Source organism: Nicotiana tabacum, chromosome 4 (assembly GCF_000715075.1).
Source record: "Nicotiana tabacum cultivar K326 chromosome 4, ASM71507v2, whole genome shotgun sequence".
NCBI classification, from domain to species: Eukaryota; Viridiplantae; Streptophyta; class Magnoliopsida; order Solanales; family Solanaceae; genus Nicotiana; species Nicotiana tabacum.
In genome coordinates this window covers 123,842,724-123,914,812 of record NC_134083.1, presented here as the reverse complement: position 1 = coordinate 123,914,812, position 72,089 = coordinate 123,842,724, and the positions used below count along the sequence as shown (strand labels likewise).

Sequence of the window (72,089 nt, the reverse complement as noted above, 5' to 3'; positions counted from 1 at the left end):
TACTCATGCTTTCTAATAGTGGTGTGACTAAGCAATAAACAGCGTTTGAAGAGTCCAGTATCATCAATTTAGAGCGAGTAGTAATACCCTATAGGCAGAATTTCTAAAGATTGGCGATTGGAACCAATTTTTTACATTTAGCTCCTATAGGCATGTTTTTTAGGTGAAATAGCGAATTAAATAATTAAAATCCTATAGGCATGATATCTAATGAACATGGTGCAGTTATGCAAATTAAAGGATAATTATTAGCATTTATTTCCTATAGGCATGCTGTCTAGCGACACATAGCAGTAGATATGGGAATAAATAAAGCACTTATGCTTTGATAGCATACAAGTTGTGTGAGTGTGTGATTTCTCCAATGGCATGATTTCTAATAGTGTACATAGAGAGTGAACGACATATATAGAAAATACATCATTAAGTCCTATAGGCATGTTATCTATCCATCGCATATGAATATGAAAATCTACCTCATTCCCTTTTTACTATCAACCCCAATTGTTTATACAAAGATTATTACAGGCCCAATAATGAGTAAAATAACAATATCACATAACAGTGAACAGGCCCAATAATGAGTAAAGTAACAATGTCACATAACAGTGAACAGGCCCACATTAGGCTCAAATAAATACCCAGCATTGCCTGGGCCTTCAACATCTCCTACAGCATACCCAGGCCTTCAATAGAGAGTCGCATTCAATACATGACTCAAGGGTCCATAGAAGAATCCAAACCAATTTACTTAACCACAGCGCCAAGTGTTGCACCACTTGAAACAACCAAATTCAGATACATAGTACATGACAGAGGAAATGAAATAGTAGGAACAGTTTTGGAGGTTGATGGAGTGACTAAGGACCAAGCCCTAGTGTGTCAGAGTTCACAAGAGTCTCAATTGGACCCCGAGCAGTGCTCACACTAGGGAGGTCGACAACAGAACCTAGATAGCCTTTGCTTACAGCCGGCTAAGAATGAGAATTCAGAATAGCATGAGTAGCAAAAAAGGAGAGTGGACAATGGCTAAGGGACATAACTGGGGTACATTTATAACCTAAAGTATACATAGCCAAGTTGAGCATACAGAGCAACTAATCAAGAAGGCCAGTAAGTTTAGCAGGATTTCCATACGTAGCAAAGTATCACATAGACATCCACAATTTGAAAGAGTTGGGGAAGAAACAGGTTTGCATGTGTATACATAGATTATAATGTACAAATGCATTATACTAAACCAGTTGAAACCTAAAAGGTCCAAATTAAGCTAAGTATGCATCTTATTATCATAAGATAGACATATTAACTCTCATCAGGAAACAGGACTGCATTGATACATGATAGGGAGCACACATTATGATAAAACCACATGTGGGAAGGGTCAGGGGATAAACAAGTTTGCAGTCACAGATGCACAATACAAACAAGTTGAAACCTAAGAGATTATGCTAAACATACATCCTAGTGTTATGCTAATCAGTATTTAGACATGATGGGGGATGCACATTATGACAAGCCAAATAATCACTGAAAGAACATGATATCAGATGAACCATAGACATGTTGGGGAACATATTAGCATAGAAGCAAGATCATAGAGAATGGTCTTAATTGAAACACATTGTACATGCAAGACAAACATTGCAGAGATTCAGAGGAGTGTGAGATAACAAGTTCATACCAAATAGCACATGTAGGGATTCTAGGATTGAGACAATAGACTAATTAACTAAAGAAGATCTAAGTTATGCCATAAAACAAAATGGTTTAAACAGGATAGGGAAAAGAAGTTGAGGTACCTGTTAAGATCTCAGTCAATCACTAATGGGGTATGAGGATCATGTTGAGTGACACACTCCATGATAACATGTCATAATTAACACAGGAAGTTCTAGCACAAATGTGAAGCATTCATTATAGAGATTAAGGACAAAGCAAATAAGCATGACTTAGGGAACATTCAGGCACCAATACACTGACTAAACGAGCTTAAGAGGGTCATATTATCCAAGTTAGACTTAGGAAATCTCAGAACTAGCAGCATTAGGAGGAAGTTAAATGCTAAAGAGATTTAGAACAAAGTAGAATTAACAGAATCGTGCACAAAAGTAATCCAGAAACATATTAGGCCGTGGATTTCATAGGTGAGAACACATGTAAATCAAAGACACATAGGGGGATGAAATTGCAAAAGTCAAGTGGCTTACCAGTTAACGGACAACAATAAAGAACAAAAGATCCACAAGAATTGAGAAACCTCGATGTGTCAAAGTTCCCAAGAGCTTCGAAAGAACCCCGGGCAATGCTCGCGCCAAGAGAAAGTTCGAACAGTAGACTCTCAGTGGCCTTGGCTTTTAGCCGGCCAACACAAAACAGAAAACAAGATAATGAAGGAATTAACATAGCAAAGCTTCAAATTTTAGTGAGATTATATCGATTCCGGTCTCTCTTTGTTTCAAAGGGGAAAGGGGAGAGGTTTATATAGTAGCAAAATTAAACGAATAAACAAGGAAACACAGTAAATAAAAATCCAAAATAAGGAAAGAAAGCATGCAAAATTGATTTAGATCAATTTAGGAGAGAAAACGGGTAAACCCTAATTTAGACGAGGAACAAAAAATGGCCAAAATCTCGCTGAATCGAAGCCAAGGAGTCTGATAGTCAATGTATCAAGTCAGAAACATGAAGATGATACATAATCGGAATCAAACGAATACAACGACTTAGCTTCCATAAATAATCAAGTAACCAGTACTTGTAGCGTTCAAAAGATGGTAAGTAACTCCGCGTATGCAAGAAAGAAAAGGAATCATGGATAGTTTCCCTATAATGTCGGATTGGGACCGAGATTTGAGTGAGGACGACTAGGTTTTAGGTTTGAGATATGAGAGTGTGTGAGGGTACAGAGGCGGTGGGGTGGGGATTTTTGTCTCTAGGGTTTGGGTTATTGGGGATATAAGGATTAGGTAGGTTAATTACAAGCCATTAATCATTTAAGATCAACGACCAATATTAAACGGGACAGCAAGGCGGGTTATTAAGCGGGTCACGACCGGGTATTGGGTTAAGGGGTCGTTTGGCTTTGGGCTGGGGTAATTGGGCTAGGTATTTGAGCCATTCATTTGGTCCGAAATTGGTTTTAAAATTGGGCTATTGTTTAAATATACAAAATTTATCAAATATAATTTATAAAAGTAATTAATAAATAACAAAAAATATTATTTGTGCACTAAAATGATTGAAAATAATAACTTAACATTATGAAAATATAAAAAGCTATTTTGGCACAAATAATGTAATTATACATGAATACAGGCTATTATTGCAAAAATATGCAATTAGCCTAAAAATTCAAATGCAATTATAGAAAAATGAAGTAAAGTGTTATAAAATGTACAAGTTGATGTAAATAATAAGTTTTGATGATTAAATCATCACAAAATAATTAAAAGGATAATTATTAGATATTTATATGATAAAATGTAGAAAGAAATTGATTTAGAGCTTTAAAAATTATGAAAAATTACAGAAAATACTTGTATAGGCTTGTAAACTAAATGATGATGCAAATATGCCATTTTGAAACTATATATGCATTTTTAGGAAATATGAGGGAAAATTGGGTATCAACACTGTGCATTTGATTGCTTATTATCATTTTATCATATCATGTGAGGAAGAGAGTAAAAGCACGAAGGGTGATGCCGTGCCATTTCATTTATAATGTTACATGGTGAGAAAGAGAGTAAAAGCACGAATGATGTTGACGTACCATTGTTGATTTCATTGCCTTACTTGATTTCCGAATTGATGATTTAATTGGTTGCATTGTTGTTGTTATTGGAAAAAGGCTATTTGGTGGTTTTGTACTTGTCGTTCTTATCGTACTCCCATTTCTACATGTCCCCTCCCAGTTAATATTTTAATTATCCTACTTGTTAATTTGTTAATTTACGTATATATCTGTAAAGGAATTCTGTAAGTGTCATAACCTTGTCACTACCTCATCGGGGTTAGGATCGACACTTACGGAGTAAATTGGTCAGTTGTACTCATGCTACACTTCTGCACTTCTTGTGCAGATACTAGTGTTGGTCCCAACGGTGTCTAGTAGTGCTTCTGCTTGGATAATATCTATAACAGAGACTCGAGGTAGAGCTGCTAGCTTTCGCAGTCCCTAGAGTCCCTATCTATTTCTATCAATATTGTTTATCTCATTTCGAATAGTTGTATTTCGTTAAAAATATACTTGTAGACTTCTAATTGCTCATACTGGTGATACCAGATTTTTGGGATTAAAATAGACTATATTATGTTCTAGGATTATTTCACGTGTTACAACTTTATTTATCGTTAATAATTGTTATTATTCTATTTTAAACTGTTAAAATGCTTAATTGGTTAGGTAATGTTGGCTTACCTGGCAAGTAGATGTTAGGCGTCACCACGACCCCAGGTTGGAAATCTGGGTCGTGACAAGTTGGTATCAGAGCACTAGGTTTCTTAGGTCTCACGAGTCGTGAGCAAGCTTAGTAGAGTCTGGAGGATCGGTACGGAGACGTCCGTACTTATATTCTAGAGGCTATAGAGCTTTGGAAAAATTTGACTTCTTCCTTTTTATATTATGCGATTTTATTCTTTCACTGAAGTTTGAATCATTCCATTATTATTTTCTAGTCAGAGCCCCAGGTTGCTGCCACTACTAGAGATAGAGGCCGGGGCCAAGGTCAAGCCAGAGGCAGAGGTAGAGTTCAGCCTAGAGCACGTGCAACAACACCTATTCAAGAGCCTCCGATCAAGCAGGAGGAGGAGGTTCCTGCTCAGACCTTGCCAGTTGGACCAGCTCAGGTCCTCGAGGGGTTTATAGCTACCTCAGTACTTCAGGACGCTCTAGTTTGCTTAGTCAGCCTCATGGAGAGCGTGGCCCAGACCGGTGCATTTTCGGTGGCACCAGTTGTCTCTTAGGCTGGGGGAGGAGCACAGACTGTCACGCCAACACGGTGACCTTAGCCATGCTGGGGTTGCCTCGATTGGAGTGGAGAGGACTCCTGGCCATTCTACTAGCAAGGTTATTTCTTCCTGATCGAGAATGGGTGTCTAACATATATGGCCTATATCTGTGATCTTAGTATGTAGGTTCCTTCCATAGATTCAGTACCAGTTGTGTGCGAGTTCCCAAAAGGTATTTCCTACAGATTTATTGGGGATGCCACCTGATAGAGATGTTGATTTCTGCATTGACTTGGTTTCGGGCACTCAGTGCGTTTCTACTACACCATACCATATGACCCCAGTGGAGTTGAATGAATTGAAGGATCAGTTGTACGATTTGCTTGATTAGGGATTCACTAGATCGAGTGTTCACCTTTGGGTCACCGATATTGTTTGTGAAGAAGAAAGATGGAACGATGAGGATGTGTATAGACTATCGGCAGTTAAACAAAGTCATTGTCAAGAACAAGTATCAGTTGCCAATGAATGATGACTTATTTGATCAGCTTCAGGGTGCCAAGGTGTTTCCCAAGATCGATTTAAGATCTGGTTACCATCAGTTGAAGATTAGGGCATCAGATGTCCCTAAGATAACTTTTCAGACTCGGTATGGTCACTATGAATTCTTAGTGATGTCTTTTGGCTTGTCAAATGCCCCGACAACATTTATGGATTTGATGAACTGGTGTTCAAGCCCTATCTGTATTCTTTTGTGATCGTCTTCATGGATGATATTTTGGTCTACTCCCGCAGTCGAGGGGAGAGTGAGCAGCATCTTCGGATCATACTTCAGACTTTGAGGGATAGTTGATTATATGCCAAATTTTCAAAGTGTGAGTTTTGGTTGGATTCAGTTGCCTTTTGGGCCATGTGGTATCTTCCGAGGGCATTAAGGTGGATCCTAAGAAGATTGAGACAGCTCAGAATTGGCCTAAACCTACTTTAGCTATAGAGATTTGGAGTTTCCTGGGTTTGGCGGGTTATTATCGCCCGTTTGTGGAGGAGGTTTCATCTAACTCAGCCCCATTGACCAAGTTGACCTAGAAGGGGGCTCTTTTCAGATGGTTTGATGATTGTAAGTTGAGCTTTCAGAAGCTCAAGACTGCTTTGACTAAAACCTCAATGTTGGTGTTGCCTATAGGTTCGGGATCTTACACCGTGTATTGTGATGCATCACGTATTGGGCTTGACGCGATATTAATACAGGATGGTAGGGTGATTGCCTATGCATCTCAGCAATTGAAGGTTCATGAGAAGAATTATCTTGTTCATGACTTAGAGTTGGCAGCTATTGTTCACGCACTGAAGATTTGGAGGCACTATCTATACGTCATTCATTGTGAGGTCTATACCGACCATCGGAGTCTCTAGCACTTGTTCAAGCAGAAAGACCTTAATTTGTGGTAGCGGAGATGGCTAGAGTTGCTGAAAGACTATGATATCACCATATTATATCATCCGGGGAAGGCCATGTAGTGGCTGATGCATTGAGTAGGAAGGCGGAGAGCTTGAGCAGTTTGGTATATTTACCGGTAGTTGAGAGACATTAGCCATGGATATTCAGGCTTTGGCCAACCGGTTTGTCAGATTGGATGTTTCATAGCCTAGGTGGGTTCTTGTTTGTATTGTGGCACAGTCTTCGTTGTTGGGGCGTATCAAGGCTAGCTAGTTTGATAATCCTTACTTGATAGTGTTGAAGGATACGATGCATCGGGGTTATGCTAAAGAGGTTGTGATTGGTGATGATGGTGTTATGTAGCTTCAAAGCCGCATTTGTGTTCCGAATGTTGATGGGTTGAGAGAGTTGATCCTTGAGGAGGCATACAATTTGCATTATTCTATTCACCTAGGTGTCACGAAAATGTACCGTGACTTGAAACAACACTATTGGTGGCAAAGAAAGAAGAAATACATCGTTGCTTATGTATCTCGGTGTTTGAATTATCAACAAGTGAAGTATGAATATCATAAAATGGGTGGTTTGACCCAGATATTAAAGATACCACAGTGAAAATAGGAACGTATCACTATGGATTTTGTGGTATGCTTACCACGGACCTTGAAGAAATATGATGCAATCTGGTTTATTGTAGACCGGTTGACTAAGTCTATGCACTTCATTCCAGTGGCGACTTCCTATTCTTCAGAGCGGTTGGCTTAGGTCTACATTCATGAGATTATCCGCATGCACGACATGCCCATTTCTATCATTTCTGACCGAGGCACACAGTTCACATCGCATTTTAGAGAGTCATGCAACGTGAGTTGGGCACGCGGGTTGAGCTGAGCACAACGTTTCATCCTCAGACAGATGGACAGTTCGAGTGCATCATTCAGATCTTGGAGGATATGTTACGCGCTTGTGTTATGGATTTTGGAGGTACATGGGACCAGTTCCTACCTCTTTCAGAGTTTGCCTACAATAACAGTTACCAGTCGAGTATTCATGGCTCCGTTTGAGGCCTTATATGGGAGGCAATGTCGTTCGCCGATTGGTTGGTTTGAGCCCAGAGAGTCTAGGTTGTTGGGCACTGATTTGGTCCGAGATGTTATGGAAAGGTTAAGTTGATTCATGATCAGCTTTGTACAGCTCAGTCCAGACAGAAAAGTTATGTGGATCGGAAGGTTCGGGACGTAGCTTATATGGTGGGTGAGAAGATGCTTCTCCGAGTGCCACCTATGAAGGGCATGATGTGGTTTGGAAAGAAGGGCAAGTTGATCCCGAGGTTTATTGGCCATTCGAGATCCTAGAGAGAGTTGGGGAGGTTTCCTACAGGCCTGAATTGCCTCACAACATATCAGGAGTACATCCGGTATTCCATGTTTCTATGCTTCGGAAGTACCATGAGGATAGCTCGCATGTTTTGGACTTCATCACGGTTCAGCTTGATGAGAATTTAGCCTATGAGGAGGAGCTGGTGGCTATTCTAGCGCGACAGGTTCGAAAGTTAAGATCTAGGAGTTTTCCATCTGTGAAAGTGCAATGGAGAGGTCAGCCGATTGAGGCAGCTACATGGGAGTCCGGGTCCGATATGCGAAGTAGATACCCATATCTTTTCACAGTCCGGTACTTTTCTATGTCCATTCGAAACATTTTTTTAGAGGTGGAGAATGTGATCACCTGATATGTCGTTTTGAGTGCTAGCCCTTATTTTCATATTCTGAGACCTCTCGTAGCTTTATTTGATATTTCTTGGTTTACGTGCATGATCTGTGTCGCTTTTCGAAAAGCTTTTATATGAAATTTTGATAAAAATGAATATTTTGACTTAAAATGAGGCTTGAGTTTACCATGGTCAACATTTTAGGTAAACGACCCTGGATCGGTGTTTTGACAATTCTGATAGGTTCGTATTGTGATTTTTGACTTGGGCGTATGCTCGGAATTGAAATCGGAGGTCCCTAGGTTGATTTGACTTATTAGTTCGCAATTTGAATATTTGGAATTTTTTTTGGTTTGATTGTGGGTTGACTTTGTGGCTATCGGGTTCAGATTTTGATTTTGGGACTTGGTATAGGTCCACTTTGCTATTAAAAACTTGTCTTCAAAATTGGTGAAATTCGGAGTTGGTTTGATAGGATTCAGATGCTTGGTTGCAATTCTAGAGGTTCTTGAGTTTCCTTTGAATTTCATTCGTTTTGATGTCTAATTTATAGTTTTAGATATTATTTTTGTATTTTGATCATGCTAGCGAGTTTGTATGATGATGTTATATTTGTGTGCATGTTTAGTTTAGAGCCCGATAAGCTCGGGTGAGTTTCGGACGTGTTTTGGATAAGTTTGGTTAGTGTGAGGATTGCTGGTGTGCTTCAGTTCTGGTGCTGGGCTGCAGGTCTTGCAATTTCGATGACCTGTTCGCAAATGCTAACTCCGCTTTTATGAAGTTGAGCTTGCAATTACGATAGGGGACTGGGCAGGGTAGTCCTCACATTTGGGAAGAATTGTTCGCAATTGCGGACAACTCAGACTTCGCTTTTGCGATGGTTTGGTCGCACTTGCGATTGAGCACTAGGCTTAGGCAGGTTCGCACATGCGAACCTTTGATCGCATTTGCGGTTGGATGGGAGATCGTATTTTGATGTTTTTGTTGCAATTGCAACTAAAGCAGACTGGGGACACAGTTCGCATTTGCGGCCTGTTTCTCGCATTTGCGATGCTCGCAATTGCGAACAAGAGTTTGCAATTGCGACATTCGCTACTGGGTAAAAGAGGGGAAAATCAGGACTTAGTTTATTTTACACTATTTTTCAACCCTAAATACTTTAGAGACGATTCTTTAAGAGATATTTTTTCCCAAATTCATTGGTAAGCAACTTTAATCCATTTTCTTTTAATTACCCAATACTTTTCATGTGTTTTCAACATCAAATCTAGGATTCCCATGGTAGAAATTAGTGATTTGGGTGGAAATTAGAAATTTTATAAAATTGAGATTTGGATCTCAAATTGAGGTCAAATTTTGAAACAAATCACATAATTGGGCTCGGGAGTGAATGTATAATCGGATTTTGATCCGAACCTTCGGTTTGACCAAGCGAGCCCGGGGCTGAATTTTGTTGACTTTTTCCAAATTCATTAAAGATTGAACCTTTTTTCTTTCTAAAGCTTATTTTGAATTGTTTGATCGGTAATTGGTTAGATATGATTATTTTGGTGGCTTGTTCAAAAGGCAAGGCCGTGGTTGGTTGATTTACTTGGTTGTGGAGTGAGGTAAATGTCGTGGTTAACCTTGACTTGAGGGAATTAGGACTTGTTGGTCTATTTTCTACATGAATTATGTGTGGGGACGGCGTATATATAAGGTGACGAGTATATATACATTGTCATTGGGTTAAAGCATGCGGGTGGAAATTATTTTATTTTATTATGTTGTTTCCATGACTATGCTTGCCATGTCGTAGTTAGATTATTACTTCTTTAGTTGTTTGCCTTCATATCTATTGTTTACTTTATAGTTGTTGGGACTTTGAAAGTTGAGTTGAATTATCATTACACTATGATTATGCCGTGCCATTTCATTTATGATGTTACATGGTGAGAATGAGAATAAAAGTACGAAGGTTGATGCCGTGCCATTGTTGATTTCATTGCCTTACTTGATTTACAGATTGATGATTTAATTGGTTGAATTGTTGTTGTTATCGGAAAAGACTATTTAGTGATTTCGTACCTACCGTTCTTATCGTACTCCCCTTTATACATGCCCCCCCGTTAATATCTTAATTGGCATATTTTTTATTTTGTTACTTTATGTATATATCTGTATAGGAATTACATAGGTGTCTTGTCATAGTCTCGTCACTATCTCGTCGGGGTTAGGCTCGACACTTATGTAGTATATTTGTTCAGTTATAATCATACTATACTTCTACACTTCCTGTGCAGATACTGGTATTGGTCCCAACGATGTCTAGTGGTGCTTCTACTAGGATCATATCTACAACGGAGACTTGAGGTAGAGCTGATCGCATTCTCAGTCCCTGGAGTCCCCATCTATTTCTATCTATATTGTTTATATCATTTCGAACAGTTGTATTTCGTTCAAACCATACTTTTGGACTTCTAGTTGCTCATGTACTGGTGACACCAAATTTCTGGGATTAGAATTGACTGTGTTATGTTATGGGATTATTTCATATATTACAGCTTTATTTATCATTAATAATTGTTATTATTCTATTTTCAACTGTTAAAATTGTTACACCCCATGTTTTCGTACGTAAAAGTACGCCATAAGTAAATTGATGAAAGCTCGAAAATGAGATATTACATCCCGCATTTTCAAAACGTACGTTAAAGTTTCGTCGTAAGTTAATCAACGTAGACTCGGGAATGAGATTATTTTTGAGGTTATAAGTATTATGCTATTTCAAACAAGTGATAAGTAAATTCGTAAAGGTAAAAGGGTAAGCTAATCAAAGAAAATGAGTTTCGTTGAATGTTGTCAATTTGGGATATAATACGATCCGAGCCATAATACCTGGTATTTATGGACTAGTGTCATACAAAGTACCACATGACCATGATAGTAAGGTGTATAAAGTGTGTTCAAAATGAGTAGTATTTTAAAGCAATTTGAGATAATTCTTAATTATATGGATAATTGAGTAATTATAGATTTTTAGTGGGAGATTAATCAAGTAGTTAACAAATCAATTGGAAATTTTAGTGGATAAGTTGGTAACGTGGCAGCAAGGGGCTATATGGTCATGCCTCTTGATTCATTAAGAATAGGTGGCACATTTAAGGGGTCCTTGGGCAAGACTAAGCCACATGAAGTGGGGGCCACAACCTACTATTTAAAAAAGATTCTTATCTCATTAGATTTTGATGTTAAGTTTGCTAGTTAAGGATTGAAAACTTCACCAAGAAAATTTCATCCAAGAATATATATATATATATATATAGTAACGTGAGTTAATTCAGCAGAGAATTCATACGATACATCTAAATATTATAGCAACGTGAGAATTTGCAATTCTAAGGGAGTACAGTGCAATCTTTCTCAAAAATATCATACAGATTTTTTCTTATTCCGATCTTGCAGTCACGTGTTTTGTCGCGATTATCGGGTGTTGGAAGAATTGTCAAGAGAACCGCTCAGGTATGTTAAGACTATCCCTTCTTTCCTTTTGGCATGATCCATACGATACAAACGAAACGAGTAAATGCACAACTTTCATGAATGACTCTATTCATAGAAGTACTACAAGTGCCTATGTTCTTGATTCCCCATATGTCCTATTATTCTATCATCTATTCATGGGTCTCAGAAAATACGTAAGTTGATAAAGTTTATTTTCTGATATTAATCAAAGGCATACTGATCTTATGACATTCTGAGGAATCTTACTCACATATTTCTTATTCATTTCATGCATTTATACATGCACATTGACCCATGACCAGATGACGCTATATACGCGTATATTATATGTATATGGGATATGGGAAAAGGTTACGATGTTATATACGCACCACCACCTGATCAGCTGGTACATGTTAATGATTTTCCTACAGTGGCCGAGATGATATGATGGGATGCCTTCAGAGGCTTGATGATGTTATGAACGCATATACTTATGCATGGTATGACATTTATACGCATATGCATGATGTTATAAATAGTAATGATTCACGGAGTTATTCAGACTTACATGTTGAGTATTTTACTCCATGTTTCTCTCATGTCTATTATTTACTAATTTTTATTCCTTACATACTCGGTACATTATTTGTACTAACGTCACTTTTGCCTGGGGATGCTGCGTTTCATGCCCGCAGCTCCCGATAGCCAGGTCGAGAATCCTCCAAGTAGGCTATCATCTCAGTGGAAGGTGTTGGTGCGCTCTATTTGCTCTGTAGTTGCTATTTGGTCAGTATGATTAAGATATGTATTGATTGGTATAGTGGGGCTCTGTCCCGACCTTTATGACAATTATGTATTCTTAGAGGCTTGTAGACATATGTCATGTATATAAAAGATTATATGGCCTTGTCGGCCTATGTTCAGTGTACGAGTGCTCATTTTGGTTTTATAGGCCCGTATGTCACATGTATAAGTTTTTATATCAGCTTGGGTCGTCCTATATTGCGTATTCCTTTATGTTTATTTTGGTTAGCCCATGACGGCCCGTTTGGTCCATTTGCCAATGATAGTACGATAAGAAAGATATGTTACGTGGTACTCGGATGAGTAAGGCACCGGGTGCCCGTCGCGGCCTATCGGTTTAGGTCGTGACAAAATGGTATCATAGCAGTTCTGTTCTAGGGAGTCTACAAGCCGTGTCTAGTAGAGTCTTGTTTATGGGTGTGTTGTGCACTACACTTATAAGCAGGAGGCTACAGGGCATTTAGGACTGTCACTCTTTCTTCTTACTCTAGATCGTGTAGTAGAGATCAGTTATAAAAATTCAAACTTTTAAACTCTATTTTATTTGTAAGACAACGATACCTACATCCAAAAGACAGCTGGTAAGAGACTCACTGTGGCTGTGGAAGAGTTGGGTCAGGGGAACTCGATTTTTGCATGATGCTTATGATGAGTAAATGTAAGGTCTTCAGCAGATCATGTATGTACTAAGACATGTAAAGCTTCTTGATAAGGAGCCTTAAGGCGAGAATATCTATCCACCCATATGGTGAAAAGTAATGAGAGATTCAGAAGGTAGATACATGTTTCAACAAGTAAAAGAAGCAAGGTGAAGAAAGGTACAAGGCACCCAGTTAATGAAGATTATCAGTTTTTACAATTCAGGCAGAGGAATATAAGCATTCCGAGTTACTTTCAATAGTAACAGAGATATATACAATTAGCCACACCCATATCAATTATGCCTATGGGAGCTGATAGATATAGTTTAAAATAAGGACGGGTTATCAAGATCTGGTTGGGGTTAGAGTAACCCAAAATGGTGGATGGTTTGTTTGTGTTAGTTGACATTTCCAAAGGACATTACAAATGTGCTAATAGATCTCCTTGTGAGACACCCAGATGGTGCATCTAAAATAGTACAGCTAGATATGAGTACTACAACAAAGATAGGCACTGGAGGCCTGGAAAGGATAAATATTATCTTAGTGTGGCTCCCGTCCCTAGTAGAGAGAGAATGTTAGGCAACCCGAAGAGCTAGTGGATGGAGCAAGGGGAGCTAAAAGCAAAAGAATGTCTTGTTGAAGTTTTCAGAATAAAGTGATAGACATAAATGTTAGCGGAAAATAAGAAGAGAGTTAATGAAGCATTATGAGTAAGTTATGATACATGGATAACAATGGTAGATAAAAAAATGACACTATTACAGAGTCTATAGTCAAGTGAAGGAAAAGACGAGAGGTGACAGGCCTTGAGACAACAAAAGAATATAGGCCATAAAGTCATATCCTCATTTCGAGAAATAAGTTCGTGACTCCAACGCGACTACCGGGAGGAAAAGTTAGACCCTAGAATAATAGAAATCAGTATGGGCTGGTGAACAAGATAAACTAAACATAAATTAGGGACTGAGTGATTTGATAATGGTCGGCATCATGAGAATTTCATATTGTGTTCCGGCTATAATAGAATGGACAACAGAAGAAGATTCATGAGAAATTCAGAGAATGGTCATTCAGGAAGACGCTTCCCTAAAGCAAGCAATGTGAGCAAAGTTAAGCTTAAGGGATTGTATGTTCCAGTTACACTAAGTGTCACCCTCGCGAGTAAGGAAATTTATTATCTTTGGTACAAAAGGATTACCGCAAGGTGAGTAAGGATCATCAATGATGTGAAAAGACGCCAAAGATGAAGAGGTAAAACACCTATAGGTAGATCATCGTAGTGCTAAATCTTAGTACTCCCCTAAAGGGGGGAATATGGAGTAACGTGACAGACAGAATTAAGTGGTTCTAGTAACTATGGAATGGTAAAGGAAGAATGCGATGAAAATAAGAAAGGAATGCGATTGCACTTATCTGAATCCTACAGATATGCTACGATTCCAGAACATTATGCAAGCATGACGTCAAAGAAAGGAAATAAAGGTTCCTGCCCGGGATGTTATGGATAAATAAGGAGCCAGTGTGAGAGGCAAGTTAAGACAAAGGAAATAACCCAAGAAAGATTACGCAGAATATTGATATGAGAATGGGCCAACGAGTAGTTGATCTAGGAAGAGCTTAGTTATGACTAGACAAGATGATACATACAAATCAACAGATTGTGCAAGATGAACATAGTAAACCCCAACATGGGGAATTCAGTCTTGCAGATATGACATCGTGATCCTTGAGAATTTTTCAGATAAGAGTTGGGATAGTAAAGGTACTGTATGAGTGTTACGGAAATAAAAGAGAGTCCCACTGGGAAGACAATCAAAATATCAGTTCAGAAGCAACCCTACAAGCACAAGGGCATGGAGGTAAGTAACTACGGATAATTATAAGCGAGGAAGAACGTCAAATTCCGTCAAGTATACGATGTGATAAGCTCGTAGCTTTACAAGAGTCAGAGGATCCTCCCTAAGTGCTACAATGAAAGACTAGCTAAGGAAATAAGGAAGAAGTCTTCAACCTAAGCACAGTGACCTAAATAAGAAATGGTCTTGTAACAACAGTCTCACAACAACAATGTATGCACTCCATAAGAAAGTGACAGAACGACCAGGAAAAGTAATTACTTACATTTAAAGAAAGCTGAGAAGGAACAAAAGGAATTATTCGAGCAATGATCCAGAGTTAGTTATGTTATGAACGCACTTAAGATTTCAGAGTATTATCCATGCAGCATATATATTGACAATCATACAACTGTAGAAGACTCTGGTATAAGTTAAAAGAAAGAATTGAGTCTGGGTCATAGACAATGGATTGAATTTTTAGATGATGGTATCATGGATATTCCATAGCAGCTATGAAAGACTAAAGTAATAACTAATACCAGGAACCGCAGATCTGAAGATAGCTTAAGCCTACATAAAGGTTGATCAGAAGGAAGAGGAAACTAAAGAGTTATATCAACTAAGAAAATCAGGAGTCTGATTATTGGACCCAGAAAATTATAGAAATCATGATTGAGAACATAACGGAATCACTCTTAATATCATAGGTACAAGAGAGATAGTACAACAACCATATTCTATAACGGCTCTACGATAAAGCCAGTTAAAAGAGTACCAGCCTCATAAGAAGTCAATATAAAGCTCCCACCAGATTGTGTATGCACTAGAGGTGAAAGTATTATGATAGAGCTTCAGTTGTGGATGTGAATTATACCTATGTGGAAGGGAGGTCATAAAAGAGATAGAAGATGTGAGGCGAGATTTTAAGGTAAGTAAGGTTAAGATGAACAGCGTATGAGATACTCAAATGCAGAAGGTTGTGAATAGTCCATACTTCAGATAGAAGGCCAGAAGCGCTGAGACTCAGTATCCTGGAATGATAACGGCGTCGTCAGTAGCATATCTTCCAGCCTATGGTTTCTAGGTACTGAGAGGCCTAGTTAAGAGAGTAAATAAGAGTTTAAGACGATGTGATATCTCGCTTGATGTTCCAGAATAACATAAGGAAATTTGTGGTGCAAGCAAGTTGAAGGAAGGTTGCGAATAGTATAAATGAATATGTGTAGGTCGCAAGCTAAAGTATGGTAAAGCGACAAGGTTTTAGGAAGATAGGAGTAAGGATAAGAAAGGGCGAGTGAGAAAGTGATAATAATTGATAAGTCCTTAGGATTAAGCCCATGAAAACAAGAGAGCTGATGGTTTTTCTAAGTTATAGAAAGCTCAGTATAACCTGAATGAACTCAAAGGAGTCTAAGACTAATAGTATTTAGAAGAGGTGGAATGCTGCCCTGGTAGTAGAATGAGGGTGTAATTGAGATAAATGTAGGATGACGTTTGGGCCTTTGATTGAGTAATGAATTGTATGAAATATGGTCATACCCACGTAACCAAGGGGGATTTCATGTATTGTACATGATTAAAATACCCACGCAAGGTGAATCACCTTGGGATTCTATGAATTATGGTTATGGAAGCCTGGTATCGCCCCAGGTGGATCAGTCTAATCATTTTAGATGTTCCCTGATGAGATGTGAGCCCTAGCAGCAGTGTTACATAAGAGGTCAAGTTATCAGTGGTAGATTATAGATCAACATTAAGGTGAATCAACAATGGATGAATAAAAGTTACAACGTATGAGATGAGATTAGACCGTCATTTTTAAGATGAACAGTAATGAGGAAGCATTAAAGGACTTAGATTTATACATATGGGATAAGCAACGAGAGTAACCTGGAGTTTGGAAGCAGACCTCAGTAACGATAAATCGAAGTAAGAGTTATGGTATAGTATGTCCTACTTAGATGTAGTAAAGCTAATGATGCCCAGAGGGACAACTTGTCATATTTTTGTATATGTTCACCAAGTGAGGCCTAGAGATTGGCTAAAAGCTGGAGGAAAGAGGAGAGAAGAGTTGCATAGGCGCACATACAAAGTCAGAGTCGTACAAGTTGCATGACAAAAGGTAGCAATAGTTACGAGATTGGAAGAATTCCGACCACAAGTCGTGGTGTGAGAAAGAGACCTAAAGGGGGAATGCCCTGGCCTTTGAATTTATTCAAAGAACAGTTGCCTAGATGGTAAGAAGAGTACTAAAGTATTCGGAAGACATAAGTTATGAAAATGATAAGTGCATCAGTCAACATTCGAGGACGAATGTTCCAAAGGGGGGAATGATGTTACACCCCATGTTTTCGTACGTAAAAGTATGCCATAAGTAAATTAATGAAAGCTCGGAAATGAGATATTACATCCCGCATTTTCAAAACGTACGTTAAAGTTTCGTCGTACCTTAATCGACGTAGACTCGGGAATGAGATTATTTATGAGATTATAAGTATTATGCTATTTCAAACAAGTGATAAGTAAATTCGTGAAGGTAAAAGGGTAAGCGAATCAAAAAATGAGTTTCGTTGAAGGTTGTCAATTTGGGATATAATACGATCCGAGCCATAATACCCTGTATTTATAGACTAGTGTCATACAAGGTACCACATGACCATGATAGCAAGGAGTATAAACTGAGTAGTAATTTAAAGTAATTTAAGATAATTCTTAATTATATGGATAATTGGATAATTATGGATTTTTAGTGGGAGATTAATTAATTAGTTAACAAATCAATTGGAAAATTTGGTGGATAAGTTGGTAACATGGCAGCAAGGGGCTATATGGCCATGACTCTTGATTCATTAAGAATAGGTGGCACATTTAAGGGGTCTTTGGGCAAGACTAAGCCATATGAAATGGGGGCCATAACCTACTATTTAAAGAAAGCTTCTTTATCTCATTAGATTTTGATGCTAAGTTTGCTAGTTAAGGATTGAAAACTTCAGCAAGAAAATTTCATCCAAGAATATATATATGATAGTAACGTGAGTTAATTCAGCAGAGAATTCATACGATATATCTTAATATTATAGCAACGTGAGAATTTGCAATTCTAAGGGAGTACGGTGCAATCTTTCTCAAGAATATCATACAAATGTTTCCCTACTCCGATCTTGCAGTCACGTGTTTTGTCGCGATTGTCAGGTGTTGGAAGGATTGTCAAGAGAACCGACTCAGGTATGTTAAGGCTATCCCTTCTTTCCTTTTGGCATGATCCATACGATACAAACGAAACGAGTAAATGCACAACTTTCATGAATGACTCTATTCATAGAAGTACTATAAGTGCCTATGTTCTTGATTCCCTATATGTCCTATTATTCCATCATCTGTTAATGGGTCTCAGAAAATACATAAGTTGATAAAGTTTATTTCCTGATATTAATCAAAGGCATACTGATCTTATGACATTCTGAGGAATCTTACTAAGGTATTTCTTATACATTTCATGCATTTATACATGCACATTGATCCATGACCAAATGACGTTATATACATGTATATTATATGTATATGGGATATGGGAAGAGGTTACGGCGTTATATACGCACCACCACCTAATCAGCTGGTACATGTTGATGATTTGCCCCCAGTGGCCGAGATGATATGATGGGATGCCTTCAGAGGCTTGATGATGTTATGAACGCATATACTTATGCATGGTATGACATTTATATGCATATACATGACGTTATAAATAGTAATGATTCACGGAGTTATTCAGACTTACATGTTGAGTCTTTTACTCCATGTTTCTCTCATGTCTATTATTTACTAATTTTCATTCCTTACATACTCGGTACATTATTTGTACTGACCTCACTTTTTCATGGGGACGCTGTGTTTTATGCCTGCAGGTCCCAATAGCCAAGTCGAGAGTCCTCCAAGTAGGCTATCAGCTCAGCAGAAGGTGTTGGTGTGCTCCAATTGCTCTAGAGTTGATATTTGGCCAGTATGATTAAGATATGTATTGATTGATGTGAGCAACTAATTTTTTACCATGTTTGAATTTTTTTCCAATCATCTCACCAATACCTTACTTCTCACTCCATCTTTCCTGCTCCCATCTTCCCACGCGTGTCCCCACCCTACTTTTTTTGTCCCCCGTGCTTGTCCCCCCACACTTTGTCCCCACTCCACTTTCCTTTGTCCCCCCCATGCTTGTCCCCACTCACAACCCCCCACATCTCCCTAATTCCCTAAACGAAACGGACAAGTACACAAAAAAAAGGAGGGAGACATTGAGAGAGGAGGAGAAGAACGAGATGCCCTCTTCTTTTTCTTGCTCACGATTTTTCTTCCTCTAAAAAACAGGGCTCAAAATAAACAAAAATCCGTCTGAAAACCTCCCAAAATATCAGCCCGGAGACCACCGAAAATCACTTCAAAACCAAATGCTTTCCTCCACTTAAAACGACCCCGGCGCACTGCTGAAACACCAGCAAAACAGACCCAAAACGACCCACAATATCAGCTCAAATCGCTGCCAGTTTACACAAAAAAAAAACGGTTTCAAAACCACCGTAAAAATACACCAACATTTCATTCCATAAGCCATGAAACCACTGCTGAAAACCACCACCAAAACATTGTTGCGATCGCTGTCAAAGTGAGGTAGCGTTCGAGTTTTGCTGGTTCGAGGTTCGGGCCAGTAGCTCGTTTGTTTTGGTTTGTTATTTTTGAGATCTTATTTCGCTGTATATGGCAGAAAATATGCAGTAATAAAGGTCCAAATTCTTTACCCATCTTTTGGTTCCTTTTAATCTTATATGTATGTGAGGTTTGTTTGGCATACTTTTGTGAATAATATGAATTTTGTTTGGCATGGATATATCTTTTATGTACTTAGCATACTTTGGAATTTCACGAAGTACATCCACCAATGGAATATTTAATTGAACTTGACTCAACATAGAGAGAAATTTGTTGAACATGCGATCATCATTCTTTTTCTGCAATCTCTGGGGGAAAGGTGGTGGTGGCCTTGCAGCCTCCACTGCCTCTGAACTTGCATCATTTTTCCTTGACTCGTGTATTGCCTTAGGGGTCAGCTCCCCCTCAGGTATAGGTTTGTCCTTTCTCTTCTTTGGCACTTCCTCTAGTTCCCTCCCGTTTCTGAGTGTAACTGCATTAACTTGAGGGTTCTTCTCTGTATCACTGGGAAGAGAGCCTGTAGGTCTAGTATTTTGATTTGCTGCTAACTACCCCATTTGCCTCTCAAGATTTCTGAAATCGGTCCTGAGCTGTTGATTGTCAAGCAACAACCTTTTTAGCAAGTCATTTGTACTCTCTTCTATTTGTTGGGGTGGCTTCTGAGGCTGATTGAAATTTCCTTGAGGCCTATACTGATTCTGATTCTGTTGATTTCCACCCCATGAGAAGTTAGGATGATTCCTCCAATTTGAATTGTAAGTGTTCCCATATTATGCATGCTGATTCATCGAACTTCTATTTTGTTGCCCCACATAGTATATAGATTCAGGATTCGTGGGGCACATGTCACTCATATGACTGTCACCACATAGTTCGCAGCAAATAGACATTTGCTGTACATGTTGCATCTATTGTGTTTGTTGCATTGTCATTTTGTTCATCTGATTTGCCAGCTTTGCAATATCTGCTCTCATGGCTGAGAAGTCATCAAGCTCAATCACCCTGGCTGCCTTCTGTTTAATTGCTCTTCTTGCGTCCCCATCTCCTTGCTAATTATGGTCATTAGTAGTGAAGTTATTTAGCAAGAGTTGTATTTCACTGTACGGCCTCGCCATGCAACTACCCCCACAAGCTGAATCAAGATTCATCTTTGATGCCTCGTCTAGCCCATCAACAAATGTGTGACCCAATACCTCATCAGTCTGACAATGATGCGGGCAGTCTCTGAGTAGCTTCTTGTATCTTTCCCAAGCTTGACGAAGTGTCTCGCCATCCCGTTGTTGGAATCCAAGAATTTGGCTCCTCAGCGATTTTGTCTTCTTAGTAGGAAAAAACTTGATTAGGAATTTCCTTGCTAAATCATCCCAAGTGTGGATTGAGTTCGCGGGCTCCTTTTGCAACCATTCCTTAGCTTCCCCCAATAATGAAAAGGAAAATAGTGTCAGCCTGATATAGTCCTTGGAAACGTTCGGATAATTGTAAGTATCCGTAATTTTCAAGAAGTTCTGAATATGCCTCTGCGGGTCTTCATGAGATAGACCCACATATTGCCCTGTGGACTGAATCAGATGTAACATGTACTGTTTGAGTTCAAAATGCCCCGTGATATCAGGCTTCACGATAGCCTGAGTCATATTAGCAAGATTGAGCCTTGCGGCTTCAATCACCGGACGCTCCTCATTACCTTCCATCTCTGTTGGCTGTGGTTGAACTACGATGTCCAACTCTCTTTCTATTCTCGTTCTAGCTTCGACTTCCCTCCTCACTTTATGAAGTGTTCGTTCAATTTCTGGATCAAAAGGAAGGAGGTTGTTTGCACTTCTACTCCTCCGCATTCAAGAGAATATCCTGCGTTAACACAACCAAGGCAAACTGAAAATTAAAACTTGAACAAATAAGTAATAAAAGCTTAACTTAGTCAAATAGCTAATTTCTAGGTTCCCGGCAACGGCGCCAAAAACTTGTTGGGACCAAACACACTCACGCAAGTATACGTGGTCGTCAAGTAATATAGTAATGAGTAGAGTATCTTTCTCACGAAGACTTATGATTAACTTTTGACTAACTCAAACTCAAATAACTTATCGTTTCAAGCGATTTATCTCAAAATAGATAATTTTCTAATTTACTATCTAAAAACTATCAAGTAATGAAATACTAAAGATCAACCACAACACTTAAATGATTTCGAATAACAATCAATAGGAGATAATATTCCAGGGTCACGGGTTATCTAACAATCATGTTGCATTCTTAGCTTAAAATAACTAATTGATTTATCTAGATTGTTGATTGACAGGGTTGATATTACTCATAAGAATCTGTCGAGTTCTTACTCGCCTATTCAAGCTAACTTAATGCCTATATGTCTATGGAATTAAGATTAACAAGAATGCATTTACACTACTTGTATTTCAACTGAGCAAGACAATTAGGTATATTTCTATCCTAATTGCGAATCCATTCCCCGATGTCCGGGTTCAAGAACTTGCTCTATTTAATTCTATATGCAATCTAGAATTCCCACTTTCGAGTTCAACTCTAGATTCGTAGATAGTAATTCACTGTTAGCTACTCAACAAATTAATTAAAAACAGAATTAAATAAACAACCCAATATGATAAAATCAACTTTGTCAAATTAAACTTCAAACATCAACATTCATGTATCGCCCATGACCCTAGAATAATAGGGTTCTTAGCCACTCATGTTCATGCAATCATCAAAAAATTCACAATAGTGCATAAAAATCAATAAAAGAAGGAAAAATAAGAACTCAAGATGAATTCCGTGGTTCCCAAGCTTTGTCGTGGCTTCTTCCCCCTTCCCCATATGTTAGATGACCTAAAAGAGGCGTTTTTGACTTATATATTGCGTACCAAAGTCGTGGGCCAAAGTTTTCCTATTTCTAATCCAAATCAGCTTCAGGGATTGATGCTAGGGTGGATGCATCGCATCCACCTCATCCTCTACTTATCAGCTTCGCATGCTAGGGTGGATGCTTTGTTCCTCCATCTCAGCTTTTCCCAGGTGCAGATGCTAAGGCGGATGCTATGGGCCGACTTCACTGTTAAGGGTGCACGAAATCTGAATTTTTTCTAGATTGGATGCGACGCATCCAATCCCCTTTCCTCTAGCTAAAGCACCTTTTCTTCATATTTTTGCACTCCAAACACCTTAAATCATCACTCACAACTCAATTAGTCATAAAACCAATAATTAAACCATGTTGGGCATTTTAAAGATCAAATAGCATCAAAAAGTGGTTAAAACATGGGTAAAGTAACATCAACACATATCAAAATATGCCCAACATCACCACCCCACACTTAAACCTTTGTTCGTCCTCGAACAAACCATCACTATAGTAGATGGAACAAAATTAAGCTCTTATCATTCGATGCATATTACACCTATGACCATGGTTATTTGCAACAATTAGGCTCTAGAATATGCATCACATACACTTCCCTTTACTTATGTCATTCTTTAAAAAATATTCGAACAAAGACAACATGCTCACAACAATCCCAACCTCAAAAACCGACTCAATGTCACAATGGCTTGAACACCCAACATCATAGAGAAGTCTAATAACGTTACCTATCCCTCGTGAAATCATGTGCCCTCACAACAAGAACAAGAGAGCGACTTCAATCTACACATTCGAATCTCATGATCAAATATATTTTAATGACTCACATATATCAAAGAAAATCACTCACTCTCACAAAGAAGTCACATGCATGCAATTGGTACCATAGGCTTGCCCTTAATGTAAATCTCTACTAATGTAAGCTCGCTCGATCTAAAATCAATTAGGACTTTTTCATGGTTATAATGTGGGCTAAGGGACGGGTAGGATATATTTGAGTAGTGACTCACCCTCCTAAGCACTTTAATACATCACAAAATTACTTTAAGCGTATTTTCTTCAATACCACTTCAATTTCACAAACAATATCACCCTCAAAAACAGTCCTTTCTTCTTTAAGCACCACTTTAGTTCATACCCACTAGCAAGAACAAGACAACAATTTATTCATTTCTATTTTCCTTCTCTCTTTTCCCCCCGCTAGTGATGTAGTATTTTACAAAATAAGTGCATCTTTCTTCCTTTCATTGGTTCCACTCAAAAGTCACTCCACACTTAGTCCCTTCTTACTTCTTTTAGCGTTCATCTAACAATTAAAGTGCTTCAAGAGGTAAAAGGATCAAAACAATGTCAATTAAGAATAAAATGGGTATAGGCTTGTAATGTGGGTACCAAATAAAAGTCAATAGGCTAAAAATGGTTAACTAGAAATAAATTTTATTTATGATAAGCAATAAGCTCAAAAAGATCAAAGAAAGCCTAAAATCATTTTTCAAACCGAGCATCACCTCAAATTTCGCTTCAACTCACATACCGGGCAAAGTTCTAGACACAAGTACAATACATGGACTATACAAAAATCTCATCACACATGGCACATGACTCACTAAGGACGGTCACATTCTGACTCTCAAACAATGTAAGTATTCACGGAGCAACGAGATATTAAGCATTAAGCACAAGGTGAACATAAGTCATGTAAACGAGACATAGGCGCCACAAAACATGCTATCCAATTTAACAAGGCATCATCAATAATTTCAAATCATACAGAAGATACTACACATGCCAAATCATAAATATGCTACTATCAAACAAGTCAAGGGCGCCTAGGTTCATCATTCTTGCTCCTTTTATTCCCTAATTTCCTAATATATTCTAAAAATAAACAATTACTACCCGATTCAAAATACATCCCATGGAAAAGAACTGAGGCACAAAGAAAAACCATAGGGAATTATTACTACCTAAAGAAAATGTACTAACTACTCAAGGCTACTACTCTATTTTTGTGCCTTTATTTAGTTTTCTGTCAATCTCCTAATACTAACACTAATTTCAAAAATCAAATGAAAATATTTTTGTATTTTTCTAAGGACCTTAGTCCCTCGAGAGAACTGTCTAGATAGTCCGTCATCGGGAAACGTCCTTTATTTTCTGGGTTTTTTTGTGTGTTTTTGATAAGGCTACTTACTACGACTATACACAACAATGGACTGAGATTTACTCCATATAGATGAATTTACTAACTATTACATGCCATTAATCCAGTGAATATTATAGCCCCTAACAGTATCAAAATCAACAAAAATTGTAACAGTTAAGTACATTCATCCACAAAAATATGAATAAGCCCCCACCCCACACTTAAAATCGTGCTTTGTCCCTAATGCACACAAATAAAGTAGAGTAAGGTGAGAAAAAACTCCCTCAAGTCAAGGTGGAAGAGCATCAGCATCCATGGCATTCATCATGACCTCCCCTGGCTTTGCAATGGCATCCTCACGAATAGGGAGAGCTGTCACAGTCCGATCATCACCAACTGGAGCTGAGTCTGTAGCAGGTGGTACATCGGCCTCAGTAGGCGTGGTGTGTGGAGCCTCAGGGACTATAGGAGGAGCAGAAGTGGATGGTCCAGCAGTGGATGATGCAAGCAGCTGTGAGATGTCTATATCTGCACGTTGAACCAGAGCACGGAGGAGTAATGATACCTCCCTTATCATCGTGGCCTGCTCAGTCTGGACTCGGCTTAGATCCGCACGAGTCGGACTTAACTCATCTCTGATGGCACTCAACTCTACACGAGTCGCTATCAACTCAGCCCTGTTCTCTTGCATATCAGCTTGCATCTGCTCAAACAACTGTTGAATGGTGAGCTTAGAAGACCTTCCTTTGTTCGGTTCTAGTACATGAGTAACATCATATGGTCCTGGAGCTTTAGCCTCAATGTCGTCATTCTCCTTGTCCCATAGTACTCCCATCTCTGTCAAGAAAGCCGATAGGGTATTTGCAAAGAACAACCTCCACTTGTAGTTCATCCTGGTGCGCTACATTTGGTCATGCATGATGGCTCCTAAGTTGAGCGGTATCCCCTCCAATAAAGCATACAATACTAGTGCTCGGTGTCGAGGCACATCAGTTTTATCTTGGCATGGCATCAGGTGGTTGCATATGAAATTTAGAACCATACGTGCTAATGCACTCATGAATTCCTTGGCCAGAGAATGGTACTCCATACTCTAATGCTTCCAATTTGCATCCTTCCTGGTAGGGCATAGGACCAACCTAATGTGTGCATAATCTGGTGCTTTGCATATGGAGTCAAACCTATCTGTTAGTGTGTGTGGCACCCCTAAGAAATTATTCAGAGCTTCAGCCGAGACATTAATATCCACCCCTCGCACTCTTACAATGTTGTCCCTGGAGTGACGCCAATTGGGGTAAAGCTCTCTGATGATAGAGAGGTTGGCCTTGCCGTGGCCCTTTAAGATAGGTCCCCATTGTTGCATCTCTCAAATTAATTTTAGAAAATCTGGGTACTTTTCTTAAGTGCTCCGATGTTGATTGGCTTTTCTGGAATGTACTTCTTTGAACCCAGTATCTTATTATAAGCTCAGAATGCCTTTTCACTAACAAAGTTCTTCTCCCAAGAAGCTCGGTCTATTGGTTCGCCCTCATCTTCGTCACTCATGTCGACATGTGGAGGCTCATTATCCGAATCAGACTCGGACTCAGATTCTACAGTAATCTTCTGTTTTCCTTTATCATTGGGGTCACTTTGCTTGGAGGATTTTCTCTGGTTCGGCACAGGTTCTCTTATCTCTATCCCTTTGCTTGGAGGATTTAATGATGTTGTTGTAATACCATTCTTCACTTTCCTCCTTACTAATGGTTCTTCCTCTTCTTGCTCTGATTCACCAATTAACTGCCTAGTCTACAGTTCCTTCTCTTTCTCAGTCCGCTTCCTTTTGTTCTGTGGATTTGGAGCACCTGTTGCCTTTCCGGTAGGCTTTTTGGGCGATTGCTTGTTATTATCTTTGTCTTGTTGCTTGGACGATTTGCTCGTTGCTGCCATTTATGAGCCTAAGTACCTGCAATGCAAAGAAATCAACAATTAGCGTATAGAACAGTGAAGTTCAGCTATAAAGCAATTGCAACAACTTGCACTTCCAATCATTCGCATAGTCATGCCATTCAGTACTTCATGAAACTATAGCCCATGGCTTTCAGCAGGGATATGATAACTCTTTTCAAATTTACAAATAAGCACTTCGCTATATAGATATCATTATGCATAACATGAGATTTATTCGAGCGACACTCACTAACCATGTTCAATTACACATAGCAGCTCACTCGACCCCACACTTATTCTCACGACATATCATTATGCATAGAGCTCACACAATTCAAATCGAGTAACACTTTACAATTCAAGACGTCTAGCATGTGCCAGATGTTCAATTTATTTAGACAATCTATCATAGGCTCAAAACATTCCGACAATGCTGTACACAATCAAGACAAACGATCCTACACTTATTCACTAGCATATACCAGTGTTGCTTGGTTACTTAGACTTCACCGGCGCCAAAATTTACCTCACGGGCAATTTATCGAACAGGTGATATGCAACAGTTGTGCCTAGTTTCTTCTATCAGTCGGGTAATTCGACTACCCTACCAAAATTAATGAGATAAAGGGAATTATAGTTTATCATCTCGCAACCATTACAACTAACAGGAATGACAGCCCCAAACCTCAAACTTTTTCAGTTCCCCTCTTAATCACATGTATGACATTTAAATTGGTAAAACTTAACCTAGGGGAATTTAGGGCAGGGGGTCTGTTGCTACCAGTGAGAGAGAGAAGAGAGGAGAATAAGGAGAGAAAATAAAAAGAAAGAATGAGGAAGAAGATACATACCTGTCGCATTTGGGGTGAGGCAGTGGTGGTGCGAGGGAGAGGAGATGTGGTGGTTTCAAGTGATATGAGAGGGAGGGTCTGGGAAGAGGAATTTCGCGTTTGGAATTTTTGGGATGTTGAGCATATGATGTGTTAAAATATAACACTTACCTGTGCGTGCGAGCTTGGACGCGACGCGTCCCAACTGCTTTCTCTGAAATTGTTTTGGACGCGGCTGTGGACGCTATAGGCAGACTTCACTAGCTTGAGCAATTGGTCAATCAATTTTTTTATGCTGAGGGGGATGCGACGCATCCCCCCTATTTTCCCATACCTGGATTTTTTTTTAAATTAAAATTATAAAAAAAACGAACTAGAAAAAAAAAACTAACTATGAAAACAAAAGACAGGACTTGGGTTGCCTCCCAACACGTTCTTCACGCCTCCACCAAATCCATCGAGGTCTTGTGACGTGCAATGTCAGCTCCCCAATAGTGTTTTACTCTCTGACCATTTACCAAGAATGTCACATTGGAACTCGTATCACGTAATTCCACCACCCCATGAGGTTTCACACTAACCCCTTCAAACGGACCCCACCATCGAGATTTAAGCTTTCCGGGAAAAAGCTTTAGCCTCGAATTAAATAAGAGAACTTCTTGACCTGGCTCAAACTCACGATGTTGGATGTGCTTATCATGCCACCTCTTTGTCTTTTCTTTATACAATTTGGCATTTTCATACGCATGCAGTCGAAATTCATCAAGCTCGTTGAGTTGTAGCAATCTCTTCTCACCGGCCAAGTCCATCTCCATATTTAGCTTTTTAATCGCCTAATAGGCTTTGTGTTCAAGCGCAACGGGCAAATGGCATGCCTTCCCATAAACCAACCTGTACGGAGAAGTACCTATGGGGGTCTTGTATGCAGTGCGATATGCCCATAATGCATCATCCAGCTTTCCGGCCCAGTCCTTTCTATTCCCACTTACTGTTTTCTCCAAAATCTGCTTTACCTCTCTGTTGGAAACTTCTACTTGACCACTCGTTTGGGGATGATAGGCAGTGGAAACCTTGTGCTTAACTCCATACTTTGCAAGAACATTATTCAGTAATTTGTTACAAAAGTGAGTTCCTCTGTCGCTTATCAACACTCTTGGAGTCCCAAAACGTGTGAAAATGTTCTTCTTTACAAAGCTTACCACTACCTTTGCGTCATTAGTAGGAAGAGCAATGGCCTCCACTCACTTAGAAACATAATCGACCGCCACCAATATGTACATGTGCCCATTAGAATATGGGAACGGTCCCATGAAATCAATCCCCCAAACATCAAAAAGCTCTACTGCCAGAATATTTTGCAAGGGCATCTCGTGCTTCCTTGTGATAGTTCCGGTTCTTTGGCATCTGTCACAATTTTTAACAAAGGCGTATGCATCCTTAAACAATTTTGGCCAATAGAAACCTGATTGTAGCACTTTTTGAGTGGTTTTATCCCCGCCGTGATGACCTCCATATGACGAAGCATGGCAATCATGCAGTATAGCATTCATTTCTTCCTCAGGAACACACCTTCGCACCAACTGATCTATGCACTGCCTATATAAGAATGGCTCATCCCACATATAGAGCCTCACATCATGTAAGAATCTTCTTCTATTATCAGGTGTCAATTCTAGTGGCGTCACCCCACTTGCAATAAAATTCACATAATCTGCATACCATGGGGCTTCACTTGAGGTGACTGCTAATAACTGCTCATCAGGAAATATTTCTTTGATTGACCCTCCTTCAGCTACATGGTTCCGACTTTCTAATCTGAACAAGTGATCAGCCACTTGATTTTCTGTCCCTTTTCGATCTCGGATCTCTAAGTCAAATTCTTGCAAGAGGAGGACCCAACGAATCAGCCTCGGCTTGGCGTCTTTCTTTTCAAACAAGTATCTGATAGCTGAATGATCTGTGTAGACGATGACTTTGGTTCCCACTAGATAGGATCTGAACTTGTCAAACGCCCACACCACTGCAAGCAACTCCTTTTCAGTAACTGTATAATTCATCTGAGCTGGATTCATAGTTTTGCACGCATAATAAATGGAGTGAAAGATTTTATCCCTCATTTACCCCAAAACAGCTCTGATTGCTATGTCACTTGCATCGCACATCAACTCAAATGATTGCGCCCAATCTGGGCCAATGATAATTGGTGCAGTCACCAACCTTCCCTTCAGCTCCTCAAATGCTTTCAGACAGGCATCATCAAACTTGAAGGGCACATCTTTCTCAAGAAGCCTGTACAAAGAAGAAGAAATTTTCAAAAAATCTTTAATGAAACGATGATAAAAACCTGCATGGCCCAAGAAACTGCGAATGCCTTTGATGGATGTCGGTGGGGGCAATTTTTCAATCGCCTCCACCTTCGCTTTGTCCACCTGCAAACCACTTTTGGACACATTGTGCCCCAAAACTATACCTTCACGTACCATGAAATGGCACTTTTCCCAGTTTAGCACCAAGTTCGTCTCTTCACACCTAGCAAGCACTTTATCAAGGTTCATTAAACAATTATCAAAAGAACATCCAAACACAGAAAAATCATCCATGAACACTTCTACAAATCTTTCAACCATGTCAGTAAAAATAGCCATCATACACCTTTAAAAAGTCGCAGGTGCATTAGAAAGACCAAAGGGCATTCTCTTGAACGCATACGTGCCATAAAGGCATGTAAATGTAGTTTTCTCTTGGTCCTCTGGGGCAATAACAATCTGATTATACCCCGAATAACCATCCAGGAAACAGTAATATTCCTGGCTAGCTAACCTATCAAGCATTTGATCAATAAAGGGGAGGGGAAAGTGGTCTTTCCGAGTGGCATTGTTCAATTTTCTATAATCTATGCAAATTCTCCATCCAGTGACAGTTCTTGTAGGAATTAAGTCATTATTTTCATTAACTACTACAGTCATCCCCCCTTTCTTCGGCACACATTGAACGGGGCTTACCTATTTGCTATCAGAGATTGGAAATATAATACCTGCATCAAGCCACTTAATCACTTCTTTTCTTACCACCTCTTTCATGATTGGATTTAGTCGGCGTTGTTGCTCTACACTTGGCTTGTGTCCGTCCTCCATGAGAATTTTATGCATGCAGAAAGCTGGACTAATGCCTTTAATGTCAGACATTGTCCACCCAATTGCTCGCTTGTGCTCATGTAGCACCCTCAATAGCTTTTCTTCCTGTAATTTAGACAAGTGAGAAGAAACAATAACATGTAAAGTGTCAGAACTACCCAAATAAGCATATTGAAGGTGAGTGGGTAGGGGTTTAAGCTCTAATTTTGGAGCTTCTTCAATTGACGGCTTTGGAGGAGGCCCACTTGGCCTATTCAGGGGCTCAAACGGGTGTATTCCTTGAATGTAAGCACATGATGCATCTAGGATATGCATCATCTCCTCAACCTCATCATCAATCATCAAGCTATCAAACAACATGAGTGCTTTTTCTAGAGAGTCGTCTAGATATACACTCGTGTCAAGAAGTTGCTCATCCATCTCCACAACAGATATCATAGAGAGCTCCTCATAGTGGCGGGGAAGTTGGATTGCTTTGTAGACATTAAAGACTGCTTCCTCGTTGTCCACCCTCATAATTATTTTCCCCTCTCTCACTTTAATTATTGCATCACCAGTAGCCAAGAGAGGTCGTCCCAATATGATTGGAACTTGTTCATCAGCCTCAAAATCTAGAATAATGAAGTCAGCTGGGAATATAATTTTCCCAATTTGTAGCAGCACATCTTCAATCACTCCTTCAGGGTAGGCTATAAACCTATCAGCTAATTGCAACATCACAGTAGTTGGTCTTGGATATCCCAGACCCGATTGCTTAAACAAGGACAAAGGCATTAGATTTATGCTCGCCCCCAAATCGCAAAGAGCACGACCCACATCAATATTACCGATTCGCACTGGAATGGTGAAGCTGCCAGGATCCTTAAGCTTTTGAGGAAGCTTGTTTTGGACCCTTGAAGTGCACTCCTCAGTAAGTGCAACTATCCCGAACTCAGTCAATTTCCTCTTGTGAGCCACTATATCTTTTATGTACTTAGCATACTTTGGAATTTCACGAAGTACATCCACCAATGGAAATATTTAATTGAACTTGACTCAACATAGAGAGAAATTTGTTGAACATGCGATCGTCATTCTTTTTCTGCAATCTCTGGGGGAAAGGTGGTGGTGGCCTTGCAGCCTCCACTGCCTCTGAACTTGCATCATTTTTCCTTGACTCGTGTATTGCCTTAGGGGTCAGCTCCCCCTCAGGTATAGGTTTGTCCTTTCTCTTCTTTGGCACTTCCTCTAGTTCCCTCCCGTTTCTGAGTGTAACTGCATTAACTTGAGGGTTCTTCTCTGTATCACTGGGAAGAGAGCCTGTAGGTCTAGTATTTTGATTTGTTACTAACTGCCCCATTTGCCTCTCAAGATTTCTGAAATCGGTCCTGAGCTGTTGATTGTCAAGCAACAACTTATTTATCAAGTCATTCGTACTCTCTTCTATTTGTTGGGGTAGCTTCTGAGGCTGATTGAAATTTCCTTGAGGCCTATACTGATTCTGATTCTGTTGATTTTCGCCCCATGAGAAGTTAGGATGATTGCTCCAATTTGGATTGTAAGTGTTCCCATAGTGTGCATGCTGATTCATCGGACCTCTGTTTTGTTGCCCCACATAGTATATAGATTCAGGATTCGTGGGGCACATGTCACTCTTATGACTGTCACCACATAGTTCGCAGCAAATAGACATTTGCTGTATATGTTGCATCTGTTGTGTTTGTTGCATTGTCATTCTGTTCATCTAATTTTCCAGCTTTGCAATATCTGCTCTCATGGCTGAGAAGTCATCAAGATCAATCACCCCGGCTGCCTTCTGTTTAATTGCTCTTCTTGCGTCCCCCATCTCCTTGCCAATTATGGTCATTAGTAGTGAAGTTATTTAGCAAGAGTTGTATTTCACTGTACGGCCTCGCCATGAAACTACCCCCACAAGCTGAATCAAGATTCATCTTTGATGCCTCGTCTAGACAGAGGAAGTGCCCTAAAGTGAGAGGAGAAATCCCTAAGCTAATTGTTCATTAAAATCTTGCTCAAGCCTTGAAATTCAACAAGAAAGCTCACAAGGTCTTTATCTAAGAGATAAGGTTCCATACCCTAGTTTTCAATTTCGAATTTGGGTAGAAGAATTGGGAGTATAATTCTTGGGTATGAGAGTATTATTTATACATGCATATACCAATAAGGTTTGTGGGAAGATTGTTGAGCTCAAATGAGTAAAGATTGGGTTGTGGAGTGAAGGAAATCTTGTGGAAGAACCTTGTAATCAAATTTGCACATCTAGTGTTCGATAAAATGCTCAAACTAGCTGAAACCATGAATATCTTCCTAATCTGTGTTCAATTTTGTTATGTTTCTAAATAGATCGAAGTTGCTAGGATTTTGGGAACATTGTAGTAATTTAAGAAAAGCTCAAAGCGAGATATGTTGGCTAAACTACTCTCTTACAATTGAATTCTTTGATGTTCCCGTAAGTTTTAAGTATAGTTGGCTCAAGTTCCTAATCCCCATGTTGCGAGTTATTCCCAATAAATTTGATTATCCCGAGTAAGTAAGTGTCAAGAATTATGTATTCAAAATGTATTCCGAATGTTCCTATCACCTTATGTTATCCTTTGGGAATGTGTTCAAGAATGATATGTGTATTAAAATATTATGACTTTGGGTCGTGTGTCAAATGAAAGTTATGATGTCAATTTGTGTGAGAAAAACTCGATGTACTTAAGACCCTTAATTGCCCATGTGTGTACCTAAAGTCTTGATTGGAAATGTGTTGTTTTGATAATCTATAAAGATGCTTGAAAGTGAAAGAAGTGAGTTGGAGATATAAAGTATGGCCATCGTGCCAATAGTGAAAGTTATACATGTGGCCAATGGTGCCAATGAAATGAAATGATGTGACAAAGGTTAAGAAATGAGCATTGATTCAACTATTTCAAATTGACTTTGAAAATAGATTTGCCTAAAAGCTTATGTACTCGAGTCGTGCCCAAAGGTGGCTGTTTTAATTAATACTATGATTTGCAAGTATTTCCAGTGTATTTTGAGTTCTTACATATTCATGAGTGAAATGGTGTATTGTCCTTTTGGGAAAGTATTTTAAAAATAAATGGTGTATTGCTCGTATATGATTTTAATGTGTGTTTCTATTGTTGGACAGTTTGCCTTATTCTTTGGGAAGAAACCTATTGTGTTTAAAGTTTCCATTATTAATGAGTTTGAAGTCATGATTTCGGAATATCCTATATACTGATGTTGAGATGATGATCCTTGAAAGTAAAGAAATAATTGTCATTGTGAATATACCTCTACCCGCACACATTGGGGATGAGGCGGCAGTGCCGCTTTGTGTAGGGATTGTGATTGTGAATACACCTCCACCCGCATACATTGGGGGTGAGGCAGCAGAGCCGCTTTGTGTAGGGACTGTGATTGTGAATACACCTCCACCCGTATATATTGGGGTGAGGTGGCAGGGTCGCTTTGTGTAAGGATTGTGGTATTGAAATTACACCTCCACCTGCACACATTGGGGTGAGGCGGCAGGGCCGCTCTGTGTAGAAAATATGGTATTGAAATTATACCTCCACCCGCACACATTGGGTGAGGCGGCGGGGACGTTTTGTGTAGAGGTTGTTACAAGGGATCTCCCAACTAAAAATAATATTATCTTCGTATTTTGGAAATTATTATGTTTTCTTGAAATTTGGATATCATTGATTGTTGTTTCCATGGTTTTGCCTTTCTTACATTGGCATTCTATTTTGAAAGAGGACAGTTAGCTTTACATACTAGTACTATTCCATATGTACTAACGTCCCTTTTGTCGGGGGCGCTGCATCTTCAATGGATGTAGGTAGTTCATCATTGAGCAGCTTTGGTCCTCGTTAGCAGTTACTCTCTCTTTTCAACAGGTTTGGGTGAACCCTACTCTATTCCGGACCTGATGTCATTTGATGTTGTACATTGTGTTTTAAGGTATAGCGGGGGTCTTATTGTCGGCACTTCCATACTACTCTTCTGTTGTACTTAGAGGCTCCGTAGACAGGTTGTGGGTGGTGTTTGATGTTGTGAATTAAACTAGAAGTGTTGGTATTTGGCAAACATATTTGTTTCATTATATCTATAAACTCACAATATTTTGAAAATCGTAAATGAATTTCTTTTGAGAAATGGGAAAAGAATGGGGAACATTTCACTCTCCTCATGTATATCTCTTGATATTGATTTTAAATTGTTCATGGGTAAGATTGGATAGAAGGCATCAAGTAGGCTTGTTCGACCGGGTTATCTCAGTTGAGTGCCGGTCGCACTCCCCAAGGTCGGGGAGTGACACACCGCCTACTATTATCAACTACCATCACCACCACCACCGCCATCCTCAACCATAGCCGCCACCACTACCACGACTCCCCCTCCCTCCCCCTCCCCCTCCCCCCGTCATCATCCTCAACCATAACCACACACTCACCCATCTCAACTACCACAACCAACCATCCCTTCATCATCAATAACCATAGCCGGCATCGCCCACCATTATAAACTACCACCACCCACCTTCCTCAATCATAACCACCACCACCACCACCCACCACCATCCTCAACCATAATTGTTATCGCTACCAATCACCACTATCTACTACCCAAAATCACCACCATCAGCCAAAATCATCACCAACCACCGCCTCTAGTCGACACTCACAAACACCTCCGTTAACCATCACCACTACCAATTATCATATATATATATATATATATATATTATTGATAAAAGTATTAGATTAATCAATATTTTATTTGAATTTTATGTTTATTAATTTTTAATTAAAGATAAATTTTATATATTCAAATGTTAAAAAAATAAATAGACTTAATAATTTAGTATTCGAATCTTAATACACAAAAAAATATTCAGATGTGTATTCAGATTCAAATGTCTTAATCTTAATACACATTTGATATTCAAATATGTATTCATATTCAGACGTCTTAATCTTAAAAAAAAACAAATGAGGCCTAAGTGGAAGGGAAGGACCAAGTTACAAAAATTATAAACAAAAGAAAAACATTTTAGGAAAATAAAAAAAAAATCCTCTTTTAACAAAGTTGAATATGTTCAAAGAGTGATCTGGATAGATTTAATTATGAATTACCATTTCATTATGAATTACCATTTCTGCAGTGTGATGCAGACATGAGGGATTAGTTTTCTTTTGATAGTATAATGCCCAACATTAGCGATCCTCACTGCAAAACGTTGAATTTCAAAAAATAGCATGACTGAATACAAGCAACAATTGCAACATTAAAAAGAAATTGCTACTCTCTCCTTATAACCAAAATACATATTTTATTTAACTCTAAGAATACCTATTTCTGTAAGATAAAAAATAAGAACAATTTGTGATACAAGCAAAATATTAGACACATTAATGAAAAAAGTTATCACATTCTATTGATAACAAGATATGTTAATTAACTCTACGAGATATATCTGCAAGCGTGCACCTCAGAACCAGAAAATAGAATGATTCAGGATATAAGATAAAGATATATACATGAAATTCTTACTCTAGTGCTATGATTCTCAAAAGTTCTTAGCGACATACTACTTTTAATTTTTGCATAATAATCAGACATGAAGCCAAAGTAGAGTACTTCTAGTATTACATGCAATGAACTCGACCATAAAACTCAAACTTCAACAATGGCATCACATGCCATATCCCCAAACCACATCTACACATACTCATCAATAAGTTTGCGATATTTTTTTTACTGGTGACGTGTTATTTTTTTAACTAAACAAGTAAATGGAAAAAAAGGAGGACAACCTAAAAGAAGGAGAAAAAAGATGAAGTGTATTCATGGTTGATGAGAGGTGCCACGTAATCGGAGCTATGTCCCTCAATTATATTTATATATAGATAGATGTAATTGATGTTTCTTCTGTTATAGTAAATGCTAATCCAAATATTCCTTCTAGTTCTACTACTGCATCTGCTTCTGTTGATGAAGTTGAAAATGTTGAAGATTTTGCTATTTGGTCTACATCAAAGTAGTTTCTCGTTCTTTTGGGTAATGGCTCGAGACGTACTAAGTGTGTTAATTTTAACCGTTGCATTAGAAAATGCATTTAGCCAAGCAAGGTGGCAGATAAAAGATACACATTACTTATTGGATAGTCATGCTTTAAAAGTTCTAGTGTGTTTTAAAGATTTTAGATTGAAGCGACAAAATCAAGGACGTAAAGACGTAGATAATCCAAAGGACAAGGAAATTTGAAATATATTGATAAGTGGTTACCCATCTGAACTAAACATTCCAAAAGCAAGCCAAAAACTAATGTTGATATGAAATAACTTAGAAAGATGATGGAGAATCATTGAATATACTCTTGTTTAATATTGTTGTTCTAAACTTTTAATTTACAAGTATATAATCAAAATAGAACGTGCAAATTCTATTGTAATCTGAAAATCTTCATATTAAAGTATTATTTAATGAAATTAAGGCTCTTGGGCCTTTGATTGTTTTTCCTCAAATTACTTTCAAGTTTCAACTTTTAACTTTCAGTATTAAAGTAGTTTAAGACCTTAACAAACTATTTAAATTATTTATTTATAAATTATAAATTTATAAACATTAAAATAAAAATTATACCATACTATTTATATAATATATACTTATATTAAATATAAGAAAAAAATAAATTCAGCCTGATCCAACCCGGAATGATCAGGACCCGTACGGTCCAAGTATATCCCTTAACCCAAGCCCCTTAGCCATCCAGTAAGAACAACCTAGGACCAACATGGTGTCGAAACCGGTTGCGCCAAGTAAACAATTCATGGGGTGTCCTATGTGGGCACCCCCAATTAATTTGTACCCAATTTTTTTAAAAACAAATTAACTAGTACCCAAAGTACAAACAACTTTAGGTCTCCTCCTCCTCCTCCTCCTCCTCCTTCCTCTTCTTAATGGTTGCGAAGACAAATGTGACGATGGATGCGTTTTACAATAGTGAACTATTGTGGCGCTCCTTTTATAAGCGGTGTCGAAATATTGTAGAAGAATGAAAATGATAACTTTAATTATCATTCTTCTAGACAACAAATAATTTTAGTCTATTGATTTTGTTGAGTTTCATGTTAGAAAAGGTCATCAAACATATTACCAACGCACCAAGAGACAATTTATGCCAATTTGGTGTCATTTTTTCCTACTTATCCGTTTCCTCACAGTATTTTATACATAGAATAATTCACCCAAATAGTTATCCACTCAATCACTTAAAATAAAAATGGCCAGTAAAGGTATAATTTATGTATTATATGTGTATAAATATGTATAATTAATGTATAATATATGTAGATGGCTAAAAAAATAAATAATGAATATAACCGGCTATTTGTGTAAAAATCTCATATATGTATTTAGTAAAAACAATTTGACGATACACTGCTTCGTCGGCCCAATGACATCTATAGTTTAGAGTTCCTTTTTTCCGCAGCATCCACTCTTCTTAAGCTGAATCAAAACATTCAGAAATTGAATCAAACACTCGTTGAGCCTATTGTTTGAGCCAATTTTCTCAGTTGTTGCGAAAGATGACTACTCAAGACGTAGAGATGATAGAGCAGGGAGCAGCAGCTCCTTCCAATTCTGTCTCCTCCACTGGCGGCCCCTCTGTCTTGCACCGTAAGTCACAATGCAAGAAACTTGTATCTCTATCGTTTAGGTTTATGGGGTTCATTATATAAAGATTCAATTTTTGGGTTTTATTTTCAAGGATTATTGAATGGAATTTTCTCGGTTTTTATTTAAACTTGTTAACTCCACGATGAAAGGAACTCACTTCTTGTGGAATTTAGGTTTATGGATTTTACTATATAGCCTCAAAGATCCAATTTTTGGTTTTATCTTCAAGGGTTCTATGAAATAAATTCTGGGGTTTGTGATATATTGTCTCAAAGATCCAATTTTGCTTTTTATCTTCAAGGTTTCTCTGAAAAAATTTCCGGGTTTTAAAAAATGAATCTTTTTTATAAGATAATAATTTTATTTAAATGAATCTTGGTTAGAGTTCCAGAAAGTGGTCAATTTGTTAATGAAATTGTGTGAATGTCTTAGATTTGAAGGAGATAGCGTCTCTGATTGAGAGTGGGGCATATGCTCGTGAGGTCCGGAGGATAGCCAGAGCCGTGAGGCTGACTATGGCACTGAGGAAGAAGCTAAAAGCTTCTGTACTCTCTGCTTTCCTCAATTATGCTCTTGTGCCTAGATCAGAGATGCATTCGCGGCTATCTTCATATCTACCCACGGTAATGTTTTTGAAATGGCTATTTAACGTTGATATATGTAGATGCCATCCTTCTGAACATGTTTAGTATCCTTAGCGGTCGTTTAGTTTGCCAAAATAATTTCACCGTAAAACCTTGCAATGTAAATACGGCTTTTGGTTTCTGGTATAAGACTCTGTATTACTTGTAGAACTCTGCATTCTTCATTTTTGGTTAAAACTCCATACGATTTTGTGTATACATGACGTGGAATAAGAATGCATGTGTTAGCAATACCAGGATAAAACTAATTCTTGATTGCTCTGAATGATGATGAATGTACATAGGAAATCCATGTATTATTATTAATAAATAATCAAAGTATATTAGTCTGTGAACCAAACAACCTCTTAATGTTATGCCATTTCTTGAATTTACCAATTTTATGTTGACTATATCCTAAAAACAATGGATTTTTCGTTTTCTTGTCCCACATAATCGTTGTATCATGTCTGTATACTTACCTTGAAAACTCACAAGTGAGTTTGTGAAATAACAGTATGCTTTTGAGTTTGTTATGTCTTGAATTCCTGGTCTAGGATACCACTCAGCCCTTTCATATGCTTCCTCTTGATTTTCTTTTTTGTCAGCAGTAGGCACCGTAATTCAGGTTACTTTATCAGCATACCCATTTTTTTGATATGGTAAACCCCACCTCCTAACTTGTGGTTATGCCATAGAAGTGGCCCCTAACTGAACACCCCCCCCCCCCCTCCCCCCAAAAAAAATAAATAAAAGGAAAATTGCTCTCCCCCCATGGCCTAAAATGGCCTTTACTACTTTTCCCCTTAGTGATTCGAACCTCTGACATTATGATTGGAGATGGAGGATCCCTTGCACTAGGCCCACTCGCTAGAACAACTATTTATCTGGTAGCCTCTATTTGTGATTCCAACAAAATCCTCTCTTTCTAGGGTTTGTTGGTGATATGATGATTATGCCTTTTGATTTGTTTATTTCTCATAGGAAGATGAGCATGATATGGAAGTTGATACTGCAACATCTGCATCTCAAGCCCCTGCAAAACATCCTTTGCCAGAGCTTGAGATCTATTGCTACTTGCTTGTTCTGATATTTTTAATCGACCAGAAGAAATACAATGAGGTAGGATAAAAGTTTTGTATTTAATGTCATATTGTCCTTCACCAATGAAGTTTTTGCTTTCCTTGATTGACAATGTATTTCTTGTTTACTTTCAGGCTAAGGCATGTTCCTCAGCAAGCATTGCTCGTCTAAAAACTGTTAACAGGAGGACTGTTGATGTACTAGCATCAAGGCTCTACTTTTACTACTCTCTGTGCTATGAACTGACTGGTGATCTTGCTGAAATTAGGGGGTGAGTTCCAATTTAATGGTTCAAGCTTACATATAACTGCTATGCCATGTATATACATAGAAAAACTTTTGATTTTAATTAGTAAATGGGAAAAGTTCTCACAGTTAGATCTTAGGAAGAGAAACTGTAGCCTTAGTACTACCCTTTTGTACCTTTCATTTGGCTTCTCTATTTTTGCTTCTATAATCAAAGTAAACTTGTATTTTTCAACAGTATTCTCCTTGGGTTGCACCGGATTGCAACACTGCGCCATGACGAATTGGGTCAGGTTTGTCATTTATTCAGGATCCCTAGTTGTTTTTTATCCTCTAAATGTGATTGCATCTAACTGATATGACAATTACGGGTGTAGGAAACACTTCTAAATCTATTGCTGCGGAATTACCTTCACTACAACTTGTATGATCAAGCAGAAAAATTGAGGTCAAAGGCCCCCCATTTTGAAGCTCATTCAAATCAGCAGGTAATTCTCAACTTTATTCTCATATCTTTGTGCATATGTGGCTTTCCTTAGACTGATTATTTATTTCTCTCGTGATTGGTAAAATCTGATCTTATTTCCTAAAATGTAGGTTTACTTTCAAGTTTTGGTTGCTAAGTGGAGATTTGATTGGTTGTAGAATTAGCAGTTTTGCTTCTCCCCTCCTTTTCTTGCTTTCATCTTTTTTCCTCCTCACCTGAACATAATGGATTAAGTCATGTGTATACTAAAGCATTTTAACCCCCCAAGCCCAACATCCCTCCATCAAAAGGGAAAAAAAGGATTAATGGATATGATTAAACTTCCCTTATCAAATAATGATTAAAAGCAGATTACATCTCATCATTCCATAAATTTCTGTTGTAATTATTAAATCTATTGACTATTTCCACTTAGCAATCCAGCAAATTTAGTTGTTACTTTACTAAAGATAACTACTGAGTTAAGTAGCAAGATCATGGAGGCACAAACATTTGTAACTAAAGGACATAACACAAAAAAAAGAAATTAAACTCTATTTCACTTTGTAGCATAAAATGAAATGAAAATACACAATAGAAGAATTGTATTTTGAAACTACTAGCTTCAGGAATTTATGGCTTGGTTTGTAAAAACTGCCTTGGTCTCTCTGCTGCAGTCCACTGCCAATTTACACAAGTTATTTCTTTTCTTCAATCTGGTTCATTTTGATTGAGTAAGGTAAGGAGTGAGCTTTTAGCAAGTCATTGTTCAAAGTAAAAAAATACTTAAAGATATGCACAAGCATTTATGCCATAGTTTCGTTGCTTAAAAACAATTTTGGAGTGAGATATTAAAATAGAATTTAAACATGTAGACATATTTTCTTGAGAAAGGTAACAGTATATTAAAACATCAGCACAAAGGAAGTGCTGGAACCCATATTTACAGATATTCTTTTGAGAAGGATATTTAGAGATTACAAAACGCTAAAGTATCACCTGCTCATCTCACAGGGATTCTATGACATCTATGAATGATTCTGCTTCATCTACACATTTTTCTTTACACCAAATATGAAATAAAAAAATGCAGTTCATCTTAATCTTCTGTATTGAGCTACTTCTATCTTCAAACCGTCTTGCATTCCTTTCTTTCCATAATGTCCACAAATTTCTGTTGTAATTATTAAGTATTGACGATTTCCACTTAGCAATTCAGTAAAATTAGTTGTTAGTACCAGTAACTACTAAGCTAAGTAGCATGAGGAGGCACAAAAAATTGAAAATTTAAGAGGACATAACATGTATTTCACTTTGTAGCATATAAGATGAAATAGAACACATAATAAAAAATTGTATTTTATGGCTTAGTTTTTAAACTGCCTTGGTCTCTCTGCAGAACTCCGCTAACAATTTATGCTCATTATTTCTTATTTATCTTCAATCTGGTTCATTTTGATGGAGTAAGAAGTGAGCTTGTAGTAAGCCATTATTTCAAGTAAAAAAATACTTAAAGATATGCACAAGCGTCTATGCCACAGTTTCGTTGCTTAAACCAATTTTAGAGTGAGAAATTAAAATATAATTTAAACATGTAGAGGACACCGCAATTTCTAATTACTAATTTGTTTTGGACTAGCAAGGACATGGGCTTGGAGACAAACTATGAATTCATACTAACTTTGGTTTTAGGTTCAGAATAACAGCAACTAAATTGGTTTTGTTTGTCCATCAGTATGAAATTACATATATCTCACAAGGCGCTGGTGATATTTCAGATTTTATATTGATATCATGGCAAACATCAATATTTATGTTTGAACTTAACGAGCGGGAAGTGGTCAGACTTGATTTTAGTAGTTTTTATTGTTTGAATCGCATCCTCTATTCAAAATTTTATTTGTTCATATTTGCTCAAAGATTTTTGTACAATGTTTGTTGTTGCACTTGATCCTCATTCACCATCTTCCCTTCCTTTTCTTTTATCCTTCAGTTCTGCCGATACCTCTTCTACCATGGAAAGATCAGGACAATCCAGTTGGAGTATACAGATGCCAAAGAATCTCTTCTTCAAGCTGCTCGTAAAGCTCCTCTAGCCGCTCTTGGTTTCCGAGTTCAATGCAATAAGTGGGCTATTATAGTCCGCTTATTGCTTGGGGAGATTCCGGAGAGGACTGTTTTTATGCAGAAAGGCATGGAGAAAGCATTAGGGCCATATTTTGAGCTGACAAATGTGCGTATCACTAACCAGGCTCAAACGTTTTGTACTAAGGCATATTTTAAGCTTACAACCATCGAAGTTGAGACTTTCTTGTTTAATTCATATTATGGTCCAAAAACTATGTTTAATATTTCTTCAAAAAATGTGAAATACTTTATTTGCAGTGTATTCCTTTTATCCTATATGCATTAGCGAGTAAGTGTTCCAAGTGCCACAACTGATAAGACAGGCATTTATCAAACGATTACTATAGGGAAAACATGCTTTATAGTAGTATGTTTTGATGCTTTTCTATAAAGCATAAGTTAAATTCTAATTTAAAGAGTATGTTCATTAGAGTTTCATTTACTTGTCAAGGAATACATGAAGATATGTTTGTGAATTGTACTTGCAGTCATTTGTCACAACTCACAAGTTAGCTGCTTAGCTATAGGTGCTTGATCTACCTGCTCTGTTCTCAATTTGGATCTATTTAAAAGAAATGGAGTTAATGATGATGAGGGCATGTCTTTGATAAAGAGATTCATGAACTTTTTTGAAGTGTTTGTGTTTCATATATCATAAGGATAGAGGCTAGTGTTTTGAAGTGCCATTGGTAGAAGCACCTGTCCCTCCCCTGGCCATTTTATTCTTGATCCCCTATCAAGTTCTTAGATCTGTATATGATCTTTGTTGGATTTTCAGGCTGTTCGCGTTGGAGATTTGGAGTTATTTAGAAAGGTTGCGGACAAGTTTTCAAGCACTTTCAGTTCAGATGGGACTAACAATTTGATTGTCAGACTCCGGCATAATGTCATTCGGACTGGGCTCCGCAACATCAGTATCTCATACTCTAGGATCTCATTGGCTGATGTGGCAAAGAAGCTGAGATTGGATTCTCCAAATCCTGTTGCTGATGCTGAGAGTATCGTGTCAAAAGCAATTCGAGATGGTGCAATTGATGCCACATTGGATCATGCTAATGGATGGATGGTGTCAAAGGAAACTGGTGACATTTACTCCACAAATGAGCCTCAAATTGCTTTTAACTCAAGAATTGCCTTCTGTCTGAATATGCATAATGAAGCAGTCCGTGCTCTTCGATTTCCTCCGAATTCTCACAAGGGGAAAGAAAGTGCTGAGAAGAGGAGAGAGAGACAACAACAAGAACAAGAACTTGCTAAGCACATAGCTGAAGAGGACGACGATGACTTCTGATGGAACTGATGATCAGCATTGGGGTGCACATGTGGCGGCATGCTTTACTTAAGAATTCCCTTTAAGAGAATATGATCACATATACATTTCATACGCAATTTCCTTTGGTCTTCTGGTTCTTGCAGTCTGACATCAGGTTTTTTGGTTACTGTTGTTTAAATATCTCTTTAAAAGATCTCTTTTATCGTACATCTCTCCTGCTTGTTTGACCCATACATTTTCCATGGGCAAAACCGCAAAAGATTGTTATCCTTACACTCTTATCTTTAGTTTTGGTGGGGGTGAGGATTAGTTGAAATTCTTGTGATGGAAGAGAATTTTCTAATAGATCTTATTTGGATAATGCATCAAATATTCATTTGTCAAGTGTAAATTTGTGTGCCGCTCTGATAGTGCACTTGCTGCAATTTTATTGACCTTTTCTCTGCCTAATCTGTTTTTACCTGCAGAGAAAGGGGTAGTCTTTTTTTTTTTTTCCTTGGACTTGTTCTGATTCCATATCATGTCATCCTATTAGGTGCCAGGGGTTTTCACAAGTAGCATCATGCTCTTCCTTTGGTGCAAAGCCTTATGTTTATACCAAAATAGCATTTTTGGAGGTCCCAAATTTGTTGGAGCTGCAACTTAGTAGTCCCTCTTTAACAATTTTGCAAGAACCATGTACAAGGTATGTTATAAAGTTTAAGGCATTCCTGTGCAATCACATTTTTAAAGATTTAATGGAGGATTAAGTCTGGCAAATGCAACTATTGATGTACCTTTCTCTCCTGCGTCTGCCTTCCCGTTGCTCGATTGCTCTGCCACTGACATCTCCCCACCATGGCCCTCCCAATTGCCCAGTACGAGTAGAACATAAGTCTAGAAGTCCCTCTACCTAAATAAACAGTAAAGTGGGCAAGGAACATTCTGTTTCTTTCTTGTTGGGTTGGTATATTGTTTGGTCATCTTACAAAGTTCTAGTTCTTTACAAAAAAAGATGTAATTCTAGCAATTTCAGGCTTTTGTTCGCCTAGGTGATCAGGAGTTATTACTTTTGTCTCTCACAAGTTTTCCGGTACATCCAGTAAGGAATGTCAAAGGTGGACCGTCCGCGTGCCGTCAATAAACTCGAGATTTTTCTTGAACAAAATATAAAAATCGAAAATTCACATTGTATTTTTATCAATCTGATTTATTTCATACCTTCCATTCAACGAGAAAATGGGTCAAATTTCAATATTCGAATGAATATGAACTACTTTGAGAAAAACACACGGCTAAGCATTTTTTAAAAACTATTTAAGAAAATGATATCATTTCTTGTTTATTCCATAAATAGCATTTTTTTTTAACAATATTAGCATATTGCAAAAATTATGCACACAATTAATGAGTAACTGAATGCACAAATCATGAGATCCATATTTATCTTTTCACATTCTCTTTCCTTTTATTTTCTATTCTAAATTTCAGCAAGCTCGCAAGAGAAAAAAGAAACAACGAAATCATGACTGCCTTTCAGTAACAGGCCTCGCACGAAACAAAAAAATAAAGATAGATCGAGACTAGAGAGAAGAAAACTAAAAGAAAAAGAAGTCTTGGTTCTCAAAAGTTCGAACAAATAGAAGGATGCATGCGAGCACCAAAACGACCCCAATCATTTTTCAATTCCTTTGAAGATTTTGTTCAAGAATTTTGCTTCGATTGTATAAATTTTACTATGTATATTTGATGTGATTGAATTATAATCTTATGTATTATTACTGTTTACCAAAATGTAGTTTTTGAAAATATCTTCTGTATTTTAATTGTGTACCACTCTATATATATATATTTTGTAACAAACAATATCATTTGTACTCGTATTAAAGAGAATTGTTGTCCGATAATTTAATATACTCCAAAAATAAGTTGTATATTTTTTTTAATATGCTCATATAACAACATTATTCATCACGTATTTACTAAATATACGTCAAAGCAAACTATGAAATTTAGTATACGTCGAATATATTTCGTATATATATTCATCTAGTCAATCAATGTATGATTAAAAACTTATGTTCAAATTATTGTAGTATGGATATACCACTTATAACGATGTAGTTAATAGTAATATACTATATATGTATAAATATACATAGTATATAATAGTAATATGTAAATAATAGAGTCTCTCTCTCTCTCTCTCTCTCTCTCATATATATATATATATATATATATATCACAAATATTTATTATTAAAATTAATTATTTATTAGGTTATGAAACAACAATAATATGATAATTGAAGTATAAATAAATGATTGTAGTCTATGTTTGCGTTGTAGAAGAAAGACATATCAAAGGAATGAATGGGGTGTCAATTTTGATAATGCATTATAAATTCTCGGTAAAATAGTTATTGATTTTTATATGATATGTCTTGCCATCATTATACTTAGCCGTTATGGGAGATGCTATGATATTATGGGCGATAATTTAGGAATTGAATTGGTGTAGCTTTAAATGTTTCGGCCAGAAATGTAGATAATTAGCTGCAGTATTTGTTAATTACTTATTGTTGCTAGGATTTTGTACAATTTTCTTAGATGTTATCTAGTTATGTTTATTCCCCCTACTTTTGTACATTCTACTTTGTGCATAGGTACTAAAATTCACCATCAAGCAATTCAGACCACTCTTAGTCATGCCAAATGGCAGCTGAAGCGTACCTTCATTTTTAGCATCTGTCAATTTAAATAGTTGGATATTTGGTTGCTGACTCCAGCTGCTACTTTTATCAAACCAGAAGAAAAAGAGAAAAAAAGAAATTCTAAAAAATCTCTTAAATTGAACAAAAGTTTTGTGTATGATAATTATCTTGAATTGAAAATCGTTAAGCTTACCAGAAAACATCTCTTGCAGTCTACAGTACCTCAAACCAGTAAATCAGTCTTTTCGGACTAATATAGTCTCTTTTCTATTACAATGGGATGAAATTGGGTTTGATAATGTAGAGAAGTCGAATCCTGGCAGTATCAGAGCTTTCTCCTGCAATTGCACATCACAAAGTAATTGTTTATGGTGCCTGTTTGAGAAAGCATCTTGCCAGCTACGAAGACAAATTCGCAAGGATACAAGCCCTTGAGCAAGAATGTAATCTAGCAAAATAACGACTTTCTCTTTAATATCAAGAACAAAAACATACCCAGTATAATCCTACAAATGGGGTCTGAGGAAGGTAGTGTGTACACATACCTTACCCCTACCTAGCGAGATAGAGAGTCTGTTTCTGATAGACCACTGACTTTATTTAATATAAAGGAAAAGAATTTCACATGAAACAGTTTTTCTCTCTTTCTTACTGTTTATGCAAGATTTACATCTCTCTTGATTACTGTCCATGAAAGCAAGCAAATTCTCTACAAAACACCCTTGGAAATTACATGTTTGTGAGCTTAGAGGAGTTTGCAGAAGTATGTTGTTCACCCTTCTGGTATCAGTTCAGGAGGTTGGAGGTGCATTAAAGTATCTTGCACAATGAAAGAACAATAAGCAGTCATCACCCAGCCAAACTCAATCCAAAAGACTTGACAATATTGCTGACCCTTTCAGCAAAAGTATTGGATGCGATCTTCTTGCCAGGAACGTGGAATGGGTTTGAGTCTTTGACACAGCATCAACATATGCAGAATGGAATCTCCTGAAAAACTGTTATTCATTTCCACCAAAAGGACAATGTAAGCTGCCATCCCTATCATGCAATAGGACATGGGGAAAATAATGGGGATACAGTAATATAAGGGGGAAATATATACTTTGCACCCTCCCAAAAAATCACTTACACACCTAAACTTTTTGTGCGTCCCTTTACCTTATTCTTATCCAAAGTTTATCTATTACCCCCTGTCCCCCTTCCCCGAGGGGTGACATAGCAAAGAAGGTGTTCTCACCTTCTAGACGCCCGTGAAAAGAAGATTTATTTTTATTTTTAAAATGAAGTAAATTCCACATGTGTCATTTTTACTTGGATCCTTTCTTTTAATCACAACTAATAACACTTAATGGCCCCTCTTTTTTTTCTTTACTTTAGTTTTAGCCTCTTTTCTTTTTACCCGGAAAACCCCTTGTTTTGTCTTGAAATTGCCAGATAAGAACTCCGAGGCAGTCCACAAATTGTGTCAAGCACACGCGATTCTCCAATTCATCAACAAGTTGAAATGAGCTGTTGATAAAATGCACAATTTACAAGATAAAACGAAAAGTTCGACGAATTTTGATTTGCCAAGGCCATGAATAGTTACTGGAAGAGAGTGCCAGCAGTGAGGGTGCAAAACGTGAAAACTTGGGAATTTTTTCTGCTCTAAAAAGACCCAGAGAAAGTGTCATTTTCATGGTCTTCATGTAAATTTCTCTTATCCTTCACCACCAGCAACAATTTTTTCTTCACTCACTTCTGCGGATTTAACACCTAATCCCTCACTAACAAACAAACACCAGCATCCCTCACACCCACTCTTACCTCACGTCTCTCCTATTTTCTTCAACCAAAAAAAAGAAGACCCACAACTTCCTCCATTCACCGTCCTCTTGCCTTTCATTCACCACCACATAAACACATACCTTCCTCTATTTTAAACCCATTTCTTATTTTATATTCATAAAACAACAAAAGCTTTTAAAAAGGGCCAGGATCAACAGATTTTGGTTAGAAAGATTTTTCCGGAAAGCTCCATATTTTCCGATCAACCTCTACCTCTTTCATTCATCTGAAAGAAAGAGAAGTTTAAGAAAAAAAGAGTTCTATCTAATTTCTTTTTCGACTCTTTCTCTAAAGGGCTTTTGGGAAGGAGGGACCAAGGGTGTGTTAGCAAGTGAGGGTGAGGAGAAGAAGAAGATGATGAATAGAGGTTTTTTTTTTTTTTTTTAAAAAAAATGATTTTAAGGGTTTTCTTACATGGAAGCTGATGCAGAGGGCGTTGGTTGTGGGATTTGAGAGGGGGTACTAATTCCACTTCAAACAAGAATAAGTGGGTAAGAAGATGCCCACATAGTTTCTGGACAAGTTTAGGGTGCGAAGTATGTATTTCCCCTAACATAAATATTCACTTTGTCAACATATTGCAAACTGGGACTATATAACTAATGTCTGGATTAGTGAGCTACTTGGTTTCAAGTATATTCCTATTTTCCCTTCATCCCAGTTTCCTGCACCTACGACTATTCAACCAAAGTTGAGCAAATTCTCTACTTTACAACTGTCCATTGCAAATGAAAACAGTGTGTGCACGTGTGTGCGTGCATGTGAATGTGTTCGGATAAAACACGAGACAAAATTTCGCATCCTTTTCATGCTATAGAATATACTATGATTGTATGATGGCCACTAGATCCAAGCAAATACAAATTAGTATAGCTGTTCCTACAACATAATACATTATACACTAGCAACCTGGGTGGACAATGAAGTTAACAATCTAAAGTATTACTCTCTTGTTCTACATTTTGTTTTAAAATGTTTAGTGGAAGTAGGGGTGTCAATGGATCGGTTCGGTTGGTTATTTTATAAAATTGGTACCATATCAATTTTTCGATTATTCTATTATGTATAACTAAAATTAGACTTTTCGAAACCGTTCCAATCATGTCGGTTTCTAATCGGTATCGGTACGATTCGGTTAATTTTCGGTATGTTTTTAAATATCATGTAAAATTCACCGGTAGAAATAAAATGCAATAATATACGTTCTTTTATATGACTTAGCAAAACTCTCTAGACATTTTTATTGTTTAAAGAATGATGATTAAAAAAAATAAAAGATGGCTAGAGTATAGATCCATCAATTATTCTACAACAACGTAAAAGAAACAAAGCAAAGGCAAAGAAAATATAAATCACACGAGCGGAAAGATATTAACCAAGTTGGGACTCAAGAATAAAGTATATAAAAGATTAAATATTCAAAAAGATAAATCTAAATTATATGAAAGGAAACATATTCAATACATTGTAGTTTGCTACTCATTATCGCTAAAATACTTTGTGTCTTGCTAATAAAGATACTTAAAATAACTTAGCTTAAGTAGATGTAGCATAATAGGTTTTAGGAATTAGTATTTTGAGTTTAATTAATTGTTGGCTTGTAATAGTTTGCATAATTTCAAGGCCCAAAGAAAAATTTAATGCATTATTATTTTTAAACTTACTAGATAAATATATTTTTCACATGTAAAATTTATTCGGTACGGTTTAGTATTTTTTCGGTTTATTTTTATAAAATAAAAAACCTATCCTAATTATCGGTACGGTTATAAATTTATATAAAAACCTACGATTTCTTAAAAAGAAACCTAAAATTCAATTCGATATGGTACGGTACGGATTCGGTCGATTTAGTCGTTTTTCAAATATCTATTACACCCCTAAGTGGAAGTACCACAGAACTAGTAAGAATGTGATACTATTTCCAATCACTGCTCTGCTATGTTTAAACATAGGGAATAATGCCTTCGTGTAAAATTCCCTCAATTTATGTAAAGGGCTATTATTTATATGAATATCTCTTTCTTAATATCAGGACGCAAGCAAAAAGAACTTATCACGACAAACTAATAAATATTACATCTTAATTTCCATTTAAAGAAGATTAAGCAATCCATTTACTACCTGGTTGAGATTCTCTAATGATCTACTTGCTCGAGAGCACAATTTTCTAAAAACACGTTCTAGAAAACAATAGTGATCGTCTCGAATTAAAAAGAGCAAATTTATGAAAACAAGGAAAATATGTGAAATGACTCCAGGAGTCAAAGTTGACAAATAATTATGGCCAGTCATCAACAGTACCAAGATGCACCAACAGATCTGGGTCACAAGAGCTGAGTCTATTTGTCTAGGTCTTTTAGTTTGGTCTATTTTGCAGAATAGAGAAACACTATGCAACTGAAGAGATTAAACGTTACAATATGTAAAATAGATGATTACAGATATTTATTATGGATTTATTTTTTTGATAAGTAGAGATTACAGGCTTTATTGCTTTCATTTGGACCAACACAAGCCTTTCAGATATTCCTTTTTGAGAAGTTAATAATTAAATTAAAGTACAAAAAAACGTGGCAAGAAACCTTTGAGATATTTTTCTTTCTATGTAAAGAAATAATTAACTTAAAATCCAGATATGATAGATCCAAAAACTAATCCTTTCAAAAACCAGTACACGAAGAACACAAGAAGAAATATCTGACTTATTTAAAATTTACATCAATCTCGGATCACTAACTCTGCTGCTAAAAATCAACAAGTTACTATGCTTCAATAAAAGCAGATACGTTTGTCTACAGGAACATAGGTGTGAATCCATGTAAAGTAAGAAATAAAACCTTCACAGAATCAGCACTTACATTTCTCACATCAGCATCTCGAATATCAAGATCAGTTGTTACCAGTATGAATTTCACCTTTGTATTTGTCAAATAACCATACCTGAAAACAGCATATAATCAGATATATAAGGACACAAGAAGCAAGGAGGTTTAATTGTCAATAATCTATATTTTCTTAGAAATGAAACCACCAATCCCCTCCCCTAAGATGCCAAAAGCTGAACTTCTTTATTGCACAGCAAATTAGCACTAATATGTACTCACACTTTGTAGTTTTCGGTTGGATATAGCAAGCCAAGAAATGTCTCGTTCTGCGTGGGGCTGGATTTTTTTGGATTGTTCACTGTAATAGACAACAGATGAGTTGTCAAATAGAGAAGAAGATGCTATTCTGATTCTGATTCTTGATATCAACATTGTTGGGATATGAACTAAACTATTCTCTTTGATAAGGTAAAGTAAATATGAACTAAACTAAATTGCCCAACGAAAGAATAAAATGGCTTCAAACATCCAATCCCATGAAGTGGACAATTTGAAATTCAGCTTATGAGAACTTATTACGAATTCTCATAGTGCACGATCTCAAGAGTAACTCCCTCTTTTTCTTTACAAACAGGCTAGATAGTCAAATGATTATCAAAGTGGTATTAAATTGTTGCTTCAATCTTGAATTTTCTATTCTGAGGTCGCCTAACTTCAGTCAAGAAATGGTATAGTTGGTCTAAGTTAACTGATATTTATATAAACAGCTCGAAAATGCAGTAGCTACTTTGTAGTTTCCACACTATACAACACAAGAACCAACAACAATAGGCATGACATATGACTTGATAAGTGGGTTAAAGTTTGGAAAACTTTCTGTTGCATTCAGTAGTTTGCAATGTAACAGTGGAGCATTTCGTGTTTGAGTTGATTAAAATGCAAACACTATCCAACAGTTGCCCCATCTGAATTAAGCATCCTTCTCTTTCAAGAAGTTAGACTCCTTTTTGTGGTGATAAGTAATTGGACTCAAATGTTTATATGGATTATATGATGAAGACATTACTCCTCATTAAAAAGACCATATGGTCTATCTTTCTATATTTTTCAAACTAGACATTATTGGAGGGTTTTCCCTATTCTCTAATGGTGGATATCATTAAACGGATGAAACATGTAATATAAAGGGACAGAAACAAAAGACAAAGTCAGACCGAAAAAGAAGAAAAGAAGGCTTCTTTAGCATTTAAGAGGCCGATCCTAGATACTTCAACTTTAGCTTTCTGACTTCGCTCTTAATTGAAACATCCATCCGTCTGATCTAAGTTTCAACATGCATCTACTTTCTCGAATGACTAAAGCAATAGCTACATGCTGCATTTTTGGTTTGATCAATATGAAAAAAGCGCTCCACATATGCACATCTATTCTCAAAGATCTCTATACAAATCACACTGGCGCAGAAGGAATTATTGCCCCTACTTAAAGAGTAGTTAGGTTCTATCTAAGTTCGTAGCTGTATCAAGTATGGAAGGTTGAATCCACTTCATCAAGAAAGTTATACTGCATAAATAGAGTAAAAACAAAATTTTAATCCCCTTAAACATAAGAGAAATATAGGTTCAAATTTCAGATGAGTTTCTGTTTTATTCCTTGGTCAAAATTTCTGGCTCGGCCACGACAAGTATTGCAAAATTAAAGGCGTCAAATCAAATGATACTAAAATTAAGAGGCGGATCCAGAATATAATGATGGCAGTCCACCTCTTACTATATTTACACACATTTCTATGAATTTCATTTTAAAGTTTTCTACCACAAGTATATAATTAGAGTCCGAGATGGTGGGTACTTAGCAAAATCAAATGATGGGCGTCAACTGTGCGTGTGGCAGTCAGTTCGGAGAGAAAGAGAGAGACAAAAACCTCTTTCATCGACAACATCAAGGGAGCAATGGACGATGTGATGAAGCTTTAAGGCGTCATCTGCTTCGGTAAAGCTCTGTATATATAGAGGATTGTTCTGCCCACCAGAAAATCAACATAATAATGTACAAGGCAGATAAAAGTGGCGAATTCAGTTGTTCCAAACAAAATGATTGAAAGAGAGAAGGTGAGTTTGTTTACCCGAAAAATCGGATAAAGTAGAATTTATATATGGTTTTAAGGGCAAGTAGATTCTTCTGATATAAGAATAACAATGTACGTATTTATGTTGCGAAAATAGGAGATGATGAACAAAGATATTATGTGAACTTAGAAAGATAAACACAAAGAATTCTTGATCTCCTCTCCAAAGTGTCTTCTATTACAAACTCCTCCCTGATTTATAGCCAAGGATTGCTACTTTATCTATAGCAACATAATGGAATAAATATTACTAGTGAAGGACCCATGATGGTATGTCTCCTCCTTAATTCCCGCAGAGATTCTCTCATTTGGTGCGGTTGTAACAGCTTTTGTCTGTGAGCTCGATACCGCTTCAAGCTCGATACCGAATCGGAACCTCGGTCTTGATTTCGAGCTAGGTGGTCACTTTCGGGCATCGATGCTCAGGACCTGTATCGACCGATGTTACCTCGTTCGAATCGAGCGCCCGGGCTCGACGCCCCAATCTCGGAATACGCTCGGGGTTTCCATGAAGGCACCCCTCGATTGAAATGCCATCCTCGATCGACCTTCACGACCGAGGATTGGGTTTAACCGTATACAGATAGCCCCCTCGTTTCTCGGAAAGGAGATGACGAGGAACGATGTGATTTCCTTAAGGTTCGACCGAATCGACAATGACATTTCTATCGGCTTTGACTATGACGTGCGTGATAGCTGTCCCATCAATTTTATTTTATCGAGGCGTTTAATGAGCGTCAGTCGGTGGTCGGCCACCGCTAGACGAATCGCCGTGCCTTATAAATGATTTTCGCATACGATATTTTCTGCTTTTGTGCTTCCTCTTTTCCAAATTCTCTCTGATCAATTTCTCTTATTTCGTCGTTTTAGTGCCGCTTGTACCAGAGTTTTGGTGTCGCTTGTACCAGAGTTTTGGTGTCGCTCCCTCTTTCACCTTTCTTTGTGACTTTTTCTTCTTGTATTAATGGCGAAAACTTCAAAAATCGTACCTCACAAGGAGAAAGCTTCCTCCTCACGGCTGTGCGACGATAAGGCGCCGACCGAGCCATCCGTTCCAGATTATATTCCCGGCCCGTGTATTTTAAAGGCTGATTTTAAAGTGGAGAATCCTTCGTCCGTTCCGGGTCGGTGTGAGCACGTATCGATGTATATGTGCTCTATAGCGGAGGTTAACCTCGAGGCCGTCAGGAAAGATTACGGTTGGGGTTCTGAGGTTGTGATACAAATCCCCTCCTCCGATGAGAGCGTCACTACCTATGTGGAGGAATTTCTGAGTGTTTATACCTACCCCTTCACGTTGGGCGCTGTCGATCCTGTGATTTTTGATTTCTGCAAGAGATATCAGGTCACCCTCGGCCAAATTCATCCTTCCTTATGGGGTATAGTCATCTTATTGCGTTTCTTCTCTATCAAAGCCGGAGGGTTGGATTTTTCTCTGAGCCACCTTATACGACTGTATCAGCCTCAGATTTATCGTGGTCTTATTAGGCTATATCGTCGGGCATCGAAGGCTTTGATGTCGAGCATCGATGAAGATAAGGATCGAGGCTGGATGGGTCGATATGTTCGGTTGAGGACTCGTGATCTTATCTCGGAGGAAAAGATGCCGTTTCCTGGGATATGGAATTTCGACCGTAAGTGATCCTTGTTTGCTTTTCGTGTCCTTTTCTGTGTTTGCTAATATTATTCTTCTGATGTTCAGCTGCACCTTGGATGCCACAAGCTGTGCCTGATCTCGAGGATTGGGTTCGAAAGTTAGCCTCGACTTCATCCTACGCCGAGCGCGCTTGGCGTGATTTGGCTAAAGGTAGATGGGAGGCCAAGAATCATGGTGAGGTTCGGTTCCTGTTTCTCTCGAGGTATATTCTGTGTTCATTTTGTTATAGATTTTTTCCTTGTATATAGGTGTAACTAGGGATGCCGTTCTGCGGCCTTTGAGCATTGATGAAGGCAACAAGCCCCCGGTCCCGGAACAGGGGAAAGGAAAGAAACGAAAGGCCTCCTCTCGGCCGGAGGACCCTAAGCCCAAAACCCGAATGACGAGGAGAAATATAATTGCCCTTTCGATCGACTGAGGGAGGAAGAAGAAGAAGAAGAAGATAGCTCCTCGGCTTTGGTAGTCCGACCCGCGGAGGCAGTTGAGGTGGTTAGAGCTGCTGAGCTGACGACGGCCGTGCCCATCGGGGTTGGTTCGGAAGACCTAGATCTCGATCGAAGTACTCCGAGTGATTTGCTCGGGGTAATGGCAATGGGCCATTCACCTTCCCTTCCGTCTTTTTCTGAGGAGGCGTTGAAGGAGGCTCGAGAGCTGAAGGCTCCCGAAATTGGTGCAGGCTCAGGTGCAGCGGATCCTTTTAAGGATTGTTTTACCGGTGTTGATGATAGTTTTGATATCGGTGATGCCTCTCTTTTGTTAGAGGAAGCTCAGCGTTTTATTACTAGGGTAATAATTCTTTCGTACTTTTCCATACAGCTTTCGTTAGAGGAAGCTGCTCGTTTTGATGATAGTTTCTAACTGTGCAGGCCATCGGTAGGTTTCGAGTTGATCTTAGCCAGTGTGAGGCCGAACTCCGGAAGGTCCTAGGTGAGAAGGATGACCTTCGGCTTCTTTGTAGCAAGAAGGAGGAGGCTATCAAGGACCTTCAAGCGGATTCAGCTAAAGTCCGTGAAGAAAGGGTCGAGCTCGATCAGCAGGTGAGCCTTGTTCTGTTAAAGTATGGGTTCGACTCGACTGTGGAAGTTAACCATCCGTTGTCTCAGTTGCAGCAAAAGATCGAGAAGATCGGGCTACTTTGAGAGGAGGTCGATCAAATCCGGGCCGAATGCAACCAGTGGAAGGAGACTATTGACCGCCTGGCAGCGGAGAAAGAAACCATATTAACAAAGTTACTATCAGCCGACGTTCAGCTTCGAAACGTTAAGCAAAAGGTGTTGGCTTAGACTAAGAAAATCGATGAGCTTGAGATGCGACTTGCTGAGGCTAAGGCGGAGGTTGAGTCATCGAAAGTTTTGGCGGATAAGTCTATCGCTGTATACCGAGCTGATGCTGAGGCCGCTCAGGAGGAGGCCCGAGAAGCGGCGAAGATTGCCGATGCTCGAGCTCATTGGGTTGCCAAACTTGTTAAGTGTAGATCTCGGAGGGAGGCCCTCGAGGAGATTCATGCTCGCGGTTTCGATCTTACTGAAGAGGTAAGAAAGGCAAAGGAGCTTGAAGCGGAAGCTGAAGCCTTGGCTTCCGATGATGATGACGATGATGGTAGCAAAAGCGGGTCCGAGGGTGGGGAAGACCTCGACCCAGAAGCTTAGAGTCTAATTCTCATTACCTGTAAATTAATTACGTAGGTAATTCTGTATATATATGATAAGGTTGATTTTGCTTCTAGAGTTGACGATGATTCGAATATTAACGTAAACTCGTAGCTTTTCCAATATTTCAAATTCGATTGGGTCTTTGTTCAAACTTGGCAGTCCGTAGGCTCAACGGTCGATTGAGTATTTTGAATATGATATAGGAGTAGCCCGTAGGCTTAATGTTCGAATGAATATTCCGAACTCGAGATAATGTGGTAACCCGTAGGCTTAATATTCGAGTGATTATTTCGAACTCGAGATTATGTGGAAGCCCGTAGGCTTAATATTCGAGTGATTATTTCGAACTCGAGATTATGTGGTAGCCCGTAGACTTAATGGTCAGCCGAGTATATCGAACATGATATAGGAGTAGCCCGTAGGCTTAATATTCGAGTGATTATTTCGAACTCGTGTGGAAGCCCGTAGGCTTAATATTCGAGTGATTATTTCGAACTCGAGATTATGTGGTAGCCCGTAGACTTAATACTCGAGTTATTGTTAATTCTGGTTGCATAATAAATCTCAAGCCATTGTACATATGTTTTGGGGCAATCAAATATGAGCATGGTTTATTTTGACCATTTTGGCTCTTACAATTTTTTCTCTATTATTGTGAGAAGATTTTGTTGCATCTGAACTCGATGTATTTGAGGGCCTGGTGCCCCCGGTATTCGAGGCCGTTCGGGCTAAGGGTCGAAATCCTCGGATACTGTTTTGTCACCACAGCACGATCAATGGTTGTCTCGTTAAAAACCTTGCCGCAAAAAACCCATTTGGGAAAAGGCCGGTCTAAGGAAAAAGGAGTGCAACATGTGCTTTTGAGCAAAAGAATACTTCTGATCTTTGTTCGAACTTCTGTACGGGACAGATGAATAAGGTCGGACCTTAGCAGTAGTACCGTTTTAGATGTGATACATTCCAGCTGCTTGATAGCTGTTTGCCGTTTATGATGCCGATCCTGTATGACCCTTTCCCAAAGTGCTCGAGCACCTGGTACGGTCCTTCCCAATTTGGTCCTAGTTTTCCTTCGTTTGGATTTTGAGTATTGACAGTGACTTTCCTTAACACCAAGTCTTCTGGCTTGAAGTGGCGAAGTTTAGTTCTTCGATTGTAATACCTTTCTATTCGTTGCTTTTGTGCGGCCAACCGGATGAGGGCGGATTCTCGTCCTTCGTCCAATAATTCAAGGCTGGTGTTTATAGCTTCGTTATTTGATTCTTCCGTCATGAATCGAAACCTCGGGCTGGGTTCTCCGACTTCGACTGGTATCAATGCTTCGGAGCCATATACTAAGGAGAATGGGGTCGCCCCTGTACTGGATTTCGATGTTGTTCGGTACGCCCAAAGGACTTCGGGCAGGATTTCTCTCCATTTTCCCTTAGCGTCGTTTAATCTCTTTTTCAGATTTTGAAGAATAGTTTTGTTTGTGGATTCGGCTTGTCCGTTTCCACTGGGGTGGTATGGGGTTGCTAGTATCCTTCTTATTTTGTGATCTTCGAAGAATTTTGTGATTTTGCTGCCAATGAATTGCTTCCCATTATCACATACTATTTCGGATGGTATTCCGAATCGGCATATGATATGATCCCACAGAAAGTTGATAACCTCTTTTTCTCTTACTTTCTCAAACGCCTGCGCTTCAACCCATTTAGAAAAATAGTCAGTCACAAACAAAATAAATCTGGCTTTACCTGGGGTTGATGACAAGGGGGCCGACGATGTCCATTCCCCATTTCATGAACGGCCACGGTGATAGGACCGAGTGAAGTTGTTCTCCGGGCTGATGGATCATCGGAGCAAACCTTTGACATTTATCGCATTTACGAACGAATTCTTTTGCGTCTTTGCCCATATCGATCCAATAATACCCTGCTCTGATCACTTTTCGAACTAATATGTCGACTCCGGAGTGATTGCCACAAGTGCCCTCGTGTACTTCCCGGAGGATGTAATTGGTATCTCCCGGACCTATGCATACCACCATCGGTCCATCGAATGTCCTACGATATAACGTTCCGTCCGCAGTCAGGGTGAATCGAGCAGCTTTAGTTCTAAGGGTCCTGGACTCTTTGTGGTCTGAAGGGAGCTTTCCGTCTTTTAGGTATTCAATATACTTGTTTCTCCAATCCCATGTTAAGCTAGTAGAATTTATTTTGGCGTGCCCTTCCTCGATTACAGATCTTGAAATTTGAACGATAGTTTTCGAGCTCGAATCATTCACCTCGACCGATGATCCCAATTTAGCAAGCGCATCGGCCTCGTTATTCTGTTCACGAGGAACATGTCGTAGACTCCATTTTTTGAAATGGTTCAAAGTGACGAGCAGCTTGTCCAAATACCTTTGCATTCTGCCTTCTCGGACTTCGAAGGTTTTGTTTACTTGACTCACCACTAGCAAAGAGTCACAATTGGCCTCCACGACCTCCGCTCCCAGATTCCTAGCTAGCTCGAGACCTGCAATCATTGCTTCATACTCGGCCTCATTGTTAGTTAAACTGATAGTTTTAATAGCTTGCCTGATAATGTTGCCCCGGGGGGATTTTAAAACTATGCCTAGCCCGGATCCCTTTACGTTCGAAGCTCCGTCCATAAAGAGTATCCATGCCCTCGTTGATAAATTTGATTTTAACATTAGTTATTTTTTGACTTCGGGTACGAGGGTCGGCGTGAAATCGGCCACGAAATCTGCTAAAATTTGAGACTTAATGGCTGTCCGAGGTCAATATTCGATATCGTACCCGCTGAGTTCGATGGCCCATTTGGCCAATCGGCCCGATAGTTCGGGCCTATGCAAAATATTACAAAGTGGGCAGGTGGTTAATACGCTTATGAGGTGGCATTGGAAGTATGGTCGTAATTTTCTAGAGGCGCTAACCAGCGCAAGCACCAATTTTTCTAAGTGCGGGTATCTAATTTCCGCTTCCCCTAAAGTCCGACTTACATAGTAAACTGGAAATTGCGTACCTTCTTCCTCTCGAACTAGGACACTGCTTATGGCGACTTCTGACACCGCCAAGTACAGGTAAAGTTTTTCGCCGGTTTTTGGAGTGTGTAGCAGTGGTGGGCTCGATAGATATCGTTTTAGTTCTTGCAATGCTAGCTGGCATTCCGGTGTCCAAGCGAAGTCGTTCTTCTTTTTGAGTAGAGAGAAAAATTTGTGGCTTCGATCTGATGATCTCGAAATGAATCGGCCTAGGGCTGCTATTCTTCCTATTAACCTTTGTTCAACTTTCACGCTGTTTACGATGGTGATGTCTTTAATGGCCTTGATTTTGTCAGGGTTAATCTCGATTCCTCGATTTGACACCATGAAGCCGAGGAACTTACCCGAGCCGACTCCGAAGGCACATTTTTCGGGGTTGAGCCTCATGTTGTATTTCCTTAGATTATCGAACGTTTCCTGCAAATGGGTCAAATGGTCCTCTGCGCGCAGGGACTTGACTAGCATGTCATCAATATAGACTTCCATTGATTTACCTATTTGTTCTTCGAACATTCTATTTACTAGGCGTTGATAAGTAGCTCCTGCATTTTTTTAGCCCGAAAGGCATTACGTTATAACAATATGTTCCGCATTTGGTCACAAACGAAGTCTTTTCCTGGTCTTCCGGGTTCATCTGGATTTGGTTATACCCGGAATAGGCATCGAGAAAAGTAAGGATCTCGTGGCCGGCCGTGGCATCGATCAAGTGATCGATGTTGGGCAGTGGATAAGAATCTTTGGGGCATGCTTTGTTCAAGTCCTTGTAATCTATACACATTCTAAGTTTGTTTCCTTTTTTAGGCACTACGACCACATTGGACAACCATTCGGGGTATTTTACCTCTCTAATGGATCCTATTTTGAGCAGTTTAGTTACCTTATCTTTTATGAATGCGTGCTTCGCCTCCGATTGGGGTCTTCTTTTCTGCTTCACCGGTCTGAATCTAGGGGACACACTTAGTCGATGTGTCGTTATGTCCGGCGGGATTCCTGTTATATCTAAATGGGACCAAGCAAAGCAATCAATGTTATCAATAAGAAATTGAATAATTTTCTTCCTGAGTTCGAGTCTCAAACCCCTTCCCAGGTATACCTTCCGTTCGGGCCAGTGATCGATCAAAATGATCTGCTCCAATTCTTCAATAGTTGATTTGGTGGCATCGGAGTCATCGGGGGCCACGAAGGATTGAGGGATACACTGATCACTATCCTCATCTATGCTATGCTTACCTGGCTGGGTCGGGCCCGATATCTTTGGTTGCTATTTGGCGTTCCGGTCTTCGACTGTGCCTCCCTTTGAACCCGATCCACCCACTGGCGAAGACGAAGATGTTGGTTTTGCTTCTTCGATGGAGAACATTTCTTTTGCGGCTGGTTGTTCTCCGTACACCACTTTGACGCCTGTTGGTGTTGGGAATTTGAGGACTTGGTGTAGGGTCGAAGGTACAACTCTCATGTTGTGGATCCAAGGCCTTCCGAAAAGGGCGTTATATCTCATATCACCTTCGAACACGTGAAACTTTGTTTCCTGAATTGTTCCGGTGACGTTTATCGGTAGGGTTATCTCGCCTTTGGTGGTTTCGCAGGCCATATTGAATCCGTTTAAGACCAAAGTTGCGGATACGACCCGGTTTTGTAGGCCGAGCTGTTTTACGACCTTCGATCTGATAATATTCGCCGAGCTACCTGGATCAATTAACACACGCTTAATCTTAATTTTATTCATGAGTACGGATATTACTAGTGCATCGTTATGGGGTTGGATGATTCCCTCTGCATCTTCATCATTGAACGATAAAGTCCTTGGGGGAGTGTAATCTTGAATTCGAGGTCGCTTTTCCCTCACAATCGATGTTTTAGCGCGTTTGAGTATAGGTCCCTGAGGGGTATCGACGCCGCCGATGATCATGTGAATGATGTGCTGTGGCTCTTCTTCTTCGTTTCGTTTGCCGAAATCCCTGTTTTTAAAATGGTTCTTCGCCCTATCACTCAAGAATTCCCTGAGGTGCCCTTTGTTAAACAAGCGGGCTACTTCCTCTCTTAATTGTCTGCATTCTTCCGTTTTGTGACCATGGGTGCCATGATATTCGCATATTTGATTGGGATTTCTTTGGGCCGGATCGGTTTGCATGGGTCGAGGACATCGGGTATCTTTGATGCGTCCGATGGCCGATACGATGGCGGATGCGTCGATGTTGAAATTATATTCCGATAATCGAGGAACTTCTATAGGATCGGCATGTTTGTCAAAGCCTCTTTTGCTCATAAGTCCCCGAGAAATTTGCCCTCGATCATATCTGCGGTTATTCCTAACTATCTCATGCGCCGAACTGTGGTTCACCCGATCTGTGACGCACGGTTGATATCGGTCTTTATTTGACCTTTGTTCTCTGTTGGTTTCCTTTAGAATTTTAGTGGTTGTGCGGTTCTAACGTGTGGGTTCATACGGAAATCTCAATTGATCATCTTCGACCCTGATTTTCGATTGGTACCGATTGTGTATGTCCGTCCAAGTTATTGCAGGGTATTCGATCAAGCTTTGCTTTAGCCGATGTGATGCTGTCGAACTCAGTTCGTTCAACCCTTGGGTGAAAGCTTGTACGGCCCAGTCGTCTGTGACTGGTGGCAAATCCATGCGTTCCATTTGAAACCGGGATACGAATTCCCTTAGTATTTCGTCACCCCTTTGTGTTACTTTGAATAGATCCGATTTCCTTGTTGCGACCTTCACGGAACCAGCATGTGCTTTTATGAACGAATCTGCTAACATGGCAAAAGAATCGATAGAGTTCGGCGGCAAGTTGTGATACCAGATCATTGCTCCTTTAGCGAGGGTCTCTCCGAACTTTTTCAATAATACGGACTCGATCTCATCGTCTTCCAAATCGTTGCCTTTGATGGCACATGTATAGGAGGTGAGATGTTCGTTAGGATCAGTCTTGCCATTATATTTGAGAATTACGGGCATACGAAACTTTTTTGGGATCAGTTTCGGGGCCGCGCTCGATGGATAAGGCTTTTGTATGAATTTCTTCGAATCCAGCCCTTTCATCATGGGCGGAGCCCCCGGGATCTGATCGATCCTAGCATCATATGTCTCGAATTTTTTGTCGTTGGCTTCGACTCGCTTTGTTAGTTCCTCGAGCAGTTGAGCAATTTCAGGAGTGGTTCCTGATTTTCACTCGTTCGGTTTCACTGTGTCGGGTTCTGTTCTTAGGGTTACTTCTCGAAGAAGCGGATTGGAGTTTGGATTACTCCGCATGTGAGTTTGGCTCTGCAACTGAGCTATCGCTACTTGTTGGGCTTGTAGCATTTCGAAAATCATACGCAAGCTGACCCCGATTTCCCCCGTGCTGTGGGTGTCTCGGGCTATGGGTCGAGCGCCACCCTGAACGCTTCTTTCCTGCTCGGAACGTTGATTCGCTTCTAGAGCTATTCGTGAATTGATATCTACTGGTACTTCGGCTCGAATTTCGGGTTCCTCGATTCGAGCCTCGTTGACGTTGTTGGGTAGCCTTTCGGCCACGGGCATCATGTTGTTGGTTTCATCCTGAAGGCCGGCTTCAAGGTCGATTGGGAGAGCCATTGCCGACATGAAGTTGTAAGGTGGAGTGTGCTGTATATTTGTATCAAATAATCACTTGTTATCCTTAGTCCCACGGTGGGCGCCAAACTATTTACCCGAAAAATCGGATAAAGTAGAATTTATATATAGTTCTAAGGGCAAGTAGATTCTTCTGATATAAGAATAACAATGCACGTATTTATGTTGCGAAAATAGGAGATGATGAACAAAGATATTAGGTGAACTTAGAAAGATAAACACAAAGAATTCTTGATCTCCTCTACAAAGTGTCTTCTATTACAAACTCCTCCCTGCTTTATAGCCAAGGATTGCTACTTTATTTATAGCAACATAATGGAATAAATATTACTAGTGGAGGACCCATGATGGTATGTCTCCTCCTTAATTCTCGCAGAGATTCCCTCATTTGGTGCGGTTGTAACGGCTTTTGTCTGTGAGCTCGATACCGCTTCAAGCTCGATACCGAATCGGAACCTCGGTCTTGATTTCGAGCTAGGTGGTCACTTTCGGGAATCAATGCTCGGGACCTGTATCGATCGATGTTACCTCGTTCGAATCGAGCGCCCGGGCTCGACGCCCCAATCTCGAAATACGCTCGGGATTTCCATGAAGGCACCCCTCGATTGAAATGCCATCCTCGATCGACCTTCACGACCGAGGATCGGTTTTAACCGTATACTGAGGTACCTGATGACCGACAACAGCAACGCATCGGAACCAAAAATGCAAATCAGTGGCTCCACTTCTTACTTTTCTCCTCTCCGGTACTGGAATCATAGATTAAAGTGCGCACTCCGTCGGGGTAGTAAGTCTTCTCAAAATTATTACTCCACTTTAGCATACCCCTACAGTCAGATATCGGTCTTTTAGGATTTAAAATTTGTTAATCTCAATTTTGTATCTTTTGAGACTGCTCTTAATAATTTTTGTATATTAAATATTATTTTAAAATATAGGGCAAAGGTCCAAAGCGCTTATACTATACGAAATTGAGCACATTTGCTATTCGTTAATACTTTAGCTCAAATATGCCCTTACCGTCACATAGTTGGTCCATATATACCCTTAGAGTTACACAGTTGGCCCATATATGCCCTTTTCGAAACGGAATTCACCCAAACTAATTAGCTCACCCAAACTAATTAGCTCTTTCTTTTATTGTATAAAAGTGTATTACAAATACTATTTCCTTTTTATTAGTACTTTTTTTCCCCTTTTCTTTCTCCCTTATCCTATTTCCTCCGTTACTGATGTCTCCTCCATTTTCATCATCAATTTCACTTGACAAAACTCATAAATTTCAATTACTAAGAAAATTCTTTCATAAGGTAATCACGTTTCAATTTCACTGGCCCTCTAAATAAATGAAATTAAATTATTTCAAAAATTATGGTTTAAAATTTAAAATAATAAAAACATCTCAACCTTTAACAATACTCAAAAGACCAAAATATTTAAATTGTTTTCAGAAAGATAATTTAATGATTAAAAGCCTAGAGTTCAAGTTGTAGTGTTATAAATTTGAGTTGTTAGTCTTTTTTCAGCTGGACATTTTTTATTTTTTTTATTAACTATATATGTAAATTAGGGGTGTACATGGAACGGGTTGGTTCGATTTTTTATCAAAATCAAACCAAACCAATTATATCGGTTTGGATTGTACGGTTTTGTTGGATTTTCGAATTTTTTATTACATAAATATTATTTCAATCTTACTTTGTTAAATTTTTTAGAACTAAATATATGTTCAGTAAAACTTAAAAAATTGAAAAATATATGATCTATAAAAATATTCTTATGGGAGAATTTTCTTAGTAATTGGAATTTATGAGATTTGTCAAGTGAAATTGGTGATGAAAATGGAGAAGACATCAGTAATGGAGAAAATCGGATAAGGGAGAAAGAAAAAGGAAAAAAAAAAAAGAAGAAAAGAAAAAAGATGAAAGAAAAGAGAAAGGTAAAGAAAAAAAGTACTAATAAAAAGAAAATAGTATTTGTAATACACTTTAATACAATTAACGAAAGAGCTAATTAGTTTGGGTGGATTTCGTTTCGAAAAGGGCATATATGGGCTTACTGTGTAACTCTAAGAGCATATATGGACCAACTATGTGACGGTAAGGGTATATTTAAGCTAAACTATTAACGAATGACAAATGTGCTCTTTCGTATAGTATGAGGGCATATTTGGACATTTTTCGTAAAATAAATATAAATTCTAGGCCAAAACTACTACCTTTTCCAGAACCTCGCTCTTGAGAATATTCTTTATGATCCTGAATAATTATGACATTTTTTATTGTCTTTTACGTGTTCGAAGAAATCTAGACCCGGTTGGGAAAGCCACATAAAAATTGAATTTAGGTGTAATTATAAAGTTTGATATATTTGTCTCGCGAAATAATTATTTGGTCAGCATAGCATGGAATTGAGTGTAATTGGAGAGGTGTAATTACACTTCTTAAGATGAGGTGAGAATTGGTGTTAATTATACTTTGTAATTATAAAATTACTTTTCAATTTCTTTCCTTTTTGTTTATATTTTAATTTATTTTCTTTATAACTTTTTATTTTCATTATTTTAATTTTTTAAATTTTATTTTTATTTTTAAATTTTATTTTTAATTTTAAAATATATTTTTATATATATTATTTATCTGTTATTTCTCAACCTAATACTCCTTGTGATTCCATATAATTGCTACTAAAGTCTCCCAAGAAACGAACAGTATTTGGACATGCACAGTATATCCAGGACGTTTGACAATATCTTCTTTATAGCACTGTCACTATTAGTATATTCTTGTTTAAAGATTCAAGCACACCGTTGACAGATTCAAGCACACCGGTACATAATGTATGAGTTCCGAACCTATTTGTGTTCTTTTGGACAAGTGTGACAAAAATGTGTGTTTAAAAAAAAGAGTGATCTTTTTATATATAGCGTTCTTTTAAATAGTGCTATACTTTAACGGAGTTTTGGCCGTTAAAGTATAACGCTCTTTAAAAGAGCACTATATATATATATATATATATATATATATATATATATATATATATATATATATATAACGCCACTGTAAATCGCGCTATATAGGGCTGATAAGACAGTTATGCATAGCGCGGTATATAACCGCGCTATATATGTATAGCGCAATTATATACCGCGCTATACATAGATAAATAAACGCTCCCCCTCCTTCTTCCCCACATTCGAACCAGACGACCCCCCCCCCCCCCCCCCCCCCAAATTTTCTTCTAAAAAAATTATAGTGGACCCCACCCGTCACACAAAAAGATAAGATTGTAGGTCCCACATCCTAGCCAAGCCTTCTATTGTTGTGGTTTCCTCGTTTCGGGCTCAAATTTTTAATTCATCGACTTTCCAAAAAACATAAATCGAGGTATTCCGATTTAGTTTATGTCGAAACTCGTATAATAATGCATATTAGTTGTTTTGAATGTGTTTGCATGTTGTTTTGTATTTTTTTGCGATTAAACTAGTATGTTATTTTTATCCGGACTAAAATATTAGTGTTCTAAAAAAATATGTAAAAATTGAGAAATTATTATTTTTTGTTAATAAAAATGTTAATAAATTTCTTTTACTGTTTTATATGTATTTTAGTGAATATTTTGTGATTAAAATGTATTTGTTATTTTTATCTAGTTTAGATTATTTATTTGCTTAAAGACTAGTGCCCTTTTAGCGTAGTAAAATGTAGAGCCTTTTAGCGTAGAATCCCTGTAGTTTAAGTATCTTTTATACTGATAGATCAAACACAAACTCTGTCCAATTTTAAAAAAATAATTATTTAATTTATAAAACAAACATACAAAATTATGAAAATATTAAAATTGACACACATAAGAATTCAGGATAGCTTGGTGCTACTGAGCCTCAAATATCGAGCCTGGAACCCATAGGTATATACTCTGTCCAATTAAATATGATAAAAATTAATTATTTAATTTACAAAACAAACATACAAAATTATGAAAATATTAAAATTGACACACATAAGAATTCAGGATAGCTTGGTGCTACTGGTCTCAAATATCGAGCATGGAACCCATATGTATATACTCTGTCTAATTAAATATTATATAATTATTAAAAATAATTATTTAATTTAGATCAAGCATACAAAATTACGAAACTAATAAAATTGACACATACAAGAACTCAGGATAGCTTGGTGCTACTGGGCCTCAAATGTCGAGCCTGGAACCCATAGATATATACCCTGTCCAATTAAATATTGTATAATTATAAAAAATAATTGTTTAATTTACAAATCAAACATACAATTAATGTTGTTTAATTTATAGTAGACGACATGGACGTATCGCCTATGCATCCCGGACCTGTCTCCGATGAGCTATTAGTGTTACAGGGCGATCATAGGTCCGCCTACGTATGGGAGGGAGAGTTACTGGCCCAGACTCTCTGCGCCAGGAGAGTGGACGACATGTGGGATTTTATGAAGGACAAAGATCTCCATCCCCGTGTAGTCCAGCGCCTGCGGGATACGGGCTTCTACAGGATTTTGGAGATCGGGCGGCTGCAGCTCGACTGGTCTTTGATCACAGCCCTGATAGAGCGGTGGCGACCGGAGACACACACTTTTCAACTGCCTATTGGCGAGACCACCATCACGCTGCAGGACGTGGAGGTTTTATATGGGATGCCTGTTGATGGACTGCCCGTTGCACTGCCTCAGGCCATGAGAGAGATGACGCGTGGGCAGTATTTGGACATGCTGCAGCAACTCACTGGTTTCAGGCCACAGGATGAGACTGCACACTTAGGGGCCAGTCGCATGAGTTTGACAGCTATTCGACATCATTTGGAGATATTGCACCCCGACATCACCGACGAGACAGATGATTTGCATATTCACCGGTATACGGGGTTGCTTCTGCTCTTTCTGTTTGGGGGGAGGGGGGGTCTTGTTCCCGAACACTTCGGGGGAACCTAGTCAGCTTGAGATTTCTTCATCATCTTCAGCTGCTAGATGATTTACCTCAGTATAGTTAGGGTGCTGTTGTTCTCGCCTACTTGTACATGCATCTGTGTCGGGCGAGCATGAGCACCCAGCATGACGTATGTGGATTTTTACCGCTTCTACAAGTGACAACATATTCGAATGCTCTGTTCATTCCTTCCAATTCTATCTAGTCAAAATTTATCTTAAACTTTACGTCAACTTTGTATGTTAGGTTTGGGCCTGGGAGCGGTTCCTGCAGTTGCAGCCACCTCTACCACCATTACCTCCGGATATACCACCTCCGTTTCTCCCTCTAGCTAGGAGGTGGGTTCTCCGGCGTGGATATGTACGAGATTACGAGGATCGACATAATCTCCCCCTTTACAGGGATGTGTTGATATGATGGAGGGCGCATAGGTAAATGTGTACCTAAACTTACTTGGTATAGCTTCACATGTGTTGCGCATACTCACGTTTTCTGTTGTTATTTGATAGTTCATCTGGACGCCATACAACGACGACTTGATAGGTGGCCTGCCTGATTATTGCTCGGCCGGCCGACTGATTTGGAGCACTTCCGTCCCGCTGATGTGCCTCGATATTGTGGAGCATCATGCCACGGAACGGGTACTTCACCAGTAGATCATTGTTGCGCATAAATTAAATTATTTTATTTTGTTATATTCTTCATTATTGATTTAATGTTTATATTTTAAATTTGCTCGACCTTTTCATGTTGATTATTTTATCTGTTTAGTTGGAACTTGGTTTCTTTTATTCTGTGCATTAATTAAAGTTAATTTTCTTTAAATTAAATATTATTAATATAAAGTATTTGACATTTTTAAATTTGGTATTGAAGTAACGTATTAAAGGCATTGAAATATTATTTTGCTGAATTATTTATTCCTAAATATTTTTGTACTCATTGTGATGGAGCCGTGAGCTCTTTATTGTGGAAAAATATTATTGACGATTTATTTTGGCATGAGCCGTGCGCTCTTTATTGTGGAAAAATATTGTTGTTGAATTATTTTGGCAAGTTAAATTATTTGAGCACTTGAGGTGCAAATTGTGATATATTGTGATATTGATACGCATGCAGTGGTATAAGGTCTGGGTATTGAAACGCATGCGGTGAGATAAGGGTGGATTTATACGTGTGGCTAGTAGGGAGAACTACTAGAAGTCATGCGGTGTAATAAGGATGGCTAAAACGCGAGATGCTATTTCGGAAAAACTATTTTTTTTAAAATAAATTATGAAGGCTCCCACGGTGAGATAAGAAAATGAGATATTGTGAATTTATTTATGATTTGGGACTACGAGGTGGTACCTCGGGAGTGCCCTTGTTGATATTGATTTATGACCGCAGTTGCCTTTGATTATTTGTTGTGATTTTCTTGAAGTTGAAAGGAAATTTTATTTTGTTTTCACGAGATATTAATTGCCATTATTTGGTGTAATTAAATGTGATATACTACTTGATGCATTTCCATTGTCATTTTATCTTATTATATTATTTAAATATTTTACCATGTTATTATTTATTCTCCAGTAGGGCCTTACCTGACCTCGTCACTACTCTACCGAGGTTAGGCTTGGCACTTACTGGGTACCGCTGCGGTGTACTCATACTAGGCTTCTACATATCTTTTTGTGCAGATCCAGGTACATCTTATCAGACCAGACATCAGTAAACTAACTGTACGAGGAGATTTCGAGGCATATCTGCCAGCGTCCACAGACTCTGGAGTCCCCTTCTATCTTACTATGTTGTCTTCCTTATTTGTTTTAGACTCTGATGTATAGAGACATGGAGAATAAATTCTTAGAAGCCTGTGACTTATTTCTACCGAGTTTTGGGAGTTGAAATTGTTTGAATTGTAGTTTATTTATTTCAGATATTTATTATTATTCCGCATTGATAGGCTTACCTAATCTTAGAGATTATGTGCCATCATGATCTCCTACGGAGGGAATTTAGGGTCGTGACATTTATAATCCGCTTCCCATTTCCCTTCTCCTACCCCCAATGTAATAAATAAATAAAAAATGAAGCATTGCATGTTTCAAAAAAATTTGGTTATCTCAAGGAAAATGAAATAGTAAAGAAAATAAACAGGTAATAGACCTATCACACACTACAACTATTTGGATGAGAACTTTTTAACCAATAGGCATACTGCTTGATTCTTAGAATAATTTATTCATTTTTTTTTGTGATTTAGCCAATGTAATATAGGTAGAAAATATTAATAAAAATTTCTAAATATTATTTTTCGAAATATAAAGGGAAAAAGGACGAAAAGTCACAAAAAATCAATTTATAGGCATGTGGTACATATGTTATATCCTCTCTTCCGCAATTTCATGCATGAAATTTCTACCATAACTTTCTTTAAGTCTCCTAACAAACTCATCAATACTACGTTGGCCTTCCATAATTTATGAACAAATAATGTAAAGTTGCTAGAAAATAAAATTTTCTTTTGTTGTCAGAGTTAAATTTGGTATCATTAATGAAAATCATCTTTTCCATCTTCCCCGTCCCTTCCTCATCATTGTCTAGTCTGATTTGCTTTTGAGTCAAAGAACTGTTAAATATATTTGTATAAAATATATAATCCACTTCTCAAATTTATTTAGTAAAGAGATTCCTTTGCAAACATGATTATTCAGTGATATTCTATTACAAAATTGTCTATAAAATTTTAGTTAATTTTAAACCCCTAAATCTTGGGCAAGGGAGTTTTTTTATAAATTCTTGATTTAAAATTCAAAAATATTAAAACTTCCCAACATCCTTAATATTACAGTATAGGGTTCTTGCCTTTGTCACTGGAAGTTAGAAACCAATTCCAACTAACTAAGCTGGAGGCAAATAACCATGCTCCAAAAGAATGAACCCAATAACTAAAGTTTTGGGAAATTTAACCTTGCAAGTATGAGTTGGACTCCTCAATGATAAAAGTGCATATCAACGTAGATAAATGTTTAAAACTAATAAAATCGTGAGACAGATAATTAGAAATTTACAACAAACTTTATGTCTTCGTAATTTGTGTAGTCAACCAAACCAAAGTTTCTAATATGAATAATAAAATTTAGAATTATACACATAAGCACAGTCAAATACAAGTGACTGCGTTCCTTGCATATTAGTTTTTGTGGGAATAATAGGGTGGAGTTATTTGTGTTAATCGGTTAGAATTTATAATAAAGAACAAAGACTCCTAAACTAAAAGGAATTCTAAGTTTTCCTACTTTGATTTTTTTATTGTTACTTTTCCTTACAAATATGGTATATCACATAGTGAAAATTAGAGAAAATTTAACATATTAAATCTAATTAATTTCAAACGCCTAAATATTAGAAAAAATAATTAAAAAACTATTTCTAAATATTTAAAAAATAATCAAACAATCATTTTATCCAATGTGAACTCTTATTTAAAAGGATAAAAAGAGCGAACGATATTTCGCTAAGGGCCTTCATTCATACGCGTTATTTAATCATACTTTAATTATTAAATTTATATAAGGTAAAACTTTAATGATTTTAAAGTCCTAATTATAAGGACTTCTTACTTAATTCAAATAAGGAAAATTTAATAAGTAATAAATCTGATTTAATTTAAAACTCTTAAATATTAGCTAGGAGAATAATCTAATGACTATTTTGTCTAGTATGAACTCTATTTTAAAAGGGTAAA

The 72,089-nt window shown here is 38.1% G+C and overlaps 1 protein-coding gene and 1 long non-coding RNA gene across 3 annotated transcripts; one reads left to right on the top strand and one right to left on the bottom strand.

Annotated features, from left to right (window-relative positions):
* The first annotated feature begins 37,925 nt into the window (after positions 1-37,925).
* Positions 37,926-44,743, top strand: LOC107809945 (putative 26S proteasome non-ATPase regulatory subunit 3). 2 transcript variants are annotated; one of them, XR_001653520.2, is made up of 9 exons: positions 37,927-38,166; positions 38,599-38,789; positions 39,774-39,911; positions 40,007-40,143; positions 40,357-40,411; positions 40,496-40,606; positions 42,578-42,817; positions 43,490-44,138; positions 44,520-44,743. XR_001653520.2 is itself a non-coding variant. In XM_016634653.2 (8 exons), exons 1-8 carry the CDS (start codon positions 38,076-38,078, stop codon positions 44,000-44,002), a joined length of 1,476 nt encoding a protein of 491 aa, XP_016490139.1. In that variant the 5' UTR covers positions 37,926-38,075; the 3' UTR covers positions 44,003-44,375. The 2 variants fall into 2 exon arrangements, 1 of the variants encoding a protein (XP_016490139.1); XM_016634653.2 differs by lacking the exon at positions 44,520-44,743 and having other exon boundaries at positions 37,926-38,166; positions 43,490-44,375.
* A 2,384-nt stretch (positions 44,744-47,127) lies between these two features.
* On the bottom strand, positions 47,128-51,611 carry LOC107809944 (uncharacterized). Its single transcript, XR_012708923.1, has 2 exons — positions 51,368-51,611; positions 47,128-47,674 (listed from the first exon to the last, which is right to left on the bottom strand). It is a non-coding gene; the product is annotated as an uncharacterized LOC107809944 (long non-coding RNA).
* Positions 51,612-72,089: the final 20,478 nt, after the last annotated feature.

What these genes read in the sequence shown, in the direction of transcription:
- LOC107809945 (XM_016634653.2), top strand. Translation starts at nt 38,076, where the DNA reads ATGACTACTCAAGACGTAGAGATGATAGAGCAGGGAGCAGCAGCTCCT. An exon ending in AAGCTCATTCAAATCAGCAG is followed by an intron (nt 40,607 to 42,577) that starts GTAATTCTCAAC and finishes TTTATCCTTCAG; the next exon opens with TTCTGCCGATACCTCTTCTA. An exon ending in CATATTTTGAGCTGACAAAT is followed by an intron (nt 42,818 to 43,489) that starts GTGCGTATCACT and finishes TTGGATTTTCAG; the next exon opens with GCTGTTCGCGTTGGAGATTT.